This window comes from Zea mays, chromosome 9 (assembly GCF_902167145.1).
Source record: "Zea mays cultivar B73 chromosome 9, Zm-B73-REFERENCE-NAM-5.0, whole genome shotgun sequence".
Taxonomy (NCBI): Eukaryota; Viridiplantae; Streptophyta; class Magnoliopsida; order Poales; family Poaceae; genus Zea; species Zea mays.
Genome location: NC_050104.1, coordinates 159790209 through 159859585, shown reverse-complemented (window position 1 = coordinate 159859585; position 69377 = coordinate 159790209). Strand labels below are relative to the sequence as shown.

At 45.9% G+C, this 69377-nt stretch overlaps 6 protein-coding genes, 1 non-coding gene and 3 pseudogenes across 10 annotated transcripts; 5 read left to right on the top strand and 5 right to left on the bottom strand.

Moving 5' to 3' along the window:
• Positions 1-1578: 1578 nt before the first annotated feature.
• LOC100284116 (senescence-associated protein) lies at positions 1579-2882 on the top strand. The gene is made up of 2 exons (NM_001157013.2): positions 1579-2304; positions 2398-2882. Exons 1-2 carry the CDS (start codon positions 2037-2039, stop codon positions 2640-2642), a joined length of 513 nt encoding a protein of 170 aa, NP_001150485.2. The 5' UTR covers positions 1579-2036; the 3' UTR covers positions 2643-2882.
• A 3226-nt stretch (positions 2883-6108) lies between these two features.
• Positions 6109-10221, bottom strand: LOC103639589 (uncharacterized). Its single transcript, XM_008662320.4, has 6 exons — positions 9824-10221; positions 9592-9668; positions 9395-9431; positions 8540-8714; positions 7676-8117; positions 6109-6581 (listed from the first exon to the last, which is right to left on the bottom strand). The coding sequence occupies exons 1-6, from the start codon at positions 9963-9965 to the stop codon at positions 6315-6317; spliced, it is 1140 nt and encodes a 379-aa protein (XP_008660542.1). The 5' UTR covers positions 9966-10221; the 3' UTR covers positions 6109-6314.
• Positions 10222-17206: 6985 nt separating this feature from the next.
• LOC103639588 (boron transporter 4-like) lies at positions 17207-22868 on the top strand (annotated as a pseudogene). The gene has a single exon (NR_163876.1). The product of NR_163876.1 is annotated as a boron transporter 4-like (transcript).
• Positions 22869-22890: 22 nt separating this feature from the next.
• LOC111590214 (small nucleolar RNA snoR74) lies at positions 22891-23047 on the bottom strand. Its single transcript, XR_004852926.1, has one exon. It is a non-coding gene; the product is annotated as a small nucleolar RNA snoR74 (small nucleolar RNA).
• Positions 23048-23111: 64 nt separating this feature from the next.
• Positions 23112-23216, bottom strand: LOC111590254 (uncharacterized; annotated as a pseudogene).
• A 90-nt stretch (positions 23217-23306) lies between these two features.
• On the bottom strand, positions 23307-23414 carry LOC111590255 (uncharacterized; annotated as a pseudogene).
• A 7800-nt stretch (positions 23415-31214) lies between these two features.
• Positions 31215-33220, top strand: LOC103639585 (probable acyl-activating enzyme 12, peroxisomal). The gene has a single exon (XM_008662319.3). The coding sequence runs from the start codon at positions 31319-31321 to the stop codon at positions 33050-33052; it is 1734 nt and encodes a 577-aa protein (XP_008660541.1). The 5' UTR covers positions 31215-31318; the 3' UTR covers positions 33053-33220.
• A 3357-nt stretch (positions 33221-36577) lies between these two features.
• On the top strand, positions 36578-42001 carry LOC100194264 (uncharacterized). Of its 2 annotated transcripts, none has more exons than XM_008659922.3 (8): positions 36578-36964; positions 38443-38523; positions 38607-38695; positions 38793-38867; positions 38994-39091; positions 39161-39421; positions 39609-39680; positions 41525-41955. In XM_008659922.3, the coding sequence occupies exons 1-8, from the start codon at positions 36839-36841 to the stop codon at positions 41602-41604; spliced, it is 882 nt and encodes a 293-aa protein (XP_008658144.1). In that variant the 5' UTR covers positions 36578-36838; the 3' UTR covers positions 41605-41955. The 2 variants fall into 2 exon arrangements, with proteins under 2 accessions (XP_008658144.1, NP_001132775.1); NM_001139303.1 differs by having other exon boundaries at positions 36667-36964; positions 41641-42001.
• A 1085-nt stretch (positions 42002-43086) lies between these two features.
• LOC100194250 (Protein SULFUR DEFICIENCY-INDUCED 1) lies at positions 43087-44795 on the top strand. The gene is made up of 3 exons (NM_001139291.1): positions 43087-43287; positions 43608-43976; positions 44092-44795. The coding sequence occupies exons 1-3, from the start codon at positions 43174-43176 to the stop codon at positions 44521-44523; spliced, it is 915 nt and encodes a 304-aa protein (NP_001132763.1). The 5' UTR covers positions 43087-43173; the 3' UTR covers positions 44524-44795.
• Positions 44678-47129, bottom strand: LOC103639584 (putative vesicle-associated membrane protein 726). Of its 2 annotated transcripts, XM_008662318.3 has the most exons (6): positions 46832-47129; positions 45819-45960; positions 45609-45729; positions 45406-45468; positions 45172-45314; positions 44678-45076 (listed from the first exon to the last, which is right to left on the bottom strand). In XM_008662318.3, coding segments are annotated over exons 1-6 (663 nt in total). In that variant the 5' UTR covers positions 47025-47129; the 3' UTR covers positions 44678-45075. The 2 variants fall into 2 exon arrangements, with proteins under 2 accessions (XP_008660540.1, XP_008660539.1); XM_008662317.2 differs by lacking the exon at positions 44678-45076 and having other exon boundaries at positions 45168-45314; positions 46832-47118.
• Positions 47130-69377: the final 22248 nt, after the last annotated feature.

Genomic DNA, 69377 nt, shown 5'->3' with positions numbered 1-69377 from the left:
TTCGGGGTAGGATGATGATGGCGCTTCCTGTTGACGTGGCGGTCTGTGCCCTAGGCAGGGCGACGTGGGGGTTCCTCCGAAGCCGAGGTTGAGTCTGCCTTCCGTTGCCGTGGCCGAGCCCGAGCCAAGGGGTCGGGCGAGGCGGAAGTCGTTCGGCCGAGGCCAGGGCGGAGTCCGAGCCCTGGGGTCGGGCGAAGCGGAGTTTCGTCGTCTTCCAGGTGTTAGCCTGAGTCCGAGCCCTGGGGTCGGGCGAGGCGGAGTTCGCCGTCTTCCGGGTCTTAGCCTGAGTCCGAGCCCTGGGGTCGGGCGAGGCGGAGTTCGCCGTCTTCCGGGTCTTAGCCCGAGTCCGAGCCCTGGGGTCGGGCGGAGCGGAGTTCGCCGTCTTCCGGGTCTTAGCCCGAGTCCGAGCCCTGGGGTCGGGCGGGGCGGAGTTCGCCGTCTTCCGGGTCTTAGCCCGAGTCCGAGCCCTGGGGTCGGGCGGAGCGGAGTTCGCCGTCTTCCGGGTTTTAGCCCGAGTCCGAGCCCTGGGGTCGGGCGGAGCGGAGTTCGCCGTCTTCCGGGTCTTAGCCCGAGTCCGAGCCCTGGGGTCGGGCGGAGCGGAGTTCGCCGTGGCGCCTTTGACAAGGCCTGACTGCCTGTCAGACTCACTCTGTCGAGTGGCACTGCAGTCGGAGTGGCGCAGGCGGCGCTGTCCTTCTGTCAGACTGGCCAGTGGAGCGGTGGAGTGACGGCGGTCACTTCGGCTCTGCCGGGGGCGCGTGTCAGGATAAAGGTGTCAGGCCACCTTTGCATTAAATGCCCCTGCAATTTGGTCAGTCGGTGTGGCGATTTAGTCAAGGTTGCTTCTGAGCGAAGCCAAGGCCTCGGGCGAGCCGGTGATGTGTCCGCCATAAAAAGGGGGCCTCGGGCGAGACGGAAGTCTCTCGAGGTCGGCTGCCCTTGGCCGAGGCTAGGCTCGGGTGAAGCGTGATCGAGTCACTCGTGTGGACTGATCCCTGACTTAATCGTACCCATCAGGCCTTTGCAGCTTTATGCTGATGGGGGTTACCAGCTGAGAATTAGGCGTCTTGAGGGTACCCCTAATTATGGTCCCCGACAATGTATATGTTCTATATATATAGGTTTATAATCATCTATATATATGAATACTGATATAAAAATCTATAGCTAAAACGATTGCTATTTTGAGATGTTGAGAGTAATTTTTAAAGGAGTCTAAGAAATAAAAGGATTCGGCACATTTATGACGGAAGAGACGGAGATATGGAGTACTCGGAGTAATCAGATTCGATCCCTACGCGGAAGCGGAAGGGTAGGTTTGTGTGTGTGGTGGCCTCAAGCAAGATATCCGCACCGAAGCCGAGCGCGAGGAGGAAATGGAAACCCTGCCTCCACATCCGGACAACCCACCCACCGCACGCATAGTGCCAGCATCCGCCGTCCAGCTCCCTCGACCAACGGCCCCGATCCTCTAACTTGGAGCCCAACACGCGGCCCGACTGCGCACCACGCACCTGCCCTCGCGCCGCGCCGTTCATGCCCATATATTCTGCCCGCCTTTCGTCCTTTTCGTCCCCATTTCCATTCCTCGCTCACCAAGCCAACAACCAAATCGAATTCGCCGACGACTCTCTTTATTCCTCCCGCTCGCCGCCGCGGCCGCCGCCTGAGGGCAAGAAGCGAGCGAGCGCACCGCGGATCTCCCTCCCGGCCCCGCCGCGCGCACCGGTGAAGACGACGAGCCCCTCGTGAATGGTGGGAGCCCGCGCGACGTCCGTCGCCTCGCAGCCGCAGCCGGAGGAGGCCTCCTTCCGCGGCTTCGGTTACTGCATGCAGGGCTGGTACCACCGCTGCATCGGTCTCGACCCCTGAACCCCGCCGCCACTTGCTTCTTTGATTTGATTTCATTCGGTTCGTTCGGTGCCCCTCCCGTCCTGGATCTGTTGCGCGAGAGCGCGGCAGCGCGCGAGATTCGCCCCCTTCTCTTCTCATAGGAAGCAGGAAGCAAGCCGATCGCTCGCTGAGCGCCGCCGCCGATGGCCGTCGCGGTGCCGATGAAGCTCTGGAGGGTGGAGACCCGCGGCAAGGCCGCCGCCGCGGGGCCCGACGACCCCCTGCGCGTCCTGGTGACGGTGACCGTCCTCGGGAGCGCCGGCCCGTTGCGCTTCATCGTCCTCGAGGGCGACACGGTCGCCGCGCTCATCCGCGGCGCGCTTCGCTGCTACGCCCGCGAGGGCCGCATGCCGCTGCTCGGCACCGACCCTGCCGGCTTCGTCCTCTCCACCGCCAACGGCGGATCCGGCGGTATGGAACGGCATCTGTTCGTCGGAATTGGGATCTGCCTCTTCATCTCGGCTTACGCATCTGTTTACTCATCTGTTTGCCATGCCCGTGCAGCACTCGGAGAAGACGAGAGGATCAGCTTCAACGGGTGCCGGAACTTCCTGCTTTGGCAGAAGGCTGCGGCTCAGGGTGCCGCCGCCAACCACGCCGGGTCCGATGCTCTGACGGCAACCCTGAGCCCCGGCAGGAAGGGCAGCGGTGGATTCAAGGCTACTGATCCGAGCCCTGGCAGGAAAGGCGGCGGCGGCTGGAAGGCTGGACTGAACAAGTTCCTCCTCAGCTTCAGCATCAAGGTGTGATCCATACGTGGACGAGAGAAGGGGGGCGTTTCTTGGTGTCGAGGCACCGCGCAACAATAAAAATGCATTGCATTGGTTTGTCTGTTTTTTCAATTAATCAGGATTGTTTGTTGCCGCCAGTGAGATGGCGAAGTGTAATTCGTCATGCGAATCCGAGTCGAGTCGAGGCAATGTGATTCATCGTATGTTTGAGTCGAGTCGTGTCAGTTGCTTAGTTTATTTGGCTGTTCTATTTCCAAATCATCGGATCGGGTTCCTCTGATCTCTTGTTAAAGGTTCTTCATTCAATAATCCATTTGTGCGTGCTGGTCTCATCGTGGTCACAAGGCCCTGTTTGGCCGATTAGCTAATTAATCGGATGATCACGCGGCGTTGACGCGGACGCCCCCGTGCCCGTTTGTTTGGTTTATAGCTTATACAAACCGCTGGATTATTAAGTACAATAGCTTGAACTTGACCAGCCTGGAGTTGCTAAACAGTGTGAACATTGTTGTTTTGCCCAAGGAGACAGATACAATGAAGATGATAGGCTTAATTCACAGCAGCATAGCAAAAATCCTTTTGGCCATCTTCCTTGAACTCGGTTCAGGATGAACTCGAGGCACTGCACCACATACTTGTTTCATTCAGACAGGTGTCAAGGCTCGCCATAAACTACTTTTAGAGCTGATCTGGTAAACAGGGATCCATGGGATAATAGCGACGAGATTTCTCTCTATATATCCTCTCATGATCTCTGATCACCAAATCAATCCTTAGAAAAAGAAAGCAATGTCCATCTAATAAGATACAATGTCAAAGCTTGATCACATCTTGCAACTCTAAGTTGCAACTCTTAAGGCCTAAGGAAAGAGGAAAGCCTTCCCCTACAAATAAGTGGAGTTTGAGACAAGAGAGAGAGTGGAGGTTGAGATAAGACAGAGAGAGCCTTTGAAAGGATGGATGCCTACTCAACGAGGCTAGCAGGTTTACCTTGGTCACTTCGGTGTAGTTCGCTCTACCCACTCACTTTCTCAGCATCTTCTCGCTTGGAGAATTCACTGCCAAGTCTATCTACCAAATCCAACCCAATGTGCACTTTGAGTCATTACATAACAATTTGATTTAGAAAGCAAAAGCAGAAAATAAACGAGGAGTTTTTTCTTATGCATCTGACCCAAAACAAAATCCGGATCTGGTCCAAAACAAAATCATAAGAGCATCTTCAAAAGTCTTTCTAAATTTCACTCTCCAAGTTATTATCTTTCTAAATTTCACTCTCTAAGTTATTATTTAGAGAGTCATTTACTAAAAACACTTTTTATATCTTTTTAATCTTAAACAGTCTTTCTATATCTTATTTGCATTCTAAAGAGCCATTCACATTTTCTATATTCTATATTCGGCTAGCAATAAATCTGAAAAAAAGATAATTATATTTCAATAGCTATTTAAATAAGTTATTAGAAGATATTTTTTTTAAAAAAATCTTTATTTATATAGATGAAGAAGAATATAGACAACTCTTAAAGTTGCTCCAAAGAGACGACAATCTAGCGAAGGGAAGACGGCCTCACCAGATTCTGTACGCATCTTTCATGGGCAACAAGACACATGGCTCCATCATTGTCTATTATGCTCTTTTAGTCTGTGGTAGTTCTATTTTGCGTGCTAATATATACTTGTCATCCTTCAGGGTTTAACTTTACATTTTTCGCAACGGTAGTCGGTAGACCTCCTGCCATTTTTCTTCCAAAAATCCAAGGTAACATATTGCATATACCTGAGCTCTCAGGATGTATGTTATCTCAAGTTTGAAATTAGATTTTGTCATCACTGAAACTGTTGCTATGAGAGCTGAAATCTACGAAAAGGATTTATGATTTGGAAACCGGACTGAGCATATAACATACATGTGCCAACGAGCTATTAACTTTGAATTTTGGAGTTGGGATGAACAACATAATTATTTGACTAATGTTATTTGCAAAGGGCATGTATAACCCCATTAAATGAGTGGCTTCTTAAGGTCTCAGGGTTGTACATAACCTAATACACAATCTCCATTATATAAAATATCAGTTTCAACGACCGTCTCGTGTCACCCTTTCCGCTTAATGCAAAAGTAAAGTAAAATTTTGCATAGATAGATGTTTGTACCTCGGTTGTGGGATCCACATTCACACCCACCTAACTAATAGAACACATATATTTTATGTCTTATTAAAAGAGAGTACCTCATGGAAGATATTAGGAAGCCACGTTGAAGACCTGTAAAATATGACAAGACTCTTAAGACATGAAAAAATTGAAGCTCGGATGCAAAGACAAACAAACATGAAGCCATCACATGGTTTTTGATCTTCTCAAATTAGAATGACTTCGGACCTAACATGTATATCTTTTTATGAGCTTTTCATCTAAGATCGTCAAAGAAACAAAAAAGTTATGTCTAAATACAAAAATGTGGCGGGCTAAAATGACAACACCTTAAGTATGACCATGTGTCACACATGTTCCCGTATAGAGACATGCATTTTCCTTCCGCTCCGTTGGTAAGCAATCAAAAGCAAAGTTGAATTAAAATTTATATTTTCATTTGAAGTCGCTTTTTAGTTGAGTACCTTTCATTTGAATTAAACATGTATAACTTTTTATAGCTTTTTAGTTGACTACTTTTCATTTGAAGCCGCTTATGCTCAGAAAACATGTTTTAAGAATAATGAATTTAAATTTGTATTTTTTGAATTTCTCAAATGACCTAGATGAAAAACAATCAAAAGCAAAGTTGTACATCTTGACGAGATCTAAAGGTTGATAGCTGAAACTTTTTTATTTAAATTTGTTTAGGACTTTAAATACATATTTTAAAATCTGATGACATGAATAGCAAGTAAATATTTTTGCGCCTAAATCATAAGTTACATTAGGCTTAGTGGTGTTGGAATATAATTGAATTGCCTACCTCTTTGTATTAGTTTAAGCTATTGAGTTAGAATGGTTGATGCATATATATAACTTAATATGGTAGCGGAGGTAGACGTCTCGAGTTCGAATCCTTCAATTTGATGTCTGGCGTATGAGAACCATGTATATGGGCATATTTGTTGCAAAAAAACATGTGTGTTTGCCTACAATGGTGGTTTTGTTAAGAAAAAAAACATGTTTGTTTGCCTACAATCGGTTTGAGAAATTATTTTTAAAAATTACTTACAATGACGGTCTTGTTAAGAAAACCATCGATTTATAGTGGCAAACCGATTTGTACAGCCGGTGTAAATATTTGTAGTGGTGGTTTATGGGTGTGTTGCCATTAAAGTATATTAATTTTTAGGGCTAGTTTGACAACCATGTCTTCCCGAGAGATTTTTATTTTTCTAATGAAGGTCTGGAAAATGAAAATCTATTGGTAAAATAGGGTTATCATGTGGTTGGTCAGCTTGAGGAAATCCTGGAGGTGGAGGACCAATGTAGAATGTGTTTCAACTGAACCCAGCTTTACCCTGCCTGGATAGAGTCGTACCGAATTGACTGCTAATCATAGATCATGTAGCTCTTGTAAACGAAAAAAACAACAACTAATATTACACATGGGCCCGAATGAGCCAAGAGCTACACACCAGGCGAAAATTGGGAACGCTAGGCCGCAAGGCCCAACAAACTATTCCACTCACCAACATGGACGGATGGGATCTATATCGTGGACAAGGATAGGTCGAGGCTGATCCGGCTCCCCGTCGGCGAGAGCCGGCCGCCCTCGTCGGCGCTGCGGCTGCTTCTCGTCTCCAGCGCAAGGGACAGCGAGAGCCAGCAGCCGTCGCGGTCGCGGTCGTGGTGGTGGTCGTCGTGTTCGGAAGCGGCCGCCGACGACCAGCAGGGATCGCCACCGACTTGTTGGGCCACGGCGGCCTTGGTGGGCGGTGTCTGGAGGCTGCGGTGGGTGAGAGCCGTGCCGACCATCTGCATGCATGCGTGCAAGCCATCATCTTTCGTTTTCGTCAGCATTGGGTAAGTTATCATTAACTATCTCTTTTCTTTCTATAACGAGGTATAAATTAAGTTAAAGATATACTTAAATGGAATGTAATAAAAAAACCCGAATTTATATTAAAACATGAATATTCTAATAATACTAGAAAGTAATGCCTGGTCCAATGCAAGTTGTGAGACCGTTGTCCAGAATGCATCTCCTATCTGTGTTTCATCGGATCTTAGCCCGTCTCCAGCTCCCATATCTCATCATCTCTATCTAATTCTCTCTATTTCAAACTGCATCTACATATTGTCACGTTCTTTTTTTTTACACGACAGTCTTAACTCTTAAGATTCTTGTATAAAAATCCGTGGTCTTTAGAAATCCATTGGGATCGAAACAAAGGCCTAGGATTTCCAGTCCCCACACGAACGCACGAGGGCAGAGAGAGAGAGAGACCACGCAGTTGGCACTGTTCGGCGCATGCAGAGGCGGAACAGGCGGCTGCAGTAGTGAGCTGAGGAGATCCGTACGTCATCATCCATCCATGGGCTTTAATTTGTCGCCCTCCGATCACTCGGGGCGCGTTTGCCGCCATGGCCCAGCATCCCGGGCTGCAGCTCCCGTGTTTGTGTCGCCTGGCTTGCTCGGGAGCCAGGCTGTGGGCGTGCAAATTTAGCCTCTCAGCCTGGCTCCACAGAAACGAGCTCAAGGTCCGTTTCCTGGGAGCCTGGCTGCTCGTGGCGCAAGGATTTCGCGTTTAGGTAGTTTTGGTCTTCTAGCCCGGCTGCATATTGGGTGACAAACAACAGCTTGTCTGAGGCAGGCTCATATGGTACAAGTGCGCAAACAAAGTGAGTTGCAGTAGCCGGGACAGGCTATCCTCAGCCTGGACCAGTTGAACGGGTCAAGCTGGCCAGGGACAGGGTCACAAACACGCCCTCGCTCTCCCGAGGAGAAAGCAGGAGACGGAGCGACCGGTCCACCACTCCGATCCATCCATCCTCAGCTCCGCTCGCTAGCTAGGAGACACACGTACAACAGTGCTCGCATGCAGTAGTGCGCATATATATACACGTACCTCGAAAGGGTGGTCACGGCTGCAGCAGGGAGGAGGCGGCGGCCCCGGCGCCACCACGAAGCCCAAGAACGTGAAGAGCTGCCTGCTGCTGGGAGGAGCGTGTTCGCCGCCGTCTGCGCCGGGCCGCGCCAAGTGCTGCTTTATTCTCGGCCCTCGACCGGGCTCCACCGTCTCCGCGTGATGATGATGATGATGATGAGGAGCAGCAGCAGCAGCAGCGCCGGCAGCGGCAGCCACGCCCATGGCCGCTTGCATCATGCGCATGTAGTTGTCGTAGCCACTTGCGAGCGTGCCGCTGCTGGGTGAGCCTGAGCCGTCGCTCTCACATATTCCTGGGCGGCCTCGCCCTCCTCGCAGCAGCAGCAGCCGCCTCTTGGGGCTCGCGCTCCCATCATCGATCTCCTCCCGCTGGCCACGCCCACGCCTCGTCTCCGTCCTCGACCTATTGTTCGCTTGCAGTTGCATACATACGCACATTATCGACCATTGTTCAGGAAGCTTACTTAGCAAAAACTCTATCTACGTTAAATAAGATCTGATCTACAACGCATGCATGCATGCACCTATACAGTGTACATGTTGACTACTACATTATGCAAGCAGTACACTATTGTACATATGTTGCCAGGCACACAAACCGAATGAAACAAGAGCGAAAATCGAATGCATGCATGCCAAAAGGCAGGTGGTCGTCTCGTCTGTAGAATCGCAGTCGTTTGTCATTATTCGACCACGACGCGAATGGCTGGCCCTGGCCGCCGGATCGGATCCTGACGTGACCGATCGATGAGCATATAGGCTGGCACAGAGAGAGCACGAGCAGAATAGGAGAGGGAATGAGTGGAAAATAAAAAAGGCAGTGACCTTTTCAGTTGGCGTTGGAACAGCGTCGCCTCCTCCTCCTCCTTTGCAGGCTTATTTGGCGAGTGGCGGCAGCAGATGCAGCAGGGGGCATCGCCACACCCATGGTCCCGCTGCTGCTGTATATTGGTATGCATGCCTCCTCCACCTACGTATACGTGCTCCTGATCCTCCGTCCCTGACCACAACAAAGATCGTCGGCAAAGGAGGGGAAGAATAATGGCCGGGGGTTAGCTTGCTGCCGCTGGGTTTTGTGTTTTCTGGCTCTGGACTGATCGATGAGAGTACAGCAGTCAGCAGCTGCGTGTGCATGCATGCATGGAGGATAAAGCATATCACTTTACTTCTGAGTAGTATCGTTTAGCTAGACGACGCTGCATGATGCATGATGTTGCCAAAACCAAAAACACAAACACGCGCGCAAAAGAAGATGGCTATCGGCAATCGTGCCATCCATGCATGCATGGACAGCTGGAGAGATCAGTTTTTTTTCTCTCTCTCCCATGACCATGAGTTCAATTCCCTTCAAGACAAAGAGACAGCAGCAGCATTTGTTTGATGACTAGTGAATGATCAAGTAACACTGTACTTTTTTTGGTCTAAATCATTCTTAGTCTGGTTAATTAGACTGTCATTTCACTCACTCCATGGATTTATGCTTTTTTTTAAAAAAAATATAGACTTGATTTGTTTGGCGAGAATCTCGTTAGCCATTTTTAGTGTCTCTGGAGGACCCTAGAAGCTACAGGCGGGAAAAAGGATATATATACGTGCTTTCTTTTCAGTTTTCCTAACGTTTCTGGGAGCAAAGAGAAGAGATAGCTGTGCCTGAACTACTTGATCATTTAGGGTATGTACCTTGCATTCCAAGATCATTTCTCATGTTCCTGTACATCTGCTTCGACACATTCAGAAGGAAAAAAAAAACTATCCAGTCAGTGCGCACTCTCATAAAAAAAGGAAACTATGATATATACTCCATATATACTAGTTAACTGTAGTAGATAGCAGAAGGAGATGAAGACCATAATCCGAGACCAAGTTCTAGAGAGGACCTGCAGATGGCTTTTGACATGAGATATGGTGAGTCCTCCCACCCCCATCAGCTGCAGCACTCGCTTCGGCGTAGCCCCTGCAACGACCACAGCATGCAGGTTCAGAGGAGAGAAACGCATCCAGTCCGGGCGCAGACCAGAGAAAGATCGACGAGAGCAATGAAACCAGATGGATATCAAGCTAGGAGAGAGGGGCCGGGCCCGGGTCATTGCGTGGAAGCAGCACACATACTGTCCGGGCCTCCGAGCTTGTGGATGGCGTGGACGAAGCAGTGGTGCAGATCGGGCGTCCACCTGAGGCGAGGCACCTTGGACCTGTTGTACTGCCTCACGCCGCCGCTCCTCTCCCTGCCGACCACCGTCGTCCTCACCATGGCCAGCTCCCAGTCTCAGCTCCAAGAACACGAACCAGCCGGCAGCTATATATTTGGTCACTTCACATGCACGTTTAGGCACATGAGCGACCATGCATCCATCAGCCAGGCTAGCTATAGCAGTGCCAGTGCAACGCCTGCCTCTCTAACACCTTTAATTTTGCCACTAGAGAGAGGATCGAGGGCGAAAATAAAAAGAGTACTCTACGAATGAGAGTGAGCGAGCATGCAGTCGGAAGTGTTAAATTTTGCTGTGTACTCGTCCTCCTAGACTAGAGTGGGGGGGGGAGAAGACACACAGATAGAGAGAGAGAGAGTGTGCACAGCACAGTGCAGTGCAGTGCAGCGGCGGACAATGCAAGAGACAAAAGGTCGGAGACAAACGGGGTGTTTCAGATGCGGTCAGAGCATATGGCTGCCGTAGGAGGGGATAATCATGAGAATGGAGCAGAGTTGTTGACCCGAGCGGAGATGAAGACACGCAGCAGCATAGCATGCCAAGCTTCCCGCCAGGATGACCTCTGACATGCACCTGGCTTGTCCTCCTCCCCCCAATCCCCTTCCTCCTCCTCAGCTCGCACTGCATCGGTTGCTACTTGTAGACAGACACCAACAACTTGAATTCATTCATTCATTCATTCACTCATTCATCCCAGACTCCCACTGCGCTGTTCTTGCTTGCTTGCTTGCTTCTCATCCCATCAGCTTCAGCAACCAAGCTTGCTTAGCGTTATTGCTAACCGTTATTCAGCTCCAGCAACTGAAAGTGATAAGCTATGCCTGATGACACACCTGAGACCTGACTGCAACATGCATGCAGTGCAGGAAAACAACCAAGAAAAGGCTCGATCTTGCCATGCATGCACATAACTGTATGAATACGAATTGCGTGTGCATGTCTAATACTGAGTGCATGCATGCATGGCTCTACCTAGATATATTATACCTGTGGAAATTCCTACTGCATCTAGATAGCTCGATCGCCTGCATCTGATGCTTTGAGTGAAGAATAAAACAAAGGTGGTTGTAGTTGTAGGCGCCTGTTTTCGTTCGTGGCTTCATAGATTTGGCCTTTGAATTTGGATCCGAAAAGAGGGGTGCATCAGCCTCTATCATGCAAATAAAAAAGCTGATAGCAGAGATCTCTCATTCTCTCCTTTTGCCTTGGGGGTACCAAAAGGCTATGAGCCATGCATAATTAAAGATGTTTTTATTGAGGCGAGGTTGTCACACGATGGATGATAGTACCACCAAGTATCAAGAACAGGATGATGACCATGATGGCAATTATATTAGGAGCTACATACCACTACTAGTAAGTACTCAACACCTTAGCCCCTGAGGATTGCACTGCACCTGCACTGCATTGATGAATCTCTCTTTTCAGATGGCTCTCGATCTCTGACCGAATCCAGGACATGTGTACTCCAAGGAGACCATTATGGAGATCAGAACTGGGTACTTAAGGAGTACTATATGTATTAACACCGGAGATCAGAATGGCAGAAGGCACGTACGCAGATCATAATGCACGCATGCAGATCCAAGGAGAAGGGTCCGATCCATCGAACCCGTAAGCTTCAGAGGGAATTTATTTTCCTGATCACGTCGTCGTCGCCTGCAGAGGACGTATCATTGAGAGGGTAGAATATGCTCCATGCACCCCTTCCTAAAAGGATTGCCATCATACACTCAAGTCGATGACGACTTTTTAGAACTTCTCCAATCTTCCTAAAAAGAAGTAGCTGACCATAATTATTACGCATTATGAATATACTAATTAATACTTTCGATATATATATATATATATATATATATATATATATATATATATATAGTCAAGCTTGGCTTCGAAACAATTTGACTAACATTTTTTTGGGAAACTGCAAGAGTACACGACAAATGACAAATGGATCCTTGCTGCAATTCTGAAGTTTTGTGTTCTTAGTTTCTCCCTTGCCCTTTTCTTGTGGACTTATGAAGAACCTTCGAGTTCTTGCGACATGGATACCGTTGGGGATTGATTTGGGTGGAGATAGACTATTTGGATCAATGTGTACGCCCTCACGGTGCAGTTATTGGTTTTGACAAAACCCTGTCTCTCTCATGGTTTTCTGATCTACGCTTTGGATCACTGTGTACGCCCTCACGGTGATGTTCTTGGTCGTGGTCCAAGTTGATTCTCATTTGAGTTCGTTTTGAGAAAACCCTAACAACAAAACCCCATCTCTCCCGGGTTTTCTGTTCCGCGCTTTGATATGTGGTTTGTTCGGGTTCATACTTCATCAGCAACCATCTTCTACCCCGTGCAAACTATCTGTGAAGTTTGAGATCATTCTGTGCGTTTTTCAGTGCCTGGCACTGCCGCCCGTGTGCGCGACTTGAGGCCGATATTGCCGCTCTGATTTCCTATTGACTTTGACTATGATATTTTCCAGAAAGTTAGGCATGCAGTTCTTAAGGGTTTTTGTATAGTCAAACTATACTGGTTTGCATTGTACTCTAAGCCACACACACCTGGTTTCTATTCGACCTTATGGAATTAGGAATCGTCCATGTCACTAGCGTAGCTATGATAGACACGCATGTTGTGCCATTATCGATCTTGTGTCCATAGTACTGTTTTCTTCATCGAGTTTGCACAAGTCATCATTGTCGTCAGGTGACAAACGTTACTTGTGCTGCGGATCTGCTCTCTGGATACTATACTTAATTTGCAGTAATAAGTACGTGTTGCCAAGTACGATCCGTCATGACAGGCTCAAGAGCCATTTACTCAAACAAAATTAAGGGTGATGTTCGTAATGTTTAAAATCATGAAGACCTAGATCTCTATGTTTTTTTTTTGAGCCATTTACTCAAAAAAAGACACGTACGTACTATCAATTTGCAGCGCCGAAAGCGTTGACAAGACGTGGATGCACGCACGGACATGCAGATGCAAGGCATGCGTAAAGGATCATGCAGCCATGCAGGGGAGCTCCCTGTAGCTGGGCTGGGAGACTGGGGAGGGCATGATGAGCCGTATGATCCGCTTGTTTTCGCCTTGCATGCAAATGATGTCTCTGCCGGTCTCCCGGGCACTTGAGCTACTACTGCTAGCAGCTAGCTGCATGCATGCCATGCCTTCTTGTGCAGTGCAGTGCTGCTCCCCTCTGGCGGCCCTCCCTCCCCAGTCCGGCACACTCCGGCCGTGCTGTTCCTGCATGCTGTGTGTGCGTGTGTACCGGCGCCGGTGGTGCCGGTGCCTGCCGGCCTTCCACCTCTCTCCTCACTCCTCTCATGCATTCAGGTTTCAGGGGCGGACTGGGCTGCCTGCACTGGACACACTGGACGCTGAAGCATGCACCTCTCTCCTCACTCCTCTCATGCATTCAGGTTTCTATTATAGGCCCGTTTGAAGCATGCACCGGCCTTCTAGGTAGATGTGTAATAGGTAAGGCATTAAGGTCATTCTGAGTGTGGTAGTTTCATCACAATATTTCCAATATATATTACCACGTCAATAAGTGGAACATGAAATAAAGAATGAAATATGCTCTCTCTCTCTCTCTCTCTCTCTCTCTCTCAATAAAGAGTTTTATGACATAATTTCATAAGCTAACAGGTGACTTAAATGCTACGTCTAATTAACCAATAATAGAAATGGATGAAATCGATGGAGACGGAACAAATTGCTCTCAACTGTTTTTACGCGCTTTTTTAATTCCAATACCTTGGAAACTGGTTGGCACAATGAAACTAGTTTCACCAATTTTATAATAAATGTGGTGTCATGTCATCAAAGCGGGCTTTTGTAAAATATTTTTTTATTCTTATCTCATCTCCATCCTAATGTAATAAACCAAACATCATCTCTTCTTATTAGTCTGATGACTGATTGCACGCAACCAACCAACCAACCATGCTGAATATATTGTATGTACATAGCTTGTCTCAAGTGAACATTGTAATTAAGCTGAATCATGCGGACAACAAAAAAAAATCGAGGGTCAAAGTTAGTCGGATCCCAAAGCCGCAACAAACAAATCTCAATCGGGCATGTACGTACGTTCATGTAAAGCTGCAGAAAAAAAAGAGAGAGAAGAGTCCCTGACTTCACATAGTGGTAAGCGAGGCTTAGAGCAAGTTTAGTAATATAGTCAGTGGCTGGTCTTAGGGACCCTTAAACTATTAATATTAATATATGACCTACTTATCTATCTAAAAAAAATTGGTTCTTCTATCGTGTTTACCACTTTAGTTTACAATTGCTGTTGACGACGTCTTTTACCCATCTATAGACGTGTTTAAAGACCAGGAAAACTAATCTTGAGATGTTGAAATCGTATCGGAATTGATTGATATCGAATCTGGAACCTTGGGCACTATTGAGGCTCCACTAGTCGCTAGACTTACGTCTGAGCGCCCATCGAGAGGAATGGATGGGTACCCAATAATGCAGGCCCAAATCTGGCCTGCCATGCTGTGGTTGGTCCGCGCCTCACGACCATGATTCTGTCTGTCTCCCCTAAAGTTTCTTCGTGGGATTTTAGCAGTTTATTAGGCGAGTAGGACAGCTCGCTGCCTGACTGACGGAATATAACAGTAGTAGGAGTTCACGCAGCAGGTAATGTAGGGACTAGAGATGTCAATGGGGAACCAATATTCGCTAACCCGTGGAAATTCCTCTATTAGAATACGGGTATGTGACAAAAATTATCTCATGGGTATGGATATGGAACAAAATCTCCACCCAATGGGTAAACGGGTATGGATTTAGAAAGTAATAATCCGAACTCGATTACCCATTGGGTAAACTAGCATACTAGCAAAAAAAAAACACCTAAAATACTACGATGACTGCTAGGAGGCCAGGATGACGGTGACGACCATGGATTCTCGGGTGCCAAAGAACTCAGATGGTGACTAAGGAAGGTGAGCAAACTCCATTTCTTCATTTGTTCTATTGGTCCCGAAGTATTAATTTCTTTTCTAATGGATGAATGAATGGATCATGGTTCATTGATAAGTACTTGTCGCCGATATGGTGATGTATGAAATCTGGATAGTTTGTACTAGCTGTTAGAGCATCTCCAACAATGCCTCAAACTAATGCCTCAAATCGAAATATAGGGCTCTACACAGGGAAAACCACTCCAACAGTGCCTCAATTCAACAAATTTTGTCAAAAAAACTATAGGGCACCCTCTCAAGTGCCTCAAATATACTACACCGTAGTGGGCTGCCCTATAATCTAGATTTGGGGCTTTACTGTTGGAGCGGGTGTTTTGTTGGTGCCCTAAATTCTATAAAATTTACTTATTTTTAAATTATAAGGCATTTTTATAGGTCACGTTGTTGGAGATGCTCTTAGTACCTAGTTATCTCTTAATTGAGGATAGTGACCAATTGGGACCGGAAACCTGAATGAGAGTGGGTATGTGATAGTTTTTTATACCTATGATGGGTATGGAGATGTGTATAAAGATGGATTAATGATTCCGAAACGCTATAACACGGTGAGGACCCATGTTTTCTCCGTCCTGCCCGTCATCATTCCGCAGCATCATGGCGACCAATGTGTGTGCGCGAAACACCAGCTGGGTCGAATGAACAGGAGTACGTACTCCTAAATCCTAATGTTGCGTGGGGGCTCTTCTGCATTCGCCACAGCTAGTACGTACGTACAGTGTCAGTACCCCTACTGTTGCGTGGCACTGAAGACGAGGAGATCGTTCCGTTTGAGCATCACATGATGAACCGAACCGGGCGGTCGCTTCGTGCCGGCCGGCGCTGGTAGCCCCCACAGCTAGTACAAAAGTCAGTCAGAGGGTGAGTTGTCAGCCTACACCACGGGACCGGTTACACGGCCCCAAGGTTTTCCTCCTTATTCCATGGTCAAATTCAAACTCCAAGTCGATCAGGGAGGGAAGAATACAACGGTTAACTTTGTGCCCAAATCCAGGAGCGTTTTTTTTGTTTTGTTTTGTTTTGTTCACACAACAAACATTCACATGGAGAGCAAACCTGCACGTCCAAAACGAACGAAACCAGCTGGTTAATACTAGGACTGAGCAAGACGTCGATTTTTTCATGCTGCAGTGCAGGACCACACAACAACCAGCGGTCAGATGAAAGAAAAAAAAACTGCTATGACATGAATTGGATCTCCAAGAAGGTTAAATTCCTGAATATATATATATATATAGGTTCAACAAAGGAACTTCACACATTTATAAACTACAAAATCAATTTCTTACCGTTATTTACTGCTTTACGCAATATCTCTACTACTCTATATGTTAGGATTGTAGGCGTGCACACGGAGCGTTCTGCCATCACGTTCTGCCATCGCGCCCCGCCCCGCAATCCCCGCCGCCGAGCACAGCCGCCCGCAGTCCTGCAATTCCGCCGCCCGCATTCACCGCGCCACATTCACCGTGCCATCGCGCCCGCATTCCCCTCCCTGCGCCCGCAGTTCCCGCCCCGCCCCGCAGTCCACGCCGCCGAGCACAGCCGCCCATCGCGCCCGCAGTCCCCTCCCCGCGCCCGCAGCCCATCGCGCCTTCAGTCCGCCCTCCCCTCGCCGCCTCCCCAGACCGCAGTCTCTCCTCAACCTCCCTCCCCAAGGAGCTGGCGGCAGCGCGGCTGCGTCGGGAGGAGGAGGACGCCGCGCGGGGGCTGCGGCAGGAGCTCGACTCCGAGCGGGCCTCCCCGGAGATGGCAGCCAGATCCGGCCATTGAGCCCCCTAACCGAGCGGATCCAAGGTACTACACGGTCTTGCCCTCGCCCTTTTGCTTGCTTTGTCGTCCTCTCCTCACCGTGGGGGGACCCGGCGTACGAGCAGGAGGTGTTCCTCGCCACGCGGCGCGGCAGGCGCATGCTCGACCTGTCCCGGTTCCGCGACCGCGACCGCGCGCGGTGCCACGACTGGTGCTTCGCCGCGTTCGTGCACGCCTACGCCACGTACCTCGACGACCGGCTCAAAGAACGGATGCAGGCCCGCAGAGCAGGCGGGGCCAGCCCGGGCAAATGGCACGTCGACGGCGACCCTGTCGGGATGGCGTGCCAGGTGGCCGAGGCCTGGGAGCTCGTGCCGCAGGGAAGGTCGGCGTCGGCGACGGAGACGACGGCGGCAGAGGATGTCATCGGGAAGGCGCAGCAGCTGAAGCACCTCCTAGGCCGGTTCATCCAGTGCCGGCCGACGGGGAAGGCGATGACGAACCCGGTGGTGACAGCGGCGCTGTACAGACTGGTGAAGGAGAGCGCGGCGATGTACTGCGAGCTCACGGAGGTGATGGTCGTGCTCTTGGACCGCTTCGCCGACCTGGGCACTCCTGCCTGCGTGCGCGTCCACTCCATCTTCACCAGTACTGCTTGGAATTTGGGTATGCTGAGTTCACGCTTCACAGACAGAACTGCTTGGAATTTGGGTATGCTGATATTTTAGAGCTCCTAGACATCTTGTTTCTTTTGCTGATTCTGAGTTACAAGTTCCTAACTACAGGATTCACGTTTTCTTTCCTTTATTTATATGAAGAATTAGTCTGATGCTTGACTACTTTCTGTTAGATAATAATAGCCCTGGATGTATGGTTATTTTGAGACACACAACATTTTTTCCGAGGCATTGTGGTTAGAATATCCGAGCCTTTGATTGGATAAGATGTGTTTGAGTGCCAATGAGACAAATCCTTCTCAAAATAAGAGAAGCCTGAAAATTTGATGTTTTTGTTGTGTTCTTCCTTTTTTCTAGAGACAACATCTCATCACAAGCTGTGTATTATGATGTAATGTTCTGGAACCCCAGATATATTTCTGTGAAGAATACTGTTTTGTTTGTGATGCACTTTGACAGTTTGACTTAGGGCTGGTTTGTAAAACCCGTCCATGGTTTGGCAAGCACAATATTTGATTATTTTTTTTACCTCCATGTTCAGATGTCGGGACCTAATAAATCTCCATTTAGTGGAGTGGCTGATGATTTGAAAGGAAGAGCAGGTTGCTACAAACAAGACTGGAACCATGGATTTCGTTCTGGTTTAAGGTTTGCACAACACCATGTTGTAATTGCTTGACATGTCATCATTACTTAATTAGCCTGTTGTGTTCACTGTGCTACATGAATTCTGTTGTCAGGATACTGGCACCTACGCTCTACATATTCTTTGCATCTACAGTCCCTGTTATAGCCTTTGGGGAGCAATTGAGCAAAGATACAGGTTGGTTATCCTGCTCTCACCGTCAGGATGAATATTTGATCTGGGGTTGCTGTCATGACACACTGCACTTTCCGTCTACCCCTCTCTCTCCTGCTCAGTAAAAAAGAAAAAGGGGAAATTAACAGCATATCAAGTGTTGTTTGAAACTGGGAATATGAAAAAAATAATAACAGTTTGGTCCATTGATTGCAATTCAAATTGTAGAATAGAGTATTAAAAAAGTAAATCCTAAATCCTTTTTCTTAGGCACAGTTTCTGACAATTAAACTGACATGTTTCAGATAGTGCACTAACCACAGTTGAGACATTAGCATCAGCGGCTATTTGTGGCATCGTACATTCAATAATAGGTGGACAACCACTATTGATCGTGGGTGTTGCAGAACCGACAATTATCATGTACACTTATATCTACAATTTTGCCAAAAATCAGCCAAACCTGGGAGAAAAAATGTTTCTGCCATGGGCTGCCTGGTAAGGACTTAAAACTATAATATATCCTGCATTAGTTTTTCAATCACCCAACTAAATGCTAATTGTATTTCCTTTTCATTGGGCATTTGATAGGGTTTGCATCTGGACAGCTGTTATGCTGTTCCTCATGGCAATTTTCAACGTTGCAGCTATTCTAAACAAATTTACCAGGTTTGCAGGAGAACTTTTTGGAATGTTAATCACAGTTTTTTTATGCAAGAGGCGATAAAGGTATGCAATTTACATCTGTTAAATCTGAATGATTTAGTTTTAGCTGCTGATCGCATAATATGCCATATATAGGGGATGGTTGGTGAATTCAGTGCCCCTGACGGTAGTAATCAAAGTCAATCAACATTCCAGTTCCAGTGGCTATATATTAATGGTTTGCTTGGATTTATCTTTTCAATGGGTGTACTATATACTGCATTAGCTAGCAGGAGCGTAAGGTCATCGCTATATGGCACTGGTTTGTCATATGGCACATACGTACTTCCGTTTCCATTATGGTTAATTCAACACAATAATTACTAATGCTCCAGATAATACCTGCAGCATGGCAAAGGAGCTTAATTGCGGACTACGGTGTTCCACTGATGGTGATACTTTGGACATCATTGTCATATTCATTGCCAAGCAGGATCCCTTCAGGGGTCCCTAGGAGGCTCTTCACCCCACTTCCTTGGGAACCCAAGTCGCTCCAGCATTGGACAGTAGCAAAAGTAATTAGGCAGTTTGTTACAATGACTTCAGGATCTTCTGCTTTTTATGACTTCCACTTTCTTCATTGATGGTCTTGCAGGATCTGTTTTCAGTCCCTACAGTACATATATTCCTGGCTATTGTGCCTGCCACCATGGTCGCAGGGCTCTCTTTCTTTGACCACAGTGTAGCTTCCCAGATGAGTCAGCAGAAGTAATTTAATTTGAAGAACCCATCAGCCTACCATTATGACATTTTGGTCCTGAGCTTGACAGTATGTCATATATGCTGATTTGTAGTTACCTCTTTGACATAACATCGTTTTAAATTAGGGATGTCACTTAATAAAAAAACGTTTTACCAATGAATTCGCGCTGCTTGTTGGAACTGGAAAAACATAAGAAATTAATGGTGGGACATAGTAGTTAAGTAGCATTTTCATAAACAAACATGATATCAGACTCTTTATTAATGTGTTTCTTGTTCTCATACCATGGAAATGTGGTGTAGACCTTGATCTGTGGTGTGGTCTTCTTGGCATTCCTCCATCTAATGGAGTACTCCCCCAGTCTCCGATGCATACAAGAAGCCTAGCGGTCCTCAAGAGGCAGGTTGGTGTTCAGATGCATAGATAGATGTGGTCTGTTATACAATTAAATTTGCTCACATCTCCCCTCTCTAGCTCTCTTTCATTTTAAATAGTTGCTTTGCAAGAAGATGGTCCAAACTGCCAAGGAGGGCATGATGAATAATGCTACCAGTTCCGAAGTTTATGTCAAAATGCAAGATGTTTTCATAAAAATGGACCACGGAGGCGACGTGAGTACTATATCCACCAAACATTTACACTATCACATGCCATGTTCTTCTCACTACATTACTAAAGCTCTGTTAGTTGTCGTGGTGGCTTATCAATTATTTCAGATGACAGATGCTAGAGTTAGTTGAAGGATTTTCATAAAACTATAACAGTGACTTATTTCTATTGTTTGTAAAAGGTAACTGCATAGTGTCCCTAAATTACAACATTGTTCCATTTTGTTTTGCTTTCTCTTTCAAAGGTTTTCTACTTTTGTTGCAAGTGTTGTAATGTTACTGTCTGTGTCTGATATCATTCCCCTACTAATTGTTTCAGAAATTTGCTCCAGAAAATACTTATGTAAGAAACAAAAAAAGAAAGAAAATATCGTTAACTACCCTGGAGGCACTAACAGTTCTCCTGTAAATTTGTGCAGACTGTTTCTGCTCACAAAGAACTGAAGGACCTGAAGGATGCAATTATTCCAGAAGGGAATGGATCAAGAACAGTGCCTGAAGTATTTGATCCTGAAAAGCATGTAGATGCTTACTTGCCTGTCCGGGTGAATGAGCAGAGAGTAAGCAATCTGTTGCAGTCCCTGTTGATTACTGGTTGTATTGGAGTTACACCGCTCATTCAGAAGATACCAACATCAGTCCTCTGGGGTTACTTCGCCTATATGTCCATCGACAGCCTTCCTGGAAACCAGTTCTGGGAGAGGATACAGCTTCTTTTCATCACGCCTCAAAGACGCTACAAGTATGCCTTGTTAGCTATAGTAAATTTTCATGTCTTGTCACCTTAGGTTACCTATGAAGAAAGGACTTGTGTGCTCAACCAAGAGTTTTGATCTAGGAAGCTAGACATAGGAGTGCTCATTTGTCTGTTTTAACTCTGGCAGGGTTCTTGAAGGAGCACATGCATCCTTCATGGAGTCAGTGCCTTTCAACACAATATGCACCTTCACACTCTTCCAGCTAATCTATCTGTTGATCGTCTTTGGGATGACATGGATACCAGTAGCAGGAATCCTCTTCCCACTGCTCTTCTTCTTCCTCATTATCATCAGGTAGCACTTCATCCCGAAATATTTTGATCCGAGCCACCTGAGGGAATTAGATGCAGCCGAGTACGAAGAACTGAAAGGTTTTACACCTGATCCATCAGTGGTAAGAAGTCTTGATCTACCTGGTTTTATCGATTTCCCGTTAGCATATACTATTCAACAAAGGCTACTTCATTCATCTGTGTATTGTTAACATGCCCCTTCTCACGCAGTGTGAGGACGAGTCTGTTCGCAGCGGAGATGCTCAGCCTGGATATGCTTCCGAAATACTCGAGGAATTCACGACTCACCGTGGAGAGCTGAAGCGCAGGAACTCTACCTTCCATGATGGGAGACTACTTCAGGTAACATTTTCGCGCAAACATTAGTGTCTCTGGTTTTCGTAAGATTAATTAATTAAAGGTTTCCCGTTCATTTCTGGAGTTGGAACTCATTTCTGGAGTTGGAACTTGATATTTCCTTTATTATTTTGGTTTGGCAGCTTAACTCTGTCAAGATGACGAGAGAGCTTTCTCGGGTTCCTTCTTGGCTTACAAGAATCCTGGAAGAATACGCGGTTTCTGAATCCGAGCTCCAATTAAGCATGGGGGTGCGAAGTCTCATAGCCTCATTGCTTACAGAGTATTCTCTGAAGCAAGCAACTCATTTTAGGTACTGACTTTGGGGGCAAATACACGGGGATGAGCAGAGGAATGTAGCAGAGCTAGAAAATGTTTGTAAAAAATAAAGACAAAAAGAAATGCATGTTAAACACATCTAAGCTTCAATTCAGTTTTGTGATTTTTTATTTTTTATTTTTTATTTTTGCATATTATAGTGATGTTTGTTGTTCCTTATCTATGTTTTATACCAACTTTTTTTACTTCCGTTGCAACGCACGGGCACATACCTAGTATATATATATATATAGGTAACAAAGGAACTTCACACATCGAAATAGACGAGGACTTCCATGAAGACTAAATTTTGCAGATAAAAAAAAGGCATATTTTCTGTAGTGCTCTTAACATGCTTCTGCAGCCCCTTCAAAACCAGTACTTTTGGTTTACCTCCATAAAGACTGAACATTGCAGTTCAAAATAACACATATTTTCTGTAGCGCTCATTAGCTTGCTTTTCTGGCCTTTAAGACCAGCGTTTTTTGTTCGTATAAATGTAGGTACGCCTACTATAATATAATCTCCAAGATCCTGATGCTGCTACGTTTCCAAAAACTTCAATCCTTCATCACATACACTTTTCTGGCCTTCAATGCTTTTATGTTCATGCCTTATCAAGCTGAGCTGCAATTCTGTTGGTTGAATCGTGATGCCGGCATGCCGCTATGTTGTTGACTGTCCAGCTTTGCACCAAACCGTGAAATGCTTTCGTTCATATTGAAAGTATGTTCATAAAAATGTCATGTCATGTCAACCTCCGGTGCAGGGATTTGGGTTACCCTCCTATTTGACGCGTATTAATTCAACTGTTTACATGTGTCGTTTGTAAAAACTGGCGAGAACCACGAGCCCTTTAATAGTAAAAGAAAGGTTGGAGCACTCAAGAGACCAGTAAGATGTGTAGAAAGAGAAAGTGGGCCGAAAATGGAGGAAGTTGAGGGGAAATCGAACTCATTTTCACTGAATTACCTAAAATCCCAAAAATTGTGAACATTTAAAATTTGCTTGTGTGTAGTTCGGAAGTGTACCATCGTTTACTGAACCAATGGACACGAGAGACCGTCCAACACATGAACGAGCGTCCAAAGGTTCACCCAATAACGATGGACATACATATTATGTACCTAAAGTTTACGGGGACACTGTTTAAAGAGAGAGCACAAAGTCCTGCTTTTTTGCTTTAGGGTACCTTTCAAATTCCAAATGTTTTACAACAATCGATGCAGAAACTAGCACACATGATGGATCAGATTTCTGGCTTGGGACCCTCCTCCGCAGAGGAGGCGTCGCAGTTGCGCACAGTATAATCATAGTCGATCAGCTGGGGAAAGGATCCTCATCTCCATCGTCAAAACCACAACAACAACAAAAAAAAAGAACAAAATAAGAAGGGTGCACAAAGAAGGATGTTTTCAGGAGGAGGCGGGCGTTGTTGTTTCGATCAGAACATCTGGCTTAGGAGCGCCTTCTCCGAAGAGAAGAGCTCGAAAAATCGCACAGTATAATCATAGTCGATAATTTGGGGAAAGGATCATCACCTCAAAACAACTTGGGATCCGAAAAAACAAGGAAATAAAACGAAATCGATACTTATTAACAGGAGATTAGATCTACCGGTACCACGCCCGCAGCTTTGACGATGTGTATGAGGGACGGGTTTGGAGAGACGCAGTGCGGCGTCGTTTATATATGGCTCAGGCGTGCACGCGGGCAAAACCCTAGCTCGCAAGGGCTGAGATGGACGGACGGATGGGCGGCTGGTGTCGGCTGCGGCCCAGCGAACAGGGCAGGCCCTTTGGGCTTTGGCGAAGTGGCGGCGGCATGTTGGGCCGTTTCTTAGCCGACAGCCTAATATGGCCTCCCAATAATTCAGACCAATGGCGGTGGCAACTGGTAAGCATGAGAATGAGATGAGACCAAGGTTATTGGAAAACGACGTCCTTGATCTGAAAAATCCGGACTCTGGACCCTTTCGTTAACAATAGAATCGTACGTACTACATAATAATAATATAATAATGATGATGTTTAACACAATGATAGCTCATATGATCTAAATCAGTTGCACTTCCACCCATTAAATCTGCAAGCATAAGTAACACATATAGTATACGTTGAGTAACTAACTTCTGTGTTGGCAGCATGCATGATGGATATGGATAGGCATCTGCCAGTGCCCGTGCACGGGACGACGATGAGTACAACGATGGTCTAGCTCTGCCTCGCGCGCGCTGTCGTTTTGGCAGTTACAGCCCTCCATGATTCCCTTCGGCTGCCAGCAGAATCTCCGGTCGCAACAAATCCCAGGCGAGTAGGAACCTAGCTGTCGTCGTTCGTATCGTCTCCAGATGCCGAAAGCTACGTGCGATTTATAATTAGGCTTAAGACCAGCCGCGTGTCTTACGACTTAGTATTATTATTGTTTCTCGTTCGTGTTAACAGTGACCGTTGCTTCGTCTACCTCTATCTTTTACGAGTCCAGCTGTTCTTGGGTTTCAACCTGTACAAATCCGTGCCAAGTTGCGGAGACGAGATCCGTGGTGATGTCCAGCGGGATCTCCGCCAGCTCCTGCGCGTCATTACAGCGATAGCAGCAGGTGGTCAGGTCAGCTTTGCAGGCAGTCTCGGCTCGGATGGTCAATATCTAGTTCTGCTGGATGCTGGTGCGGTTGCAGTTGCAGTCCCGTCGTACGTCAGCTTGGAGGAGGACGGAGAGATCAACGATGAAAACTGGATAAATAGGTCAGAGGCTGCTCCCTAGTTTCTGCTGACATGTCCAAATGCCATCAGCATATGAGCATGACAATCTTCACCAAAAGAAGAAAAAAAAACTGAGAACCTCGAGTTGGGGCTTCAAACTTTGCAGGACAAGGTTCTAGCAACATCGGCCAAACTGTCAGTGCAAGAACAAATGTCCAATCGTTTTGGAGCTGCCTGTTTGTTTTTCCCCTTGCGCCCAGTCTGTCCTGCGCAAGCAACCGGAAGACAACTTTATTATGCTTATGTGTTGTCAACAGGACTTGTGTATCCATTTGAAGACAGCCCCCCCCCCCCCCCCCCCCCCCCCCCTCAGTCAGTTGCTTGTGAGCTTCTGAAGATGATGGAGACTAGAGGAGCCGTTACTCTTGGTGTATGTCCACACATTCTTCTCCCTCCTCCGACCAAGGCAGGTTCTGGATACAGGAGACTTCTGCCCTTCTGAAATAAAAAAAAACGGGGTTAGAAAATTAAACTACTATGGTTTATGGATAATGATATACAGATGTCGGCGATAATATAAAGAAGCATGTATGAACTTAGCCTATGCCATGGCGACGGATTATTGGAGCTGCATGTTTCTTCTTCTTCCCAAGGTATTCCTTGCGCCAAGTCTGTCTGTCATGTGCAAAGCGACTGAATTGAAAACTCTATACGCTCTTACGTTGACAAGAGGACTTCCGTATCCATTTGAAGACCGGATGAGCCCAATTCAACTATCTGCCCCCTCAGTTGCTTGTCAGCTTTTGAAGATGAATAAGAGCCGTTACTCTTGAATCTTGATGCGTGTCCAAACATTCTTCTCCTCCCCTCCGACCACGGCAGGCAGGTTCTCAATACACTATAGAAGAGACTTGTCACCTTCTGAAATAAAAGAAAGATTCAGAAAATCAAACTAGTATGGTTTTTGACCGTGTGCCCTGTGGAGCTAATGTGGTCGTGACCTTCTTATAGCTCGACAGTGCTCCTGTTGTTATGATCCGGATAGATGAGTGCTATTATATATTATTCTAGTATATGGTCCTGACGAAGATACCGGAAATTCAGAACATGAGGGCCAAAAAAAAACCAGCACCCACGTCAGGCATCAGCCAACAAAACACAATCGACGATGCAGAGAAGAGATGTATGGAATTCAGATACTTCCTTGATGATTAATTAGTTTACACCGTTGCTCTCAAGGTTCCGCTGCATGTTCGCGTGCAGTCCGTTGATCGGATCGGCACGGCAGGGCACAGAGCTAACGCTGCACTAAGTACTGACGGCAGCCAGTTTATCAGCGCTGCCAAGGTGCATGCAGATGACGGGAGGAGGGAAGACGCCGCACGAATCCACAGCTCGGCCGTTCGGCAGTCCAAGATCGGTTCCTGCTCAGGAACTGTTCAACATTGTGGCTTGTTCGGTTAGCTCTTAATTCGTATGGATTGAGTAAAATTGGATGTGTTTAAATCTCAAACAAGTGAAAGTTTTTCTAAATTTTTTCTAATCTCATTCAATCCATATACAATAGGAATAACCGAACAAGGCCTTGGATGAAGTGGATCTTAGTTATTTACTAAGTCCTGGTTTGGTTTGATTCCAGGTGTTCATAGGTGTGGCTCCAATCCGAGTGGAAGAGGAGTCAAAATGACGGAAATGCTCTCGTTTCGTTCAGGATTAAATCTACCCGAACAATCATTTAGGATTGGTCTAGTTTTAATCCAAGTGACATAATTTCAGACGGAATGTGCTGTATTCCAGGTCGTTCTAGGCCAAATCGAACGGGCCTTAATGAATCATGGAATCAAGGATGGACCTTTTTCAAATTACCATTTTCCATAATAACCCTCCCACCTCTCTCTTTATGTTTTTTTTTAAAATCCTCCTACCTCCACCCTTGGTTGCACTCACTTACACTGATTGTACCACCAATTGAACTTACACTGATTATTATACCAATTAATTTGGTTGCACCAGATAGACTGATATTTCAATAATCTGCAATCCAACTTTTATTTCTTCTCTACAGGAAGGGCAAAACTGATGAGTAATAACTGGCCATCAAGAATAAAATAAGCACGAAGACTTCCCTCGCTGCAGTAAGAAACAATAATTCACGTAGCTGAAATGTTGAACTGGTTAGAGCATTTTTCAACATAGGTCTTAGAACATGTCCTATTTTAAAATACATGAATCTGACATCAAAACATTGTTCCAACTTGGGTGGTCCTATTCCAAAAAAACATCAAATAATTATATGACTCGGCCTCTAGATCCTAAAAGTAGGACCTCATATACCGAAGTTATATCGTTGTTTTGTATCTATTTTCAACTTTTTATTTCCTGAATAACATGTTTTATTTCCACAACAACATTGTACATCGTTTTCGGCGGCCATGGTAATTTTCGGCGTCAGAGCCCCGTTCGCCGAAAATAATGGTTATTTTAGGCGGCTAGGGCTCAGCCACCGAAAATAAACAAATTTAAATTGTCCGACCCATTATTCTCTCTTTCCTTCTCTCTCCCTCCTCTCTCCTGACGCTGTTGCTCGGCACCGCTCGCCGCGCCGCCGGCTGCTCGTGGTGCTGCCTCTCCCGCCACCACTCTCGGTCGTCGCTCCCTCTATGCAGCCCGACCCGACGTCGAGCCCACCTCCGACCCATCGAGATGTTATTTTTTGCGTATTTTATTCGATATTTTTGGCGATCGTGATTCATTTGCCACCGAAATAAGTATGTATTTGTGATTAGTATGCTTATTTGATTAGGATGCGTGATTAGTATTTAGGGGTGGATAACGAGTCGTCTCAGCTCGTTAAGGTAACGAGCCACAGAGTCAGCTCGGCTCGTCTCGTTTACGAGCTCGAGCTGGCTCGTTTAGCTCGCGAGCCAGAGCAGAAAAAATAAAATGTACATAATAATTATTTTTAGTTATTTCAAACTAATTTAACAATAGAAAATAGTAATTGTACTCATAGTTTCACAAACCATGTCAATATAACACCAAATTAGCATAATTCATCACTCATTAATTCACAATTCACATACACGTTCATCAGTTTAACCCATAATTATATTTGCATAGACCAAATTAATACATAGACATAGTTCATTAATAATTAGTTTAATTCATAGGCTATAGACACCTCACATATATATAACGTGTTCATCAATTATTCTGTAAATGATATGCATATAGTTTCGTTTTGCTGGAATATGGTAGCTCGTTTAGCTCGCGAGCTGGCTCTTTAACGAACCGAGCTGGCTCGTTAGCGAACCGAGTTAGGATGCCAGCTCAACTCGTGAAAAAAAATTAAACGAGCCGATCCGAGCCGAGCCGAGCTGACCATGAACCGAACGAGCCACGAGCATTTCGTCCAGCCCTATTAGTATTATTGTTTAGTTCGATTGCATTAATGTATTAGTGGCATATTGTATTTGTGGCATATGTGGATGTGTGTATTAGTGGCATATGTGGGTGTGTGTATTAGTGGTATATTATATTTGTGATTAGTATACTTGTTTGATTAGGTTGTGTGATTAGTTCGTTTATTTTCGGCGCCATAAAGTTTATTTTCGGTTGTTCTTGCCGCCGAAAATGACTTTCTTTACTACAATGTTCCTAATAACAGAATATATGACTCGATTGTTAGATATGCAATTTTTTTGTGGCTCTAGTCACTTTAGATATGATCCTATTTTAATTTTTAGGACTTAAATATACCACTTATTGTTAGTGATTGAGACGTTACAAAAAAGAAAAGAAAAAGAAGTAGTTCTCGGCCGCATGCAGTGGCCACGCACACACAGTCATCGTCCGATGCTTCTCTTCTCCATTTGCTCCCCCGGTAGGTCCACTATAACACTGGCCCTCTCGCTGCTCTCGGTGGTCTCAGGCTCTCGGGTTCTCGCTCGTCTACCAGACCAGACCTTCCATGCATCGACGGCGACGGCGGAAGACCCACGCATGCACATGCACTGTACGGTCTGTTTTTCTCGAACTCGACGAACGGAGTGGGACAAGGCAACAACCCGATCGCATTCGCATCTACGGGCTGCGGCGCAGGATGCATCGCTTCCGCTGAACGATCTGGTGCACAGTTACACGCAGCCACAGCCACAGGTGATGCATGGTGAGAGACCCACTGTGCCAAGACCAACCTTGGTCAGTCGGTCGGTCCCAAATTCAACTATCTGTTCCGGTAGAATGGTAGATGGCCAAGCAGAAGAGTTCACACGAGCACCTTGCCGACGAGTGTTCAAATGCTCACGCTCACCGACGTAGGCCAAACAGAAGGGAACTGTGGTATTGATGTAAAGACAACCGCTACCGATCGGGCATCAAATACTCAACAAAATCGGAAAAACACTCGACTAACACTTTACCGAGTCTAACTCTCGACAAATAAGTCTTGGCCAATTGTATATCGTCGACGGCTTCTTTACCCAACACTATTTGTCGGACACTTGGCAAAAAAAAGTCGCCGTCACGGCGCCAAGTGACGGTGACGTGACAGAGCCTCTGTCGAGTATCCTCCTTGTGCCGAGTGTTTGATGGACTAGCGCTCGGTGTGGGAGATAGATATTCCCGTGTCCTTACGAGCACAGAAACGTTGTTCCGTCTCGCCCGAGACCAACCTCGGACGGGAGATGTTGTTTCGTCTTACCCGAGGCCAACCTCCCACTCACGGCCTACGAGCCCCTCGGGCTGCAGCGCACTTATGACCTATGAACACCTCAGACTGTGGCATATATTTATGATATGCGCACCCCAGCTTACGTCGCACTCATGACCTATCGGGACTAGGTCCGAGTGCGCATACCGCTTGCACGGAATAACAAGACAAACCGCGCTGAACCCTAGGCTACAGAGGCTAGGAGTCAGCGTAGCTCGAATGATGGTGCTTAGGCCCCATACTGTCGCGTCGTCCGCTATAAAGAACGCAAAACAACACGACGACCCCACGGCCCATGGCGGACATGGTTTCCCTAGGGTCGGTTTTACCATCGTCCAGAGACTCCTTCTTGAGGAAGCCATCGCTGGACGACCCCCTCCTTGGCCTATAAAAGGAGGAGGTCAGTCCTCGTACGAAAAGGGGGACGACCCTAGGAGCGAACAGACACACGAGAAGACGCCCAGACGAACATCTAGACATAAAGACGACGGACCGATGGGAGGAAGGAGGACGCACCGACGAGGACCCAGATGTCGGAGTCCCGCCGCCAAACCAATACTTAGTTATGACTCCGCTCGCCCTTAGCTCAACCTTCTTCACCACAAGAGACTTCGGAGCGAGGTTCGGTAGCGTAAGCCGTAGATGACTAGATGTAGAGACATTCTGTCAGAAACAATATAAATTTTGCTCTCATCGTGCATACTGTCTGTAGTCCAAAACACACACATAGAAATTTACTTGTCGGAGCGAGGTTCGAAGACAACACTTAACCATCATGGAACTGTAACCAAAATGAAAATAAAATTCAGCGATATACCTAAATCAACTAAACTGAAACTAAACTATTGTTTTTTTTGGGGTAAGCAAATAGCAACTGGAGCAGGTCAAACACATCAGGTCTACTAGTCTGCCCTCGATCGTTTCAACAGCCTGAAAAACAACAGTACATGTCATATTTTTCAGAGAAAAAACCTGGTTCAGTACAGGAAACAAAACATCAACCGAATGTGAGACAGATATTATCAGGCTTGTTGCCGACCTGATCTGCGCGCCTGCCAAATCTGAAGCATCAACCACACGCGATCTCTAAGCGGTAAGAACTTAGCATGCTCCAAGTCTGACGAAACAGGTTCGATCTACCCTGAGATATCTGAAAGTAATTCTAATTGTAGCAGGCAAAAATTCTCACTGAAATAACTTGCACATGAGTAATTTGAAGCGTTTATTCAGCAAGCCTAACACAGGAATACCTTCACCCAATTCGGGAACCCCTAGTTCTGGCAGCGCAACACCGGCTTGTTGTTGACGCCCCCTGCGTTGGCGTTCTCTACTTTTGTCGTCCGCCCCCTGCTGTTTTTTTTTTTGGAATCCTGCTGCTAGCGAGCATGAAGCCCATCGTGTGGCTCTAATTCAACGGCCGGGTTACTCGCTACAGGCTCTCGACGGGCCATCCCGCACCGGAACCCCCAACCCGGCAAGCCTGCAAATCAGAGACTGTAGAAGCGGGTAGTACCTGGCGTACGTGCGTGGTCCACAGATCGAGCGAGAACAAGAACAAGCGGTAGTAGGATCGCTACAGGCAGGGGCGCCGGGCGTGGAAAACCGTGCGTGCGCAGTAGGCAAGGAACATGTGAGATCTCCGCCATTTCCACTTCAATTTACTTTGCAACTAGCACTGCCTAGGGCTGCCACGGGTGTTTTTTTGAAAGAGTTCAGAGTCTGTCTGAATATTCAAGAACGACGACTTGGTCCTCTCCACATGCACACGATGTGCACTATCCATATGCACACGATATGATCTGCACTCTCTGCATCCGCATGCATAGGATCGTAAACAAGCGTGAGCCAAGTCTCACCGTATATTGTAACTCTCCTGCCTGCCACTGCCCGAGCGGCCTATATAAACCACCGATCCGCCACGGCCGTGCCAGCACACCAGCCCACTCGCGCCACCACCTCACCTCGCCTCCGCGCGCGGTCGATCACTCCACCACCACACACATCCTCCGTCTTGCACGACCAGCTGCACGGTGTAGCCATGGACCAGCTCCCCAAGCGCCCGGCCAACTACGTGCCGCTGAGCCCCGTGGGGTTTCTGGCGCGCGCCAATGCCGTCTACGCCGACCGCGCGTCCGTCGTCTACGGCGGCGTCCGCTTCACCTGGCGCCAGACGTACGAGCGCTGCCGCCGCCTCGCGTCCGCGCTGCTGTCCCTCGGCGTCCGCAGGGGGGACGTCGTCTCCGTGCTCGCGCCCAACGTGCCGGCCATGTACGAGATGCACTTCGCCGTGCCCATGGCCGGCGCCGTGCTCAACGCCATCAACACGCGCCTCGACGCCGCCGCCGTCGCCACCATCCTGCGCCACTCCGGGGCCAAGCTCTTCTTCGTCGACTACGACTACGTGCGCCTCGCCGGCGACGCGCTCCGCCTGCTCGCCGCCGCCGCCGGCGGCACCGTCCCGCTCGTCGCCGTCGTCGACGACATCGACTCGCCCACGGGGGCCCGGCTCGGGGAGCTCGAGTACGAGGCCCTGGTCGCGCACGGCGACCCCGACGCCGACCTCCCGCCGCTCGCCGACGAGTGGGACGCCGTCACGCTCAACTACACGTCCGGCACCACGTCCGCGCCCAAGGGCGTCGTCTACAGCCACCGCGGGGCGTACCTGAGCACCACCAGCCTGCTGCTGCAGTGGGGGGTGGCCACCGACCCCGTCTACCTCTGGACGCTCCCCATGTTCCACTGCAACGGCTGGACCTTCACCTGGGGCATGGCGGCGCGCGGCGGCGTCAACGTCTGCATCCGCGACGCGCGCCGCGCCGACATCTACCGCGCCATCGCGCGCCACCGCGTCACCCACATGTGCTGCGCGCCCGTCGTCTTCAGCATCCTCCTCGACGGCGACGGCGACGGCGACGGCAGGCAGCTCGAGGCCCCCGTCCACGTCCTCACCGGCGGCGCGCCGCCGCCGGCCGCGCTGCTGGAGCGCGTCGAGCGGATCGGATTCAAGGTCACGCACGCCTACGGCCTCACGGAGGCGACGGGGCCCGCGCTGGCGTGCGAGTGGCGCGACCAGTGGGACCGCCTCCCGCTCCCGGAGCGCGCTCGCCTCAAGGCGCGACAGGGGATCAGCGTCCTGTCCCTCGCCGACGCCGACGTCAAGAACGTCGACACCATGGCCAGCGTGCCGCGCGACGGCAAGAGCCTCGGCGAGATCGTACTCCGGGGCAGCAGCGTCATGAAGGGCTACCTCAACAACCCGGAGGCGAACGACGGCGCCTTCAGGGGCGGCTGGTTCCTCACCGGCGACGTCGGCGTCGTGCACCCGGACGGGTACATCGAGATCAAGGACCGGTCCAAGGACGTGATCATCAGCGGCGGGGAGAACATCTGCAGCAAGGAGGTGGAGGAGGTGCTGTTCCGGCACCCGGCCGTGGCCGACGCGGCGGTGGTCGCGATGCCGCACCCGCGCTGGGGCGAGACGCCGTGCGCCTTCGTCGTGCCCAGGGACGGCAAGGCCCACGGGCTCAGCGAGGACGACGTGCTCGCGTTCTGCGCCAGGCGCATGGCGCGCTTCATGGTCCCCAAGAAGGTGGAGGTCATCGGTGCACTGCCGAGGAACGCGCTGGGAAAGGTTGAGAAGGTCAAGCTCCGGGAGGCGGCACGTAAGCTGGCGCCAACCGTGCCGGCGCAGATAAAGCCAAAAGGGAAGACGACGACCTCAACTGTGGTCGGCGGTGGTCGCTGCGAGGAGCAGCCGGTGTCGAGGTTATAGGTAGCAAAACACTACAGACCATAACTTGTGTTCAACTTCTTTTATGTGCAGTGATATTGTAGGTACTTAATTATTACGTGCACAATGTAAAATACATGCATGGTGTCGAAACGTGAAGGAAATAAATTTCTTTTTTGTTCTGGTTCCAGACAAGAGAGATTGTGATAAGAGTTCCTGCTTTGCACTTCTTTTTATCTCGTTAACCCGGTGGTAGTGACTGAAATTCCAGTACGATAACTAATTCGCGTATTCCACCGGCCAAACCCTTCTCCGTGATCAAATTAATTTCTAGAATTATTATAGACCACAAGTTTTTTTTGTTAACTTGGACCAATTTTACGTAGAATAGCACTAACATCCATAGTACAGTATGGTAACTTATTTGAGCAATTTCCGTATCATTTATTTGGCCATATTAGGCTTCCATAGCATCTTTAATTTGCGACAAGTACATACTACGGAAATTACACCGTTACAAAAAATTGGAGACGATTGAAGTTGTGAATTAGTTTTCATCTCCATCTATTATATGGTTTCCACTACGTATATTCCACCGTATACTCTTTAATTAGGTTTTTGTTTGATTAGGAGCGGATTAAAAGAGATTAAATCCTTATTAGTCAAAATGAAATAGAAATACTTCGCAAAGCTAAATTATAGTAAGATAATATATGAAATTGATTTATATCTCTCACCTCTGAATTTAAGATATATCTAAACTTTAGAAAGTTGTGAAATGTTAAATAATTTTAAACGAAAATAGCATGGTCTGTAAAATCGATCTCAATTCCTCAAAAAAAAAAAATATACAAAAGTCCAAACAAGGCCTTACATTTGTCGCGTGCAAAAAAAGAAAAAGAAAAATATTTTGTAAAGGAATCATATATAGCACGCTTTTCCGGAATAAAGAAACCCCAAAGCCCAAAGGAATTCAAAACACATTTACCACTTCGATTAATCCTTGTTTTGTACGCCAACTGCCGAGAGAAGAGGTCCGCAACATGCACAAAACGTAAAGGAGTCACCGGGAGCAGCAGATTTACCAGTGAAGCGAAGGCTCCTCCCTGCTTTTACCAAAACTATCACGAATGGAATGGCACCACCGGCATGAAATAATAATATATATTGCTATATTTATATATATCTGTTTCTCGTTTGGTAAATGGTAGGTTTTAAACCTTTACAAAAAAACCATGACACGTTTTCCATGCTCCAAGCATCACTATCTCCGTGCATCGTCTAATAAAACTTTATTTGCTTGTCCACACCTCTGACCCGTGTCTCGTGTGGATCATTACTTTGCTGTGCTGATCACAGGCATTTCGAGAGGAAAAAGATCCGACCATCGATAACATGATGTAGATACTCCATTTGTCTATGAATTAATAACTCAACTTTTAGAACTGGCCTCAATTATTTTTTTAAAAGTTTACCTAAGTTTTATAGAAAAGAAGATAAATGCCAATGTATATAGAATTAATATAATTAGGTATACCACGGAATATACTTTTATACTACACCCCTTTTTTTGTCACAGATGTTAGTAAACTTCTATATAGTAATTAGCCGTACGTGTGCCTATCTCGGTCCTCCCCAAGAAAAACAATAGAGCAACAGACACCATATGCAAGTTAGTTGCGCTTTACTACTACCTTACACAGCTTGGATAAAAAGCAAAAAGTGCAGCCACTTTAATTTCATCTCGCGAATTTATTTGACCCTGACCTGTATTAATTTCCTCAAACCGCATGTGTATCATGGACAGTAGATTCCCCCTCTATCTCCAATGAGTCCCAACAAAACAAGCACCACGAAACAAACAGTGACATGCCTACTGTCCACACGAAACACATGTCCACCATCTAAAAAAAAGATTATTAAAACGTTGTCTGATGCCTACGTGAAAGAAGAGGGGGGGGGGGGGGGGGGGGGGGGGGGGGGGGGGGAGGAGGAGACATTGCAGTTGGTCCCATACTTTCCACAGTGGTTGATGGTAAAACCCCCTAAGGCCTTCTTTGGATAGAGAGGGATTGAAGTGTATTTTAGGGATTGAAAGAGAAATTAGTTCATATTACATTTCAATACACATTGCACCACTTCAATCCAAAATTACCCAAACAAACACTAATCGAGGAGGGATCAATGCCTCCAATTCCTCCTCGATTGGTGTAACCGAACAAAGCCTTTACAGTTAATCCTTGTACTGCAGTGGTGAACGGTATACTCGCTTCAACCCCAAATATAAAGCACTGTTGAGGGCAGGTTGGAAGGGGACGAGTACCTCTGTTGATGAGCACGAGATTGTGCGTACGAAGAGTGCGCGCGGCATGCACGAGAACACGCACGCAAAAAAGGAAAGAAAAGGAACATGCCATTCGTGGCTGTACTCTCTGATCCTGATGGTTATTAGAACTAGTGACATGCATACTTGGTCTGCAACGGTTCGTCCTTATCTTCTTTCTCTTTTGGTTTTGTGGATGGCCATGATAGAGAACAAAACACGCTCCTGCAGGCCAGCTGAACGGCGTGTGGCCAGACCCAGACGTACGACGCTCGAACATACTCTCCCTCTCTCTCTAGTTTAATTTAATCTGTTCTGAAAGCCTCACATGAAATGTTAAACATGTTGGATCCGGTCCCTTTTTTTTATCTTTATTTTTTGATCTAGACGGTTTTCCAAAGTTCCAAAACACGTAGCTGTCTGTCGCCCATCGTGTCGTGAGTGCCGTGCCGGCGGATCGGACGCTCGCGGATGCCGCCGCGGGGTTTGTTTTCCCGTTTCTGCCGGCCTTGCCGTTGGCTGGCGATGCCGTTTCGTCACTTGCGGCAGCTGGCTCGCTCCGTCCTCCGATCCAGTCCAGGCGTGCGTGCACTAGCTGCCCTGGATCGCGCTCCTGTCCTGCTTCACCTGGAAGGGGTTGGACGTGGCGAGACGATGGAACGGATGATGAGTCCGGTGCCGGCGTCCTTCTCCTTGATGGCACCGATGGCCGGCCAGTGAGTCTGACGAATTGGCAACCACGTACGGAGTTATCGAGCAAAGTGACCGTTGTTTTTTTATAACTAGAATCCAAATACAGAGATCAATCGGCTTGACACTATGTTCTTTGGGTTTTTTATGGCATCTCACTCCTGACCGTTTCAGAAGTTTTGCTTTTTAGATTATCCAACGATCTGTCGGGGTCTCTCAAACCTATTTGAAGTGGAAAGTGAATTTAGATATTCTTCTTTTATTCTGCTTCTGTGCTGAAAAAGGAGTTCCTCGCCATTTTTAAAACACATTAATTACGTACATGCCAAAGTGAGAGTGACAGAATTTGAGGGGAAACCGAAACATTCGTGAGAATCAACAGACTGTTTTTCCAGTCCCACAAAAACAGCCGGTTCAGTCGTCAGGTTTTGAGAGATCGTACAGACAAAACGATGCAACCAGCAAGCGAGTGATCATCACCAGAACATGATCCTTTTGGTCAAGCACCAAGACACAGATCATCAATCAAGTGTCGAGATTACGGTAGGGTAGCCACTACAATGACTATGGACCATACCACCGACTATCAAAACAAGAAGTGTGAATCTCCACGCAACACTTTATCCGAATTCGGAGCAGCAGCCGCCGCGGATGCCGTTAAACCCTAACTCCCAACCTCTTCTTTGTCACACTATTTCTAGGGTTTTACATGCACCAACAGGAGCCCCTTCCGTCACTTCGCCTCCAACAACAGCAGCGCCGCCGCCGCCGCCGCCGCCACTTAATCGCCGGGATCGTCGCCGGAGGAAAGCGCCATGGATCGGTACCAGCGGGTGGAGAAGCCGCCGCCCGAGCCCGCCGCCATCGGCGAGAATGAGGTCCGCATCACCACTCAGGGCCTCGTCCGCAACTACGTCACCTACGCCACCTCCCTCGTCCAGGTACTGAGCTTGTTGCGGTAGCCGTTATGCTACTGGGACGACTTGTCCACCAGCGTCCGTGCTTCCTACATCGATCTGCTTGGGCTCCCTGCGTCAGACCACATCTTACTGCCGCATGTGGAGACGGCAATAATTGCCTAGCGCCGACGTTCCGCGGTGCTGAGAAGTGAGGGTTTCGGATCGGAGCATACGCATTTTAGAGAGCTGTCGCTGTATATTTTTTTTTGAAACTTCGGTTTGTCCTATAGAGTTGCCTACTAGTTGCTGGCGGCGTCCTTGTGGTGCGGTATGTCACAGTTCTGCGATTTGCTTCACCTTATGTGTTGTATCGCATCAGTTTCTTGCGAGGTAAGGTGGAGCATATATGCAAACTAAAGCTATGGAACCGTGTAACATTGAGTCACGATTTGTCATCCCTTTTCAGGATTTAAGGGGATTGGAACCGCGTAGCATTGAGCGACGATTTGTCGACTGTTTGTTCAGGATTTAGCTATTCTGATGTTGCGTGTGATTGGTACGCTTGATTTTGCGGTTTGTGCATAGTGTGTTGGTTAAGTATTGGTTGTGCTTGTGCCCTTCTTGGGTGCAATTGAAGTGCGGCATGTAGTGTAACCATTAACACATCTTTTGATGGTCTGCTGTTCATCAAGCTGTTGCTATTTTAGTTGTTGTTGCCCGTATCAGTCAGTAAAGGTGCATATCCCCTGATAATGTTGTGCAGCCAAGATTGACACATTCCTTGAGCTGAACCATTCATTTCAAAACCAACAATACAGAAATTATGCTCCCACGACTCCACTGCCATTTTTTTTCTCAATAAAAGGATGTGTGGTCCAAATCAAAATAGGATTGCTAGTTATATTGACATTATGTCCAACCACTTGCTCATCTACATACCTTGTATGTTTGTGTCTACCTTTCCCAGCCCTCTTTGCTTTAGTTTTTAGCATAGCCCCCTCTTGCCTCAGAAAATACTTGACGATGAGGCTGCAATTTGTGAGCAGTGCTGGACATTGACTGTCCTCAGATCATCTCAACTTCAAGGATGGCACCTAGTGTGGACCTAATGCATGACCTAAGGGAGCCCCTTTTATACGATAATGCATACAGGATAAACCGAACCAGAGCTCAGATACAACATTCAGTTGGTTCTTGTGAACTGTTGTTTATTTGCAGTATTTCTCAATAATCCAATGGACATCATCTTAACTTCTTTGAGGCATTAAACAACTGCTGTAGTTAATGGGAATTGTTACCTATGTTGATGTTTTATTTGTGGAGAAGTCTGATTGCAATCTCAAATTCGGGAATGACAATTGCAAGCCAGCCCATAACACAATATTCATGATCATTTTGTTCCTGTACAAATCTGATTTGAAATTTCTGCTTAAGTAGGTAATATTCGAAGTACAATATCATCCATATTAGTCACCTAATTTTTCCATATTATCTATCTTATATTAGCCTTTTCAAATCAGGAAAAACAGGTGAAGGAAATTGTGTTGAAGGCTATGGGACAGGCTATAAGCAAGGCAGTGGCTATTGCTGAGATCATAAAGGTTGGTTTGCCAATTTCATTAACTGCCTACTTGTAGTCACCATCTTCTAGACTTTTGTGATTCGTGCCTCTACCGAACTGCAGAAGAGGATTCCTGGTTTGCATCAAGATACAATAATCAGTTCTGTCAGTATTACTGATGTATGGGAGCCCATTGAGGAAGGACTTGTACCGTTGAGTACTTGAGTTTCACAACACTGTTTTTTTTAGGTTTTTATATTGCTGGATCATCCATTTGCATTTTTATTGATATATGGTGTATGTTTGCAGATTGGAGATGACTCGTCATGTTTCAATGATATCGATTTCCTTGTCACCTAAGGAGCATAACAAGAATTCACCTGGGTATTCTGTTTGTTTTGCTTCTTTTATGATAAAAGTTTCTTTAGTTTATCAACTGATAGCTATCCGGGCTATTAGAGTGCAGCAATATTCAGTCTATTTCAAAGTAATATTTTTGTTCTTCTGCAGGTATCAAGCTCCTCTACATTCGGATCTTAAGCCACAAAGATATCAGCAACCTCAGCAATATCAACAGTACCAGCCAAGACAACATCAAGTTCAAACGGGTGAAAATCTGTCAGTAAATTGAATTGTACTATTTTGATCAAGGGCTAATCTGTTATAATGTATTGAAGATTCATATGGACGCGGCCGAGGCAGAAGCAGGGGCCGAGGAAGGGGCTGGGGTACTAGGGGTGGGTACGGCGGAGGCTATGGTGGATATGAATATGATAACAACCAAGTAGGTTATGGTGGGTATGAACACCACGGTGGATATGGACATCAAGGTGGATATGGAAACCAGGGAGGATATGGCCACAACCAAGGTGGCTATGGCCACGACCAAGGTGGCTATGGCGGTTATGGTTACAACCAAGGTGGATATGGAGGATATGGTGTGTACTAAAATGAATACTTGTTTACCATATTAGTCAATTTTTCAACAACATTGCTGAAACATTTGTAATCCCTATATCATCAATTCACTCCTCCAGATTGCTTCAGTTCATATATTCAGCTTTTCTTGGTTTCATCTTGTTGGTTCTATACAATCATGTATGATGATAGTATTTTTGCCATCAGAAAATGGAGGCTGGAACTACAACCGGAACAGAGGCGGTGGCGGCCGAGGACGAGGCAATTGGGGCTATGGTGGTATGTAGTCTGTCACTGTCAGTCTCAGTAATCTTTGCTCTATAGATTTTTGCAAAGTTAGCAGTGCTGGGCATTCTGTCATGACTGAAAATTTGGGTCCGTTCTTTAGTTCTTTTTCTATTTTGGTTTTTAGAGATCGTGAACTGAAGTTTTGCCCAAGAAAGCAAGAACTGTTGATTCGGTCTTCAGTCTTCTATTTCGGTTTGTCGGTTGTAACCGAGCATACCAAGAGACAAAGGATGACTGCTCAGATATAGCTAGGGGTGGTAATGTATTACGATTTAAATGTTTCTTCATGGTTCGTTTGGGTCCTTAGTTAACTTTAGTTAAAAAATGAATAGAAATAGAGCCCAATACTACTTTGAACCGATCCTTAAATTTTATAATGTAAAATATAGAGCCAATTACCACCCCTAGATCTAGCTGAGACAAGGGAGTTGGGCTGCTCCAGTCCCCGGAGAAGGGGTCGGTCTCAGCAAGTCACATGCCTCGAGGACTGGCGTGGTGGCGCTGGCAGCTGAGGCGGCCAATCTCCCTCATTGGAGCAGCTGTCGGCCTTCGTTGGTCTTGCCTACACTGGCCGAGCAGCAGTGACCCCCAGGCGGCCTTCTCTGGTCAAGCAGCAGTGACCCCGCCTACTAGCCGGGAAGTGGTGACACACTGGCCTCCCTTGTTAGCAGGCAGAGCATTGAGTGCACCTCGTCCAAGCCGCGGTAGCCCATGTGAATGTGAGGTTGAGAGAGAGATGGGAGAGAATCTGAGAATGATTGAGAGATAAAGACGAGACCAAGTACACAGACCATGGATCAAATGATAAGGTCCTGGTTAATTGAGAAAGACGACCAAAGCGTATCGGTCGCCAGCCACTTGCACCCGAACATAGAACCTAGGGTCTATAGTTCGGCCATTTGGTCTCGGTCTCGGTTTCGGGTTATTTTGCCCACCTTGACAAATCTTACCGAGTTGCCCTTCTGACCGTAAGTGTTGTTTGGGCATATCTAGTAACAAAATATCATAGGGGAACACGATTATTAGTTTTGTTTCTTTTCTTCAGTAGACTCTTTTTTTATTCTAAATATAGTAATAACTGAAATAATTTGCCAAGCAGTACCTTAGATTGGATGGTGACTATCCTGTAACAAGAAGGTTCTTAAAAAGTAGAATTGCAGCATGGTTGGTGTTATGGATGGCTGGGGGCACTATAGTACCGCCCTGACAGTTCGTGTTTCTATTTGAATCATTATCTCATTGGTAGTTATCCCTTCAGGCTTCAGATTAATGATGTACTCCCTCCGTCCCATAATATAAGACGTAGCCACTTTTTATTCTTGTCCCACAATATAAGGCGTGCCTCTCTATGCATGCGTACATCATGCAGTGATATAGAGAGAATTAAATACATTTATTGGTCTTTGAACCAGAGTTGGTTACGCCTTATATACTGAGACGTTGGTTACGCCTTATATACTGAGACGGAGGGATTATTCAGTAAGGATCTCGTAGAAACTTTTCAGATCTAAATTCTCTTAAGAAGTGTTTCTGTTGATGAATTGGAATTACTTATTGAAACCATTTGGGTGGTAGGCTTGATTCTGACTAAAAGGTATTTTTTCATTAAAAAACCATGTAAACAAAAATACTCTTCAAAAAACTTAGAATATTTTGTGGTGAAGAACCACCTAAGTATAACCTAGCTTAAAAAAAGAACTAACTAAAAACTACGGTTGCTAAAAATGAAGGAAGCCAGGCAACAGGTGTTTCTGCTTGCTAAGGTATAAAAACCAGAAACGTATTTAGTAATTCTCGAATGAAATGTTTTCTTATCTAACGTGTTGATTCTACAGATTGTTGTAAGATTCGAAAACCTCTCGTTGCCAAACGGGGTCTAAAAGAAGTTTGTGAGGTTGTTCTTGTTGTGAGGTGAACTCCTTAAAAAGCAAGTTGTGGCACTACTATACAGGTCCTGGATATGACCGTGGTGGCAGAGGCGCAGGTGGCCCTGGCGGCAGGGGCTATGTTCGAGGCCGTGGACGAATGGGTGGCGGCCGTGGACGGGGCAACCAAAACTACTATTAGAGCAAGGGCATTTTCCACGGCCGTATTGCTGTATGTTTCCTCTAGTCCTCCCAGATTTTAGTATAATCGCCAATGGTGCCTGTACCATTGCATCAATTCCGTGGGATTTTGACATTAGTCCTTCAGTTTTCCCTGGGACATCTTTCCTGTATTTAAGAGTGCATTTTTGATAGTTCATCAGCATCCAGTTACGCGTTTCTCCGCACTGTGTATTTTGGTGATAGTTTAAGAGCCCAGCTGTTTGTACCTTGGCTCCAGAAGAACTGGAACCTGTTGACTGTTGTGCTGTAGTGATTCTACGGCCTGTCTGGAATCGCGTACGCATAATCACATTCTTTGCGAAAATAATTTGAGAATGCCACCCAAGCTACTTGATTTAGAATTTTGGTGAAAAAACCCCCGACAATCCCACCCAAACTACTATTTATTGATCATGTTTCGGTGGAACGAGCAATAACCGGTGGTAACTGGCACAGTGACTTGAACCTGAAAGGAAACTGCAAATCTAGGCAAGCTTTTACTAGTACTCTTTCCGTTTTAGTTTGTAAATCGTTTTAGCTTTTTACATCAATTTAACCATAGCTTAAAAAGAAAAAAAATGAGATTGGGATGATTCGATTGATTGGGAGGCGCTGTCTCATTCTTTACTGAGTTGTCCATCATGGTGGTGAGATATGCTTTGATTATCACTGGCAAATTTATCATAAGAATTTTGTGGTGTAGAGTTGCTCATCAGCCCGGTACGTGCGATATCCTTCATAATCATATGGATATATTTCTGGTTAAAGCTTCTCTGCACCCCTTGTCTAAACCACATAATCCCAGCCAGCCGCTAGATAGGATCGGTACTGTGAGCTTTTCGTGTGGTGTGATGACTAATAAAATAGTGCAGGATTCATTTGGCGAGCTGGCATGAGGGTGGTGAGCACGGAGGAAGCTGAGGATCCCACACGACATCGGGCCCTCGAGCTCATTCATGATGGATGGGTATTGGTCGTTGGATCCCCATCCCCTCCAGTCTCCAGTGCCACGTGCATCTTTTGCGTGACGCGAAGGGGTCGCCGGGTCCGGGGCAAATCCGGATAGCTACTGGACACGGCCCGACGAACTTGCCCAGGTACGCAGGCTCCGGCCGGCCCGACCACACTTTCAGGTCCAAGTGACGACTGAACCTGGACGGCTTCCCGGCCTCGTGCGCAGCCCGGGCAGGTTCACGATCTGGTGTGGCACGTCGTCGCGCTCGCTGCTAAGTACCTGCTCTGCTGCTGGTTATAAACAACAGCGACAGCTCCCCTTCCTCGCCGTGGTGTCGACCTGACCGTACGTATTCCGCGGCGAATCATCGACCCGGGAGAGCTTCGTCTATCATTAGCTACAGCGTCTACCTGGAGGAGGAGCTAGTAGGAAGCTAAGAGGCATGGATCAGCTGGTCGCCATGGCGATGGCTCAGCCGTCGAGCCCGACCTCGCTGCACGTCGCGCACAAGATCCCGGCCGGCGACGGGCCTTACGCAAGGGCCAAACACTTCCAGGTAAAAGCATCCATCTCTTTCCATTCTTGCATGGGCAATGCTTATATATGGAGAAATTTGAGTTGGTTCCCACGATTATTACTGATCCGATTTTTATTCTGGTGATTAGTTTACTGTCACACAAAATGACATATATACCTTGCGATCTATAATAGGGCCTTTTACATTACCTGCTGGGTAAAGTTTAGCAATATCTAAACATAACCTACATCGAGATACAATGCATAGCAAAAAGAAGAAGAAAAAACAAATAAAACAATCGCTGTTAACATCTAGTCCATTACTAATCGACATGATCTTAATTTATTCGAACAATTAAGCTGGTGGAGAAGGACCTGGACGCGTCGATCGCGTGGTTCTGGAAGGCGATCGGCACGGGCGACAAGGTGGACAGCGCGCTCAAGGACATGGCGGTGGTGATGAAGCAGCGCGGGTACCTGGCGGAGGCCATCGGCGCCGTCCGGTCGCTGCGGCACCTGTGCCCGAAGCAGTCGCAGGAGTCGCTGGACAACATCCTCCTCGACCTCTACAAGGCCAGCGGGCGGACCAAGGAGGAGATCGAGCTGCTCAAGCAGAAGCTCCGCAAGATCTACCTTGGCGAGGCGTTCCATGGCAAGACCACCAAGCGCGCCCGCTCGCACGGCCGCAAGATCCACGTCTCCATCAAGCAAGAGACCTCGCGCGTCCTGGTGCGCGCGCGCGCGGCTTCCCCGCCGGCCGCCCGCCCGGCACTTGTTGTTCATTTCACTCTTCCAGAGTTCCACTGCCAGTGCCAGTAAGTATATATGTGTACTGTACATGCAGGGCAACCTCGCGTGGGCGTACATGCAGCAGCGCAACTTCATGGCGGCGGAGGTGGTGTACCGGAAGGCGCAGATGATCGACCCGGACGCCAACAAGGCGTGCAACCTCGCGCTCTGCCTCATCGAGCAGGCCCGGCTCGCCGACGCCCAGCTCGTCCTCACCGACGTGCTCGCTGGGAGGTACCAGGCGCGCGACCAGCAGGACGGCAAGATCGTCCGGAAAGTGGAGGAACTGCTGGCCCGGATCATGGCGCAGACGTGGCAGGGCGGCGGCGGCGGTCGACGACGCCGGGACGAGAGCGACGACGACGACTGGGTTGAGAACCAGATGCTGGCTCTGCTGGACGTGGCGGTGCCGTACCGGAAGACCAGCAGGAGGCTGCCCGTCTTCGAGGAGATCTCGCCTATCTACAAGGAGCAGGTGGCTTGCTAGAAGCTACACTACATATATAGATCAGTAGCAGCAGCATCTTTTGATCGAGTCGAGTGTGTGCCGAATTTTTGTCTAGCTCACAGCTTTTGGATCAACTCCGTAGCAACAGCAGTAGCATCAGCTCATGCTCAAGCATACATGTGTGCAGTGCATATTTATGTCATATATAGTCGTGTATGTGCTTGATGTGTACATATCTTTGTTCATTCCATTTCTCCGCTAGTCATCAGTCAGAAAGTGTTACGGAAGCAGATTGAGATGGATTACAGGAGAAATTTGTTCGTTTTGCCGTCAATCTCTTCTACTAATACAGAAACGGCGGGATATTTATCCAAACCACCACTACAATTATTTAAAATATGAGAGAGCCCTGTTATAGCTTTGAGCCCAACGATCTAGACATGACTAAGAACAATAATGTGATCAATGTCAACATCACAAAGACGAGATGGATTTTGGCCGTGCGGTGTGATACCAATAATGCACCTTCTATGTTTTTTTTTCCTTCCCTTTTCCACGTTCTTCTTTTCTTTCCTGTGTGTCTGCTTCTTATCTGCATGAACAAAACAACATCAAACTGAAGGAAAAGCATAGGTACAATACATCAGTCGTAACATGTGAGATTTCGGCTCTATAATTCCACATCACCAGCAATTCAAGTCCTTGCAAACTGTCAAGACAATGAGGAGGATCAGCGCAACCACGATGCCGAAAACGATGAGCTTCATCTTCATGTTTTCCCACCACATCTTCCGTCGTATCTTTGTTCCCTGTTGCCTGAAATCTTGTGCCTACGGGGGAAACTAAAGCGGTGAGCTTGGTGATAGTCAGATCGATGGAACCAATGGATTGCACATGCATGAGATCATATATATGAGGAACCTGTGATCGGAGATCCTCCGTTTTATCCACAAGGAGCTCGATTTTTTCGCCACGATCTAATACCTGATGACCAATGTAGAGCCATTTGAGCATCACTTTTTTAGTAAATCAAAGTAAAGAAAAAAGATAGTTGATTCCTAAAGCTTCATCAATCCCCATAAGATTAGTAACTGATAACCATTGTAGAAAAAGGACAGATCCACCTTCTCGATGTTTTGCATCATCACTCCTTTGACCTCTGTGACTTGAGCCTTCACTTTTGCAAGTTTGTCGATCTCCTCAGGGTGCTGGTCACAATACCTCATGTGCTCCTTGAGTTTAGGCCTAGGAGGAAAAAAAAAAAGATTTGAAATTAGTACTAAAAGTCACCCAGGACATATATAAAGAAGTATCAGTAGGAGACGGTTTAGTACCCGTATTCTCGCTTGAGGCCATTGGCACTAGCATTTTTGGCTTTACCTCCGCTATATTTCTTGGAAAAATCTTCTTTGACTCTCTCAATAAATCCAACTGGAAGCTGGCGACCAGCTGACTCGGTAGCAACAACGCAGTACGCTGCAGATCAAAGGCATCGTCACATGAAAAACATGCACAACGCTTCTACAATTTGTTATTCGGTAGAGTGATGCTGCTATATCTTGTTACTACTGAAGGGAACGTATCTCGTGCTCACGCGACGTCCGTGCTCATGTGAGCACTTTAAATCGTGAGTGTTCCTTCTTAATCCAACGATCAAGCTGCTGGCCAGGAACACTCATCGTAAGACATGCACAGCTTGTGCCCATATAAAAGGATAAACTTATGATCCAAACTCAAATATAATTTTTTGCGTGCATGACTACATTCTAGATCGGTATGAGATATGAACTTTGTGACATTCCTCGTATGTTCTACAAAACTTGACATAAAAGAATATTGTAAAAAAAACAATGTTAACTACTTGTGTCAGAGTTATCTTTACCCACAATACTGTAAACGTTTGAATCTATTACAAAAGACCGCCAAAGGAACCTGAACATTATTGTTATGAAAACCGTAAGCTTCTTCATCATTTTTTTAAAAAAAATATCTAAAACTTGCCTCACGACCTACACATGTCAACCATACCATGACATTTAACCTCGTTCGTAGAAAAATAATAGGATATTATCATGCTAACGACATTGATCAATTCAAACACCTTGGGCAAAGTTTGACACTACAATTAAAGCCACGCTTGTTGATATAATTAAAAACAACCCCCTGCGGGGCTACAATGCAACTTTGGACTTGCTTTCTTCATTATCATTATCAAGTAAAAGATTGTAAGATGCCAGGTTTTAATTACTTGTGTCATCAAGTAAAACTTGCATAGGCAATAGGATCACATTTGTTGACTTATAAGCGTGTGGGAGAGAGAGAGCGAAGCAAGAACAAGGTGCATTACTGAATCCATCATAAATGTGGTAGTTGAATGTGTGCCCATCACAATTGTAGTTGAAGCGATTGTTGTTGGCGGGGAGTTTCTGTAGGCATTGTGCAGCAACGGAGGCAAAGTTGCCGGAGACCTCAGCATGGTCCGCTAGGACGATGGTGCCTCGCGCCACGAAGCTATACACCAACGTGCGTTGTTGCCCCATCTCTCCGACCACCGACGACGCCGGCCTGTGAAGGAGGAGTCTCAGAGGTGGTGGAGCGAAGGGATGGGCGGGAGTGGTGAAGGATGGGGGATGGCCGTTGTGTTTGGAGGTGGTAGAGAATTGTTGTGGCTAGGAACCATGGATGTAATGCTAAATTTAGACTTGTGGTGGGTGTTGTGTATCTTGTGGTTGCATGCTCCTTGCTTATTTTTCTTTTCATTTTTTTAAAATACCATGTTTATCCTTAACTAAGAGGGGATTGCATAGAAGTAGGCTAAGTTGTGACTAGTTTATTGTGCTAGTCCTAGCATGCATGGTGCCTCATACAATATATAGTACATACTAGCATAAACTATGCAACAAGTTAGTATTTGGTTGTTTTGGACATGCAAGGTATGTTTAGTAGGATTGTGGTTATTTGCTACCATTGTGTTGCATTTAGGAATGATAGCGTGTCGAGTAGAACACAGATGAAATGAATATTTTTTGTGACAATTTTATAATTGACAAAACTTTATACCCACATCTATACTCGGAGGTAACATTTTGCACCCATGCCCACATGTGTCCTCACCCATGGTTACGTTGACACTATAATAGACATAATCCTTTGCATTTTAAGCATGACTGAATGAAATGACACACTTACACATGTATGAAATCCATTTTGATAATGCAGTAAGAGATAATAGAATATTGGAGCTAACCATATTATCAAAGCGACTAACTCATCAATAAACTTTTTCCCATGAGAAATCTAATTCTTTCATAATTTTATATGAATTCCTCACTAATGCAATTTCTTTTGTAAGTCTAGGATTTTATCTATTCATATCATATATCTTTTATGAATCTACTTATTCTTTTTTAGAATTTGAAATTTCAATTTTTTTGAAATAACATACTCACACATGTATAAGTATACCTACAACCATGGGTGAAGTTTCATATTCACATCCATGCCTATCAGGTACAATGGCTGACCATCCCTAGTTGCATATGCCCAAGTATATGTTTTAATAGTTGTGAAAGCAATAAGGAGATTCACTTTTGAACTGCATCATAATTTTGCAAGCCTATACTATTGCTTTACAATCATATCTGACTTAGTAGCTATCAGATTTGGATTTGATAATATAGATTAGCAAATGAGTGAAACACACACAAGAAATCATGTGGGTAGCATAAAGGAACACATATTATACTAGTTCGTGTACTAGGTTTCCTACATCAGTGGAGGATATATATATATATATATATATATATATATATATATATATATATATATATATATATATATATATATATATATATATATATATATTATCTTACAAGCTTGGTGAGTTGGTGTTTATAGGGATGTTGATGACCAATTGCCTAGAGTTGCTATGATCATCAACATATGGATTGGAGGCTCCCTATCTCATATAGCTTGGGAGGTAGGTCGTAGACTGAATCTTGGTCGGTTTACATGAGATGTTTTCTAGCTTGTTATAATAAAATTCCATTTATGGCCTTGTTCGTTTTATACCTAAACCTTGTGGATTGAGGGGCATTAGAGTGGGTTGAGAAGGATTTGACTAGTAGTGGATTTATTACCCCTCAATACCCATGGATTTGGGACAACACGCTCTCGTGCAACTAATGGATAAGACAGTCCGGTGGCACACTGGACAAGCATTCAACTATCGACAACGACTAAATCACCAATAGTAAAGTGGCGTGGCAGGTCACTAGACAGGCTAGAGCGCCGACGTCGCCTAACAACTAGCTAATGTGGAGACCCAGACCAGATGGTCCAGCGTGCACCCGCAGACAGAAACATTTGCTTTCTTTAAAATGGCTAGAATGTAGTGGGGGCTTATAAATACCCTCTAGCCAACCATTTGAAGTGGTTGGATCCCAAGCAACATATCCTAAGCATAGAAACACATTTCCAAGTGCTCCATCACACAAGTGCTAAATAGAATCATTCGATGATTAGTATAGGTGCTTTGTGAAGTGCTTAGACTAGTTAGACCGCTATTGCGCTTGCTGCAGGTGTATTTCTAGTTGTATGAGTGAGGTTAGCAAAACCCACACAAACCCCTCGGCTCTTGCGCAAACTGTTGTAATTGTACCGAGTGGGGCAAGAGTTTTGCGAGACCGTATCAACCTTGTTTGGGGTGCGGCCGCCACAATGTACCAGAGGGAACGAGGTCCACGACGTTTCGACCGAAAGCTCGATAGTGAAGACGGTGGGGAGCGTTCAAGAGGAGGCCGGAAGTTGAGCACCACTTACACATGGAGAAGGCCCGTGGCTCTCTACGGAGTTGCTCGTCCATAGTGCTTGGCCCTCACGTGGACTACCCTTTGCGTAGGGGCACCAACAGGGATTAATCGGGACCTTGCGTAGTTCCGGATACCTCGATAAAAATACAGGTTCGTCCACGGGAGTTTGCATCTCTATCTTTGCTCTTTAGCTTCCGCATTTAAATTCAATTACATAAGTTCCTTTCTCTCTATTCCTAGTTAGAATTGTTAGGATTGGAACTTAGGTTACAAAACTCCTTTTGCGGTAGAGATAGCAACACTTAGACAAAACCTAGTTTGCACATTATAGTATTGTGAGCACCTAGAGGGGGGTGAATAGGTGATCCTGTAAAAAACAGCTCAACAAAACAAACTTAGACTAATATTGGATTAGTGAAAGCAAGAGCCAAGTTCAAATGAGCGTAGTAAACTTCTTCAATTAATTGTTCTTCACTAAGTGAGTATTAAACATAGAGCAATAATGTAAGTGAAGTAGATAGAGAGAAAATCGCAGTAGGATAAAGACACGTGACACAACGATTTTTATCCCGTGGTTCGGTCAAGTAGAGTAATTGCCTACTCCACGTTGTGGCATCACAACGGACGAGGGTTGCACTCAACCCCTCTCCAGTGATCCAAAGATCAACTTGAATACCACAGTTCTCTTTATATCAACAATATCCCATTTTGAGGAATCTCCACAATTTGGAGTTTCTCACGCCTTACACAATTGATCTCAAATGAACACAAGAGTAAGGGGAAATAGAAGCACACACAAGAGCGAGAGTTGTAGCAACAACGTGAAAGTCGCCTAGAGGGGGGGGGGTAAATAGGGCGAATCTGAAATTTACAAACTTAATCACAACTACAAGCCGGGTTAGCGTTAGAAATATAATCGAGTCCGAGAGAGAGGGTGCAAAACAAATCGCAAGCGAATAAAGAGTGTGACACGTGGATTTGTTTTACCGAGGTTCGGTTCTCGCATACCTACTCCCCGTTGAGGTGGTCACAAAGACCGGGTCTCTTTCAACCCTTTCCCTCTCTCAAACGGTCACTTAGACCGAGTGAGCTTCTCTTCTTAATCAATTGGAACATGAAGTTCCCGCAAGGACCACCACACGATTGGTGTCTCTTGCCTCAATTACAAGTGAGTTTGATCTCAAGAAAGAATGAGAAAGAAGAAGCAATCCAAGCGCAAGAGCTCAAATGAACACGACAAATCTCTCTCTCTAATCACTAAAGCCTTGTGTGGAATTGGGAGAGGATTTGATCACTTGGGTGTGTCTAGAATTGAATGCTAGAGCTCTTGTAAGTAGTTGGAAGGTGAAAAACTTTGATAACTTGAATGTGGGGGTGGTTGGGGTATTTATAGCCCCAACCACCAAACTAGCCGTTTGGTGGAGGCAGCTGTCGCATGGCGCACCGGACAGTCCGGTGCGCCAGACCAGGGCATACTTCGGTTATCCCTTGCTCTCTTTGTTGAACCCATTTCTTGGTCTTTTTATTGGCTTAGTGTGAACCTTTGGCACCTGTATAACTTATAGACTAGAGCAAACTAGTTAGTCCAATTATTTGTGTTGGGCAATTCAACCACCAAAATCAATTAGGAAATAGGTGTAAGCCTAATTCCCTTTCAATCTCCCCCTTTTTGGTGATTGATGCCAACACAAACCAAAGCAAGTATTGAAGTGCATAATTGAACTTGTTTGCATAGTGTAAGTGCAAAGGTTACTTAGAATTAAGCCAATATAAATACTTATAAGATACGCATGGATTGTTTCTTTAATTTTTGACATTTTGGACCATGCTTGCACCACATGTTTTGTTTTTTGCAAATTCTTTTGTAAATCCTTTTCAAAGTTCTTTTGAAAATAGTCAAAGGTAAATGAATAAGATTTTGCGAAGCATTTTCAAGATTTGAAATTTTCTCCCCCTGTTTCAAATGCTTTTCCTTTGACTTAAACAAAACTCCCCCTTGATGAAATTCTCCTCTTAGTGTTCAAGAGGGTTTTGATGTTAATTTTGAAAATACTACTTTCTCCCCTTTTTGAACACAATAGGATACCAATTTGAAAATTATTTGAAAAATAGGTGGTGGTGCGGTCCCTTTTGCTTTGGGCTAATACTTTCTCCCCCTTTGGCATGAATCGCCAAAAACGGATACTTGAGTGAAATATAAGCCCTTTGGTAAAACTACTTTCTCCCCTTTGGCAAATAAAACATGAGTGAAGATTATACCAAAGATGGAGAGTTGCTCGGAGCGACGGCGAAGGATGAGTTACGGAGTGGAAGCCTTTGTCTTTGCCGAAGACTCCAATTCCCTTTTAATATACCTACGACTTGGTTTAAAATAGACTTGAAAACACATTAGTCATAGCATATATAAAAGAGACATGATCAAAGGTATATTTATGAGCTATGTGTGCAAAACATCAAAAGAAATTCCTAGAATCAAGAATATTTAGCTCATGCCTAAGTTTGTTAAAAGTTTGTTCATCTAGTGGCTTGGTAAAGATATCGGCTAATTGATCTTTAGTGTTAATATATGCAATATCGATATCTCCCTTTTGTTGGTGATCCCTTAGAAAATGATACCGAATGGCTATGTGTTTAGTGCGGCTATGCTCAACTGGATTATCCGTCATGCAGATTGCACTCTCATTATCACATAGGAGAGGAACTTTGGTTAATTTGTAACCATAGTCCCTAAGGGTTTGCCTCATCCAAAGCAAATGCGCGCAACAGTGTCCTGCGACAATATACTCGGCTTCGGCGGTAGAAAGAGCGACGGAATTTTGCTTCTTTGAAGCCCAAGACACCAAGGATCTTCCCAAGAACTGGCAAGTCCCCGATGTGCTCTTTCTATTTATTTTACACCCCGCCCAATCGGCATCCGAATAACCAATTAAATCAAATGTGGATCCCCTAGGATACCAAAGCCCAAACTTAGGAGTATAAACTAAATATCTCAAGATTCGTTTTACGGCCATAAGGTGAGCTTCCTTAGGGTCGGCTTGGAATCTTGCACACATGCATACGGAAAGCATAATATCTGGTCGAGATGCACATAAATAGAGTAAAGAGCCTATCATCGACCAGTATACCTTTTGATCTACGGATTTACCTTCCGTGTCGAGGTCGAGATGCCCATTGGTTCCCATGGGTGTCTTGATGGTCTTGGCATCCTTCATCCCAAACTTGCTTGGAATGTCTTGAGTATACTTCGTTTGGCTAATGAAGGTGCCCTCTTGGAGTTGCTTCACTTGAAATCCTAAGAAATACTTCAACTCCCCCATCATTGACATCTCGATTTTTTGTGTCATGATCCTACTAAATTCTTCACAAGTAGATTCATTAGTAGACCCAAATATAATATCATCAACATAAATTTGGCATACAAACAAAATCATTTTCAAGTGTTTTGGTAAAGAGTGTAGGATCGGCCTTTCCGACTTTGAATCCATTAGCGATAAGGAAATCTCTAAGGCATTCATACCATGCTCTTGGGGCTTGCTTGAGCCCATAAAGCGCCTTAGAAAGTTTATAAACATGGTTAGGATACTCGCTATCTTCAAAGCCGGGAGGTTGCTCAACATAGACATCTTCCTTGATTGGTCCATTGAGGAAGACACTTTTCACGTCCATTTGGTAAAGCTTAAAGCCATGGTAAGTAGCATAGGCAAGTAATATGTGAATTGACTCAAGCCTAGCTACGGGTGCATAGGTTTCACCGAAATCCAAACCTTCGACTTGCGAATACCCCTTGGCCACAAGTAGGGCTTTGTTCCTTGTCACCACACCATGCTCATCTTGCTTGTTGTGGAACACCCACTTGGTTCCTACAACATTTTGATTAGGACGTGGAACCAAATGCCATACCTCGTTCCTAGTGAAGTTGTTGAGCTCCTCTTGCATTGCCACCACCCAATCCGAATCTTGTAGTGCTTCCTCTACCTTGTGTGGCTCAATAGAGGAAACAAAAGAGTAATGCTCACAAAAATGTGCAACACGAGATCTAGTGGTTACCCCCTTATGGATGTCGCCGAGGATGGTGTCGACGGGGTGATCTCGTTGGATTGCTTGGTGGACTCTTGGGTGTGGCGGTCTTAGTTCTTCATCCTCCTTGTCTTGATCATTTGCATCTCCCACTTGATCAATACTCTCCTCTTGAGGTGGCTCAACTCCTTGATCTTCTCCATCATCATTTTGAGCTTCATCCTCATCTTGAGTTGGTGGAGATGCTTGCGTGGAGGAGGATGGTTGATCTTGTGCATTTGGAGGCTCTTCAGATTCCTTAGGACACACATCCCCAATGGACATGTTCCTTAGCGTAATGCACGGAGCCTCTTCATCACCTATCTCATCAAGATCAACTTGCTCTACTTGAGAGCCGTTAGTTTCATCAAACACAACGTCACAAGAAACTTCAACTTGTCCAGAGGACTTGTTAAAGACTCTATATGCCCTTGTGTTTGAATCATATCCTAGTAAAAAGCCTTCTACCGTCTTAGGAGCAAATTTAGATTTTCTACCTCTTTTAACAAGAATAAAGCATTTGCTACCAAAGACTCTAAAATATGAAATATTGGGCTTTTTACCGGTTAGGAGTTCGTATGATGTCTTCTTGAGGATTCGGTGTAGATACAACCGGTTGATGGCGTAGCAGGCGGTGTTGACCGCCTCGGCCCAAAACCGATCCGAAGTCTTGTACTCATCAAGCATGGTCCTCGCCATATCCAATAGAGTTCTATTCTTCCTCTCCACTACACCATTTTGTTGTGGTGTGTAGGGAGAGGAGAACTCATGCTTGATGCCCTCTTCCTCAAGAAAGCCTTCTATTTGAGAGTTCTTAAACTCCGTCCCGTTGTCGCTTCTAATCTTTTTGATCCTTAAGCCGAACTCATTTTGAGCCCGTCTCAAGAATCCCTTTAAGGTCTCTTGGGTTTGAGATTTATCCTGCAAAAAGAATACCCAAGTGAAGCGAGAATAATCATCCACAATTACAAGACAATACTTACTCCCGCCGATGCTTATGTAAGCGATCAGGCCGAATAGGTCCATGTGGAGTAGCTCAAGCGGCCTGTCGGTCATCATGATGTTCTTGTGTGGATGATGAACACCAACTTGCTTCCCTGCTTGGCATGCGCTACAAACCCTGTCTTTCTCAAAATGAACATTGGTTAGTCCCAAAATGTGCTCTCCCTTTAGAAGCTTATGAAGATTCTTCATCCCAACATGGGCTAGTCGGCGGTGCCAGAGCCAACCCATGTTAGTCTTAGCAATTAAGCAAGTGTCGAGTTCAGCTCTATCAAAATCTACCAAGTATAGCTAACCCTCTAACACTCCCTTAAATGCTATTGAATCATCACTTCTTCTAAAGACAGTAACACCTATATCCGTAAAAAGACAGTTGTAGCCCATTTTGCATAATTGAGAAACAGAAAGCAAATTATAATCTAAAGAATCTACAAGAAAAACTTTGGAAATAGAGTGGTCAGGAGATATAGCAATTTTACCCAATCCTTTGACCAAACCTTGATTTCCATCCCTGAATGTGATAGCTCTTTGGGGATCATGGTTTTTCTCATAGGAGGAGAACATCTTCTTCTCCCCTATCATGTGGTTTGTGCACCCGCTATCGATGATCCAACTTGAGCCCCCGGATGCATAAACCTACAAAACGGTTTTAGGCCTTGTTCTTAGGTACCCAAACGGTCTTGGGTCCTTCGACATTAGAAACAAGCACCTTGGGTACCCAAACACAAGTCTTTGACCCCTTATGTTTGCCCCCAACATATTTGGCAACTACTTTGCCTGATTTGTTAGTTAGCACATAAGATGCATCAAAAGTCTTGAATGAAATGTTATGATCATTTGATGCAATAGGAGTTTTCTTCTTAAGCAATTTAGCATGAGTAGATTGCCTAGAACTAGATGTCTCACTCTTATACATAAAAGCATGATTAGGGCCAGAGTGAGACTTCCTAGAATGAATTCTCTTAATTTTGTGCTCGGGATAACCGGCAGGGTACAAAATGTAACCCTCGTTATCCTGAGGCATGGGAGGCTTGCCCTTAACAAAATTAGATAATCTTTTAGGAGGGGCATTGAGTTTGACATTTCCTCCCTGTTGGAAGCCAATGCCATCCTTAATGCCAAGGTGTCTCCCACTATAGAGCATACTACGAGCAAATTTAAATTTTTCATTTTCTAACTCATGCTCGGCAATTTTAGCATCTAATTTTGCTATATGATCATTTTGTTGTTTAATCATAGCAATGTGATCATGAATAGCATCAATGTTAATATCTCTACATTTAGTGCAAATAGTAACATGCTCAACGGTAGATGTAGAGGGTTTGCAAGAATTTAATTCAACAATCTTAGTATATAAAATAGCATTCTTATCTCTAAAATTGGAAATGGAAACATTGCAAATATTTAATTCCTTAGCCTTAGCAATTAATTTTTTATTCTCATTTCTAAGGCTAGCAAGAGAGGCATTCAATTTTTCAATCTTAGCAATTGAACTAGCATTATCATTTCTAAGATTGTCAAATGAATCATCACAAACATTTGATTTCTCAACCTTAGCAATTAATTTGGCATTTTCATTTCTAAGGTTGGAAATAACATCATGGCAAGTGCTTAGCTCACTAGATAATTTTTCACATTTTTCTACCTCTAGAGCATAAGCATTTTTAACCTTAACATGCTTTTTGTTTTCTTTAATTAGAAGTCCTCTTGGGTGTCCATGAGTTCATCCTTCTCATGAATGGCACTAATTAACTCATTTAATTTATCCTTTTGTTGCATGTTTAGGTTGGCAAAAAACGTTAATAAATCATCCTCATCATCACTAGAGCTAGCCTCATCACTAAATGTTGCATATTTAGTGGAGGATTTAGATTTTACCTTCTTCTTCTTGCCGTCCTTTGCCATGAGGCACTTGTGGCCGACGTTGGGGAAGAGGAGGCCTTTGGTGACGGCGATGTTGGCGGCGTCCTCGTCGGAGAAAGAGTCGGTGGAGCTGTCGTCGGAGTCCCACTCCCGGCAAACATGGGCATCGTCGCCCTTCTTCTTACAGTACCTCTTCTTTTCCTTCTTCCCCCTCTTGTCGTTATCCCTGTCACCATCACTAGACAAAGGACATTTAGCGATAAAATGACCGGGCTTACCACACTTGTAGCAAACCTTCTTGGAGCGGGACTTGTAGTCTTTCCCCCTCCTTTGCTTGAGGATTTGGCGTAAGCTCTTGATGATGAGCGCCATCTCCTCATTGTCGAGCTTGGAGGCGTCGATGGGGACCCTACTAGGTGTAGAGTCTTCTTTCTTCTCCTCTGTTGCCTTGAATGCAACGGGTTGCACATCGGGTGTGGAGGAGGGGCCTTGCTCGATGATTTTCTTAGAGCCTTTGATCATCAATTCAAAGCTCACAAATTTTCCTATAACTTCCTAGGGAGACATTAGCTTATATCTAGGATCACCACGAATTAATTGTACTTGAGTAGGGTTAAGAAATACAAGTGATCTTAGAATAACCTTGACCATTTCATGGTCATCCCACATAGAGCTCTCGAGGTTGCGCACTTGGTTTACCAAGGTTTTTAGACGGTTGTACATGGCTTGCGGGTCTTCTCCTTGGTTGAGCATAAAGCGACCGAGCTCCCCCTCGATCGTTTCCCGCTTGGTGATTTTGGTCACCTCGTCTCCTTCGTGCGCGGTCTTGAGTACATTCCAAATCTCTTTGGCGCTCTTCAACCCTTGCACTTTATTATACTCCTCTCGACTTAGAGAGGTGAGGAGTATAGTAGTCGCTTGAGAGTTGAAGTGCTCGATTTGGGCTACCTCATCCTCATCATAATCTTCATCCCCTACTGATGGTACCTGTACTCCAAACTCAACAACATCCCATATGCTTTTGTGGAGTGAGGTTAGGTGATATTTCATCATATCACTCCACCTAGAGTAATCTTCACCGTCAAACGTCGGTGGTTTGCCTAATGGGACCGAAAGTAATGGAGTATGTCTAGGAATGCGAGAGTAGCGTAGGGGGATCTTACTATACTTCTTGCGCTCTTGGCGCTTAGAAGTGATGGACGGCGTGTCGGAGCCGGAGGTGGATGGTGATGAAGAGTCGGTCTCGTAGTAGACCACTTTCTTCATCTTCTTTTTCTTTTTGCTGCTCCGACACGACTTGTTGTGTGAAGGGGATCCCTTCACCTTGTTGTCGGACTCCCCGGATGGAGCCTTCCCATGGCTTGTGGCGGGCTTCTCGCCGGTCACCATCTCCTTCTTGGCGTGATCTCCCGACATCATTTTGAGCGGTTAGGCTCTAATGAAGTACCGGCTCTGATACCAATTAAAAGTCGCCTAGAGGGGGGTGAATAGGGCGAATCTGAAATTTACAAACTTTAAGCACAACTACAAGTCGGGGTTAGCGTTAGAATTAAATTCGAGTCTGAAAGAGAGGGCGAAAACAAATCATAAGCGAATAAGAGCGGATGACATGGTGATTTGTTTTACCGAGGTTCAGTTCTTGCAAACCTACTCCCCGTTGAGGTGGTCACAAAGACCGGGTCTCTTTCAACCCTTTCCCTCTCTCAAACGGTCACCTAGACCGAGTGAGCCTTTCTCTTCAATCAAATGGGACACTAAGTCCGCTACAAGGACCACCACGACTTGGTGTCTCTTGTTTTGATTACAAGTGAATTGAGCACAAGAAATAGAGGAAGAAGAAAAGCAATCCAAGCGCAAGAGCTCAAATGAACATAAGTATCTCTCTCTCACTAGTCACTATTTGATTGGAATTGTCTTTGGACTTGGGAGAGGATTTGATCTCTTGTTTGTGTCTTGTATTGAATGCTATAGCTCTTGTATGAGGTGTGAAGGTTGAAAACTTGGATGCCATGAATGGTGGGTGGTTGGGGGTATTTATAGCACCAACCACCAAATGAGTCGTTTGGTGGAGGCTGCTGTCGCATGGCGCACCGGACCAGACACTGTCCGGTGCGCCAGCCACGTCACCCGGCCGTTGGGTTCTGACCATTGGAGCATCTGACAGCTGGGCCACCGGACAGTCCGGTGCTGCACCGGGCAGTCACTGTTCATTGTCTGGTGCGCCTTCTGGCTCTGCTCTGACTTCTGCACGCACTGTAGCGCATTAACTGCTCTCTACAGACGACCGTTGGCGCGAAGTAGTCGTTGCTCCGCTGGCACACCGGACAGTCCGGTGCTATACCGGACAGTCCGGTGAATTATAGCGGAGAGGCTCCCAGAATTCTCGAAGATGAGTAGTTTGGAGTTGAGCTCCCTGGTGCACCAGGCACTGTCAGGTGGTGCACCAGACACTGTCTGGTGGCACACGATGCGCCAGACCAGGGCACACTTCGGTTGTCTTTTGCTCTTTGTATTTGAACCCTTTCTTGGTCTTTTTATTGGTTTGTTGTGAACCTTTGGCACCTGTAAAACTTATAATCTAGAGCAAACTAGTAAGTCCAATTATTTGTGTTGGGCAATTCAACCACCAAAATCAATTAGGAAAAGGTGTAAGCCTATTTCCCTTTCAGAAGTCTTGAATCTTGGGGATTTGAACTCCTTGAAGTACCTCATAACAAGGGTGTTATGGGGCCTTCTTCTACTGTTGCTACTTGAGCAGGCTGCGGAGAAATGACTGACACAAGGTTGATTTTGGGATAACCTTCTTCTTATCTTATCTTCACTATCTTCTTTTCTCTTCTCACTTTTCACTTTTCACTGCCTCTTTCTTTCTCTTTGTTCTTCCCACTGGAGGATTCTATCAAAGAGTATTACCATCACACAGAGGAGGAAACCAAAGATGTTGACCCATGTACAACAGTCTTCAACCCAAGAATCACCAAGCATTGTGATCTTAGGGGCGAGGGAGTGGAAAATGGAGTTGCTTGCGATTTGGCAGAGGGGATTTATCTGGAGTGTGCTTTGCTTTGAGCGAGATGAGAGTTGAGGGAGCTAGTGGGGGGTTTATAGGCGAGAGGGGGTGCTCGGGGGGGAGTGGTAGTGATGGAGCAGGTGACACGATGCAGCAAACACGACAAGGGGAGGGGGCTGGTGTTGCCGACGGTGGGTGCGCTGCAAAGGGGAAGTGGGGCGGTGGTGGTGCGCATGGAGGCGGGCACGCATGCAGGGGGCACGGGTGAGTGGTGGGGTCAATGACCCTGATGTTTGTGGTCTCTGGTTCCAAGAATCTTTGCCTCTCTGTATGGTAATAACTTCTTCTGTCCTCTTTTCCTGTTTACTTTGACTCAGGGGTAGTGCTTTGATTCTCACGGTCGGTCCTTTTGACTGAGCGGCTGGACTGGTTTCTTCTGTAGCTTGTTCCAGGCTTCAAGGGTAAGCTTCACGGTATCTTCTTGGGTAAGGTGCTTTTCTGTTGAGATGAGTTAAGATGAGAATGGAAGCATAAGGTAAGAATTAGCTCTAATTTGTGATCTATGTTTTTAGAGGAAACCTTTCTTAAAAAGGAAGAAAAACACACAAGCTCAGCAATGCTAAGCACAAACAAATCAAATGTTTTGAATAAGGGAAGAATAGAGTTTTTCCAAAGCACGGACTACTCAGATTCAGGGGCTAAGCATAACTACTATTGCTCGGCTCCTGAATTGAGAACTATGCTAACCAGGACATATGAGCACTAACGTTAAAGCATCACATATGCACTCAAAAGGGGAGAAAACATCAAGCGAAATTCATTTTGAAATTCCCTAGGGGACACAATTAGAGTTTTGCAAAACACGAGTCTACACGATTACCTCTCATACATGCAGGGCTCTAGCCAAAGTGAAGAAAAACTCCACTACCCAATACATGCAGAGGACTAGGCATAACTAACTCAGATCTGGTAGCTTCTCTTCTGGCAAGGCTGGCTCACAACTTCAATCTGAGACATCTCCTGGATGGGTTAAGAGGGAGCTGATGTTGATGACTTCTTCTGGCGGTGATTGAGATGGCAACACGGGGTTGAACTCTTTTTCCAGTGGGACTGGCTCTTGTAGCTCATCAGAGGGCGGTGGTGCTGAGAGCACCTAGAGGGGAGGGTGAATAGGTGATCCTGTAACACTTAAAACTTAGGCCACAAAAAACTTGGTTAAGTGTTAGCACAATAACTGCCAAGTGGCTAGAGAGGAATCTTCAACAAAACAATAACCAACAAGATCAATCATAGAGATGGCACGGTGGTTATCCCGTGGTTCGGCCAAGACCAACGCTTGCCTACTCCACGTTGTGGCGTCCCAACGGACGAGGGTTGCAATCAACCCCTCTCAAGCGGTCCAAAGACCCAATTGAATACCACGGTGTTTTGCTTGCTTTTTCTCAATCCCGTTTGCGAGGAATCTCCACAACTTGGAGCCTCTCGCCCTTACACTTGAAATTCACAAAGAAACACGGAGCAAGGGAGGGATTAGTAACACACTCAAGACAAGAAATCACAGCAACACCACGCACACAAGTCGCAATGAGAGCTCACAACACAACTCAATGAGTTCACTACTCAACTAGAGCTCTAATTGCTATCGCAAAGAATCAAAGGTGCTGAATTGATGTCTTGGTGCTTAGGAATGTTGTAGGAATGCTTGGTGCTCTCCTCCATGCGCCTAGGGGTCCCTTTTATAGCCCCAAGGCAGCTAGGAGCCGTTGAGAGCAATCTAGGAAGGTTGATCTTGCCTTCTGTCGACTGGCGCACCGGACAGTCCGGTGCACACCAGACACTGTCCGGTGCCCGATTTCCTTCCATAAATGGCGCAGTCGACCGTTGGCAGCCTGAGAGCCGTTGGCGCACCGGACATGTCCGGTGCACACCGGACAGACCGGTGCCCCCTTCTAGCCATTGGCTCGGCCACGTGTCCCGCGCAGATCGCGCGGCCGACCGTTGGCCCTGCCGACCGTTGGCTCACCGGACAGTCCGGTGCACACCGGACAGTCCGGTGCACACCGGACAGTCCGGTGAATTATAGCCGTACGTCGTTGATGGTTTCCCGAGAGCGACGAGTTCGCCTATGAACGGCACACCGGACAGTCCGGTGAACCACCGGACAGTCCGGTGATTTATAGTCGTACACCGCCGTCGAAGTCCCTGAAAGGGAAATGTGCCCTTGGGCCATTTCTAAGTATTTTGGTGATTGAGTGTCAACACAAGTGCTTAAATGTGAATCAATACCCATGGATGAACAAAGTGCAAATCTAGAGCAAAGGTATGTTTCTAAACCTTAGTACATTGGTTTTGTGTACTAATATATTTGTCTAAGTGTTAGAAACAGAAAGAAGAAGAGAAGAGAAGACTTGGTTGTGTACAGCCAAGAGGCTGTTTCGGTCTGGGGCACCGGACTGTCCGGTGGTGCACCGGACAGTGTCCGGTGCGCCAGGCTGCCTCGGCCGAAGAGGCCGCTCTCGGGAATTTGCTGACGGCGTACGGCTAAAATTCACCAGACTGTCCGGTGTGCACCGGACTGTCCGGTGAGCCAACGGTCGGCCGAGCCAACGGTCGGCCACGGAATCTGCGCGTGACACGTGGTCTGGCCAACGGTCGGAAGGAGGCACCGGACTGTCCGATGTGCACCGGACTGTCCGGTGCGCCAGATCTGCAACGGTCGGCAACGGTCGGCTGCGCCTGTTAAGGAAAGAAATCGGGCACCGGACAGTGTCCGATGTGCACCGGACTGTCCGGTGCGCCCGACGACAGAAGGCAAGGATGGCCTTCCAGATTTGTTCTCAACGGCTCCTAGCTGCCTTGGGGCTATAAAAGGGACCCCTAGGCGCATGGAGGAGGACACCAAGAATTCCTACAACCTTTCTAAGCACCAAGACATTGATCTAGCGCATTCGATTCATTGTGATAGCATATAGAGCTCTTGTGGAGTTGTGTACTCTTTGAGTTGTGTTGCGAGCTCTTATTGCTGCTTGTGTGCGTGTTGCTCTGATCTTTTGAAGTCTTGTGTGCGTTGCTCATTCCCTCCCTTGCTCCGTGATTCTCTGTGAACATCTTTTGTAAGGGCGAGAGGCTCCAAGCTGTGGAGATTCCTCGCAAACGGGATTGAGAAAAGAAAAGCAAGAACACCGTGGTATTCAAGTTGATCATTGGATCACTTGAGAGGAGTTGAGTGCAACTCTCGTCCGTTGGGACGCCACAACGTGGAGTAGGCAAGTTTTGTACTTGGCCGAACCACGGGATAACCACCGTGTCATCTCTGTGATTGAATTCTTGTGGTTATTGTGTTTTTGACTCCTCTCTAGCCACTTGGCATAAACTGTGCTAACGCTTAATCAAAGTTTTGTGGCTATAAGTTTAAGCTTTTATAGGATCACCTATTCACCCCCCCCTCTAGGTGCTCTCAATTGGTATCAGAGCCGTTCTCTTCAAGAAAGGGACTAGCCGCCCGAAGAGATGGATCCTAAGGGGAAGGGAATCGTGATCAACGATAAGGAGAAGGAGTCCTTCGTCAATGAGCTTAAAGATGACAAGCCAACCGACTCCGGCTCGGGTCATAGACAAAAGGAAGGGAAGAAGAAGAAGACGAGGCGCATCAAGGAGATCGTCTACTACGACGACAGTGATGAGTCTACTTCTTCCCAAAAGGACGACGACCACAACGACTACGAGCAAAGGAAACCGGTTAATTCTAACTTTTCCTTTGACTACTCTCGTATTCCGCAAAGTTCAAATTCACATTTGCTTTCCATTCCACTCGGCAAGCCCCCACACTTTGATGGGGAGGACTACGGATTTTGGAGCCACAAAATGTGTAGTCACCTATTCTCTCTCCATCCTAGTATATGGGAGATTGTAGATAGTGGAATGCACTTTAATAGTTCGGATAGTCCTATATTCATTAATGAGCAAATCCATAAGAATGCACAAGCTACTACTGTTCTTCTAGCTTCATTGTGCAGGGATGAATATAACAAAGTGAGTGGCTTGGATAACGCCAAGCAAATCTGGGATACCCTCAAGATCTCTCATGAGGGAAATGACACTACCTTGCTCACCAAAATGGAGTTGGTGGAGGGCGAGCTTGGACGGTTCGCGATGATAAGGGGCGAGGAGCCAACTCAAACATACAACCGGCTCAAGACCCTTATCAACAAAATAAGGAGCTACGGAAGCACGCGATGGACGGACCACGATGTCGTCCGACTAATGCTAAGGTCCTTTACCGTTCTTGATCCTCATTTGGTGAATAATATTCGTGAGAATCCCAGGTACACCAAAATGTCGCCCGAAGAAGTCTTAGGAAAATTCGTCAGCGGGCGAATGATGATCAAGGAGGCAAGGTACGTGGACGACGCCTTGAATGGACCGATCAACGAACCACAACCTTTTGCTCTCAAAGCAACAAGAAGCAAGGAAGTGCTACCTAGCAAGGTGGCACAAATTGAGGCGGTCGGACTTAATGATGAAGAGATGGCTCTCATCATAAAACGTTTCAAGACGGTGCTAAAGGGTCACAAGGGGCAGCCAAGCAAGACCAAGACGAAGGGGAAGCGCTCATGCTTCAAGTGCGGTAAGATTGGTCATTTTATCGCTAACTGCCCCGATAATGATAGTGACCAGGAAAAGGGAAACAAGAGGGAAAAGAAGAAGCATTACAAGAAGGCAAAGGGCGAGGCGCATCTAGGCAAGGAGTGGGACTCGGATTGCTCCTCTTCCGACTCCGACAATGAAGGACTCGCCGCCACCGCCTTCAACAAATCAACCCTCTTCCCAAACGAGCGTCACACATGCCTTATGGCAAGGGAGAAGAAGGTATGTACTCGCAACTCTACCTATGCTTCTTCAAGTGAGGACGAATCTAGTGATGAGGATGAAGTAGATTATTCATGTTTGTTCAAGGGCTTAGATAGATCTAAGATAGACAAAATTAATGAATTAATTGATGCCTTGAATGAAAAGAATATACTTTTAGAAAAGCAAGAGGATTTGTTGTATGAAGAACATGATAAGTTTGTAGAGGCTCAAAAATCCCTTGCATTAGAAATTAAGAGGAATGAAATGCTTGCTTGTGAAGTGTCAACATGCCATGATTCTATTTCTAACTTAAAGAGCATAAACGATGATTTAAATGCTAAACTAGTAGAAGCAAATAAATCCAACTCTTGTGTTGAATATGTTGAAATTTGCACTAGGTGTAAGGATATTGATATTAATGCTTGTAGCGAACACTTAGTTTCTATTTCAAAATTGAATGATGAATTAGCTAGTCTTAATGCTCAACTTAAGACTAGCAAGAGTAATTTTGATAAACTAAAATTTGCTAGGGATGCCTACACGGTTGGTAGACACCCCTCAATTAAGGATGGGCTTGGCTTCAAGAGAGAAGTCAAGAACTTGACAAGCCATAAGGCTCCTATCTTCGCCAAGGAGAAAGGGAAGGCTCCTATGGCTAGTAGCACTAAAAAGAACCATGCTTTTTTGTATCATGATAGAAGACAAACTAGAAGTGCTTATAGGGGTTATAATGCTTATGATGATTTTGATGCTCATGTCATGGTTGCTTCTAGTTCTTCTTATGTGCATAATAGAAATATGCCTAGGAAAAATATACATCAAATGCCTAGGAGAAATGTAGTTCATAATGCTCCTAGGAAAGTAGTAAATGAACCTTCTACAATTTATTGTGCTTTAAATGCGTCTTTTGCCATTTGTAGAAAGGATAAGAAAATTGTTGCTAGGAAGTTAGGGGCAAAATGCAAGGGAGACAAAACTTGCATTTGGGTCCCTAAGGATATTTGCACTAACCTTGTAGGACCCAACAAGAGTTGGGTACCTAAGTCCCAAGCCTAAATTTGCCTTGCAGGTTTATGCATCCGGGGGTTCAAGCTGGATTATTGATAGCGGATGCACAAACCATATGACGGGGGAGAAGAAGATGTTCACCTCCTACGTCAAGAATAAGGATTCCCAAGATTCAATTATATTCGGTGATGGGAATCAAGGCAAGGTAAAAGGGTTAGGTAAAATTGCAATTTCTAATGAGCACTCAATTTCTAATGTGTTTTTAGTTGAGTCTTTGGGATATAATTTACTATCTGTAAGTCAATTATGCAATATGGGATATAATTGTCTTTTTACAAATGTAGATGTGTCTGTCTTTAGAAGAAGTGATGGTTCACTAGCTTTTAAGGGTGTATTAGACGGCAAACTTTATTTAGTTGATTTTGCAAAAGAAGAAGCCGGTCTAGATGCATGCTTAATAGCTAAGACTAGCATGGGCTGGCTGTGGCATCGCCGCTTAGCACATGTGGGGATGAAGAACCTTCACAAGCTTCTAAAGGGAGAACACGTGATAGGTTTAACTAACGTTCAATTCGAAAAAGATAGACCTTGTGCAGCTTGTCAAGCAGGTAAACAAGTGGGAGGAGCACATCACAGCAAGAATGTGATGACCACTTCAAGACCTCTGGAGCTGCTACATATGGACCTCTTCGGACCCGTCGCCTATCTGAGCATAGGAGGGAGTAAGTATGGTCTAGTTATTGTTGATGACTTTTCCCGCTTCACTTGGGTGTTCTTTTTGCAGGATAAGTCTGAAACCCAAGGGACCCTCAAGCGCTTCCTCAGGAGAGCTCAAAATGAGTTTGAGCTCAAAGCGAAGAAGATAAGGAGCGACAACGGGTCCGAGTTCAAGAACCTTCAAGTGGAGGAGTTTCTTGAGGAGGAAGGGATCAAGCACGAGTTCTCCACTCCCTACACACCACAGCAAAATGGTGTGGTAGAGAGGAAGAACAGGACGCTAATCGATATGGCAAGGACGATGCTTGGAGAATTCAAGACCCCCGAGCGTTTTTGGTCGGAAGCCGTGAACACGGCTTGCCACGCCATCAACAGGGTCTACCTTCATCGCCTCCTCAAGAAGACCTCATATGAGCTGCTAACCGGTAACAAACCCAATGTATCTTACTTTCGTGTATTTGGGAGCAAGTGCTACATTCTGGTGAAGAAAGGTAGAAATTCTAAGTTTGCTCCCAAAGCAGTAGAAGGGTTTTTGTTAGGTTATGACTCAAATACAAAGGCGTATAGAGTCTTCAACAAATCATCGGGTTTGGTTGAAGTCTCTAGCGACGTTGTATTTGATGAGACTAATGGCTCTCCAAGAGAGCAAGTTGTTGATCTTGATGATGTAGATGAAGAAGATGTTCCGACGGCCGCTATACGAACCATGGCGATTGGAGAAGTTCGGCCACAGGAACAAGATGAACGAGATCAACCTTCTTCCTCAACTATGGTGCATCCCCCAACTCAAGACGATGAACAGGTTCATCAACAGGAGGCGTGTGATCAAGGGGGAGCACAAGATGATCATGTGATGGAGGAAGAAGCGAAACCGGCACCTCCAACCCAAGTTCGAGCGATGATACAAAGGGATCATCCCGTCGACCAAATTCTGGGTGACATTAGCAAGGGAGTAACTACTCGGTCTCGATTAGTTAATTTTTGTGAGCATTACTCCTTTGTCTCTTCTATTGAGCCTTTCAGGGTAGAGGAGGCCTTGCTAGATCCGGATTGGGTGTTGGCCATGCAGGAGGAACTTAACAACTTCAAGCGCAATGAAGTTTGGACACTGGTGCCTCGTCCTAAGCAAAATGTTGTGGGAACCAAGTGGGTGTTTCGCAACAAACAGGACGAGCACGGGGTGGTGACAAGGAACAAAGCTCGACTTGTGGCAAAAGGTTATGCCCAAGTCGCAGGTTTGGACTTTGAGGAGACATTTGCTCCTGTGGCTAGGCTAGAATCAATTCGTATCTTGCTAGCATATGCCGCTCACCATTCTTTCAGGTTGTACCAAATGGATGTGAAGAGCGCCTTCCTCAACGGGCCAATCAAGGAGGAGGTGTACGTAGAGCAACCCCCTGGCTTCGAGGATGAACGGTACCCCGACCACGTGTGTAAGCTCTCTAAGGCGCTCTATGGACTTAAGCAAGCCCCAAGAGCATGGTATGAATGCCTTAGAGACTTTCTAATTGTTAATGCTTTCAAGGTTGGGAAAGCCGATCCAACTCTTTTTACAAAGACATGTGATGGTGATTTGTTTGTGTGCCAAATTTATGTCGATGACATAATATTTGGTTCTACTAACCAAAAGTCTTGTGAAGAGTTTAGCAGGGTGATGACGCAGAAATTCGAGATGTCGATGATGGGCGAGTTGAACTATTTCCTTGGGTTCCAAGTGAAGCAACTCAAGGACGGCACCTTCATCTCCCAAACGAAGTACACGCAAGATCTGCTAAAGCGGTTTGGGATGAAGGACGCCAAGCCCGCAAAGACTCCGATGGGAACCGACGGACACACTGACCTCAACAAAGGAGGTAAGTCCGTTGATCAAAAAGCATACCGGTCCATGATAGGTTCTTTGCTTTATTTATGTGCTAGTAGACCGGATATTATGCTTAGTGTATGCATGTGTGCTAGATTTCAATCCGATCCTAAGGAGTGTCACTTAGTGGCGGTGAAGCGAATTCTGAGATATTTAGTTGCTACGCCTTGCTTCGGGCTCTGGTATCCAAAGGGGTCTACCTTTGACTTGGTTGGATACTCAGACTCCGACTATGCTGGATGTAAGGTCGATAGGAAGAGCACATCGGGGACGTGCCAATTCTTAGGAAGGTCCCTGGTGTCGTGGAACTCTAAGAAACAAACTTCCGTTGCCCTATCCACCGCTGAGGCCGAGTACGTTGCCGCAGGACAGTGTTGCGCGCAACTACTTTGGATGAGGCAAACCCTCCGGGACTTTGGCTACAATCTGAGCAAAGTCCCACTCCTATGTGATAATGAGAGTGCTATCCGCATGGCGGAAAATCCTGTTGAGCACAGCCGCACAAAGCACATAGACATCCGGCATCACTTTTTGAGAGACCACCAGCAAAAGGGAGATATCGAAGTGTTTCATGTTAGCACCGAGAACCAGCTAGCCGATATCTTTACCAAGCCTCTAGATGAGAAGACCTTTTGCAGGCTGCGTAGTGAGCTAAATGTCTTAGATTCGCGGAACTTGGATTGAATTGTAGCATACATGTGTATATGCCTTTGATCATGTTCATTCTGCATTTTGTTGCTTATTGTGGTGCTCAAGTTGTACAAACACTCCCTGGACCTCACAAGTCCGTTGCAAAGTGATGCACATGTTTAGGGGGAGATGTGTTACAACTTGACCCTTTGAGACTAACCATATGCTTGAGTTGCTTGATTTAGTCTCGAAGGAAAATTAAAAGGGAAAAGGTGAACTTGGACCATGAAAGACTTCCACTGCACTCCGATGAGAGGGTAACTTATTCCAAGTTCATCTCATGAACTCTTATTGCCATTTGCTCTTAATTGAAGATTTTGGTGAGGCAATGGGGTTAAAGGGCCAAAGTTGATCCCGTTTTGGTGCTTGATGCCAAAGGGGGAGAAAATAAAGGCCAAAGTGAAAAGTGAAAAATGGATCAGCTACCACTTGAGAGATTTTGAAAATAGTAGAATAGAGCTTTTGGTTTATTCAAAACTCTTGCATTGTCTCTTTCGTCAAAAGTTGGCTTCTTGTGGGGAGAAGTTTTGACTATGGGAAATAGGGGGAGTTTTTGAAATCTTTGATCAATCTCTTTTGGAATGACTCTCTTTATGCTTCAACATGTGTGTTTGACTTAGAGATAGAGATTTGAGTTTGATTTGCAAAAACAAACCAAGTGGTGGCAAAGGATGATCCATATATGCCAAAATTGAATAAAACTCAAATTTATTTTATTTGAAGTGATTTTGCACTTGTTCTAGTTGCTTTATGTTGTGTTGGCATAAATCACCAAAAAGGGGGAGATTGAAAGGGAAATGTGCCCTTGGGCCATTTCTAAGTATTTTGGTGATTGAGTGTCAACACAAGTGCTTAAATGTGAATCAGTACCCATGGATGAACAAAGTGCAAATCTAGAGCAAAGGTATGTTTCTAAACCTTAGTACATTGGTTTTGTGTACTAATATATTTGTCTAAGTGTTAGAAACAGAAAGAAGAAGAGAAGAGAAGACTTGGCTGTGTACAGCCAAGAGGTTGTTTCGGT

Bases quoted from the DNA above. Each gene is read 5' to 3' on its own strand.
- LOC103639584 (XM_008662317.2), bottom strand. From the start codon at position 47,024: ATGGGGCAACAACGCACGTTGGTGTATAGCTTCGTGGCGCGAGGCACC. The intron at 45,730-45,818 runs GTACTAAACCGT...TTTTCCTCCTAG, and splicing joins GGCCTCAAGCGAGAATACGG to GCCTAAACTCAAGGAGCACA. The intron at 45,315-45,405 runs GTTCCTCATATA...TTTCCCCCGTAG, and splicing joins CGGAGGATCTCCGATCACAG to GCACAAGATTTCAGGCAACA.
- LOC103639589 (XM_008662320.4), bottom strand. From the start codon at position 9,965: ATGGTGAGGACGACGGTGGTCGGCAGGGAGAGGAGCGGCGGCGTGAGG. The intron at 9,669-9,823 runs GTATGTGTGCTG...TGGTCGTTGCAG, and splicing joins CAAGCTCGGAGGCCCGGACA to GGGCTACGCCGAAGCGAGTG. The intron at 8,715-9,394 runs GTACATACCCTA...TGTTGTGGTCAG, and splicing joins AAATGATCTTGGAATGCAAG to GGACGGAGGATCAGGAGCAC.
- LOC103639585 (XM_008662319.3), top strand. From the start codon at position 31,319: ATGGACCAGCTCCCCAAGCGCCCGGCCAACTACGTGCCGCTGAGCCCC.
- LOC100194264 (NM_001139303.1), top strand. From the start codon at position 36,839: ATGGATCGGTACCAGCGGGTGGAGAAGCCGCCGCCCGAGCCCGCCGCC. The intron at 36,965-38,442 runs GTACTGAGCTTG...TTTTCAAATCAG, and splicing joins ACGCCACCTCCCTCGTCCAG to GAAAAACAGGTGAAGGAAAT. The intron at 38,524-38,606 runs GTTGGTTTGCCA...ACCGAACTGCAG, and splicing joins CTATTGCTGAGATCATAAAG to AAGAGGATTCCTGGTTTGCA.
- LOC100194250 (NM_001139291.1), top strand. From the start codon at position 43,174: ATGGATCAGCTGGTCGCCATGGCGATGGCTCAGCCGTCGAGCCCGACC. The intron at 43,288-43,607 runs GTAAAAGCATCC...CGAACAATTAAG, and splicing joins CAAGGGCCAAACACTTCCAG to CTGGTGGAGAAGGACCTGGA. The intron at 43,977-44,091 runs GTGCGCGCGCGC...CTGTACATGCAG, and splicing joins AAGAGACCTCGCGCGTCCTG to GGCAACCTCGCGTGGGCGTA.
- LOC100284116 (NM_001157013.2), top strand. From the start codon at position 2,037: ATGGCCGTCGCGGTGCCGATGAAGCTCTGGAGGGTGGAGACCCGCGGC. The intron at 2,305-2,397 runs GTATGGAACGGC...ATGCCCGTGCAG, and splicing joins CGCCAACGGCGGATCCGGCG to CACTCGGAGAAGACGAGAGG.